At 37.2% G+C, this 54891-nt stretch overlaps 2 protein-coding genes across 10 annotated transcripts in view; one reads left to right on the top strand and one right to left on the bottom strand.

The window, feature by feature from the left end:
- Positions 1 to 2067, top strand: part of DEF1 (MADS-box transcription factor 16) — a 37122-nt gene extending 35055 nt beyond the window's left edge. The window contains 3 exon segments of the mRNA NM_001303583.1: positions 1505 to 1549; positions 1671 to 1737; positions 1740 to 2067. Coding sequence (NP_001290512.1) covers positions 1505 to 1549; positions 1671 to 1737; positions 1740 to 1843 — 216 coding nt within the window. The 3' untranslated portion in view covers positions 1844 to 2067.
- A 22035-nt stretch (positions 2068 to 24102) lies between these two features.
- Positions 24103 to 26879, bottom strand: LOC105033335 (uncharacterized). 9 transcript variants are annotated; one of them, XR_012135676.1, is made up of 5 exons: positions 26267 to 26874; positions 25972 to 26052; positions 25314 to 25485; positions 24552 to 24626; positions 24103 to 24419 (listed from the first exon to the last, which is right to left on the bottom strand). XR_012135676.1 is itself a non-coding variant. In XM_073246274.1 (5 exons), exons 1-4 carry the CDS (start codon positions 26540 to 26542, stop codon positions 24587 to 24589), a joined length of 456 nt encoding a protein of 151 aa, XP_073102375.1. In that variant the 5' UTR covers positions 26543 to 26879; the 3' UTR covers positions 24103 to 24408; positions 24552 to 24586. The 9 variants fall into 9 exon arrangements, 3 of the variants coding, with proteins under 3 accessions (XP_073102375.1, XP_073102374.1, XP_073102376.1); XR_012135677.1 differs by having other exon boundaries at positions 24103 to 24408; positions 26267 to 26873; XM_073246274.1 differs by having other exon boundaries at positions 24103 to 24408; positions 25427 to 25485; positions 26267 to 26879.
- Positions 26880 to 54891: the final 28012 nt, after the last annotated feature.

A 54891-nucleotide genomic window follows, 5' to 3' on the forward strand; every position in this document is an offset into this window, starting at 1 on the left:
AATCAGCATGTATGGTCTATTTGCCAAATAGGGTTGAGCATAGGTCGGGTTCGGTCGAGTTGAGAGAAAAATTTCATCCGATCAAATTCAATCGGATTGAAGAAAATTCAATCCACTGCCAATCATTCATTATGCATAAACTATCTAAAACTGAAATGAATAGTTTGTAGCAGGATCAGGTGTTATGTCAGTTTGGACTTCAATGTTAACCCAATATTGATTTTAAATCCAACATTGGTCCACTTAGACTTATTTATTTATTTTTATCAATTTAATATAAAAAAGATCTAAACCTCATAAGTCATAAATTTTGGATTTATTTTTGAACATGTACAAAATAAAACAGAAAAAAGAAAAAATTACTTATCTAAAAGTAACTATATCTGAAAACTTTCACTTTAGAATTGTCTTAAATTAATGTACTTCCATCAACAATTCAATGTTAATATTTTTATGAATCCAAATGGATGATAGAGTATTTTTTAGAATGAAGTATTGAAGTCTAAATGACATCGTCCCAAAATAAAAGTGAATTTATGAAATACTACATCTGTCGGATTCGGTTTCATACGGATTAAAAGTGTAGGAATAGAATCCGATTATAAATAATTATTTTTTATAAATTCTAATTCAATTTTATTCGATTTATATTTTAACCGGTCAAAATTAATATTTATTAAGTAGGATTGGATGGATTTATTCGTATCTCGATTATTTGCTCAGCCCATTGCCAAATCTAAACTCTTTTCAGATAGGTTCCATGTGAACATGATACATGAGATGCAGTGTGATAGTACACACCATTGCTAAGAAAACTTTGGAGTTTGCGTAACAATATCTGTTTACCATTTAAAAAATGGCAGTTTTGAATTTTAACACGCTCTCCTCCAGATTCAGCTTATGAACTTTCGAATAAAAATACCCCTGGACTATTTTTCCAAAAAGTACCAGCATCTTTTGAACTTGAATGGAAATTCGGCCAATAAAATGTTTTCATTTATTGAAGAAATAAACAGGGTAACGCAGTAGCTCTATTTCCTCTGCTTTTCTTTTCTATATTAATAACATGATTATTCATCTCTCTCGGATCACAAAAAAATTAAGCTATTCAAGCTTTATTTATATTTCATTTTTAAATTTTTTACTTAAATACAAAATCTCCCATCCCACTACTACGGCAGCATGTTTTCTATGTATGATTATTTTCATTCAAATGATATCATTTTTTATAATTTATATTGTATGTAATTAATTCATTTATAGTTCTCACATTTTCCTGTTTCTAGTAGATACAATAAAGCGGTTTTGGACTAGTAGCTTGTTCTCTGTATCGAAGTTTAACTAAAGCTTTGACAATAATATATGAATCCATATCACTGGGTAGGAGAGGAATATGTTGGGTATAAAGGATTTAAGGAATTACATATTTTCATACAATTGTATTGCATTGCAGAGAGTAATTAGATTACTATGCAATTATTCTCTCTCTCCATGTTTGTTGCAGTTGAAGAACTCTAATGAAGCTCACAAAAATTTACTGCATGAACTTGTAAGTGGAATTAGACGACTCCGTTGTCCTCCATTTTCTTTTATTTTCTTTAAAATCATCTGCCATTCAAATAGACAGAAAAAAAAGGATTGATTAGCTATTGGATGCCTCTTGAATTCAGGAAATGAAGGACGAGCACCCAGTTTATGGTTTTGTGGATGATGACCCTAGCAACTACGCAGGTGCACTGCTCTTGCCAATGGGGCTTCCCACATGTATGCTTTCCGTGTTCAGCCGAGCCAGCCGAATCTCCATCGAATGGGGTTTGGCTCCCATGACCTGCGCCTTGCTTGATTTTATTGTAGCTTAAAGACCTTACAACTTCCAGAGTGGTGTTATATATTAGTATCTTAAGCTATATGACAGTGGTAAGCCTCTCTATCCGCTACTTGTTATCCTTTAGGTACTTTGCATGTGGTGCAAGGTTATAATTGCCTTGTGTTTCTATTGTCTTCCTCATGGTACTTACTGGACTGATGATGTCAAGTGAAATGGAGTTGTTTGAATCCTGACTGAAATTTCTCTTGGTCCATCAAGTGCAAGAGTAAGTTTAGACATCACTTGCAAGCTTTTGCTAGGAAATAAGTAGTTTCATTGCACTAATGATTTCGAATTTTTGTTTTCGGGTTAGAGAAACCTAGATTAATGCTGTTATTGGATGCTGGCAGTCAGATGAAGATTATGTTTGATTGTACCTCGTTGGACAGATGCTCATGCGTAGATCCATAACTCTATTTCATTTCATTTCCCTGTACACAATTGAAACAGGGCATATATGAATAGGTATAGAACAGATGATTCCTGCAATATTGGAGGTGGCTAGCTCAGCTTAGACTAAAGTTGGTCTAGCTGGGATATTCTGAACACCTGAGATGTTCAAATAATGTGGGATAACTTGGCCCAACTCAACTAAACATTGGCTCAAAGCATAGTCAAGGTAAAGCTTGAGCAAGCTCTTTTGAGCTTGGTTCGAGTCCGAGCTGAGCCCGGGCCGCTTGTTTAGCTGATGAACTGAATTCAAATAGCCGGTACTCAGCTTGGCTCCACTCGATTCATGAGTTCGAATCCCCTCAAGTTCAACCTCGAACTTGACGGTGTAGTCCCACAACCATGGCCACCTTATAATGTGGGACGGCCATTATGCATTCCTCTAGTGCCTGCTCCATATGACTTTTGTTCTCATTATACCATGCACCTAAATGAGTGCTCATAGTGACAATGTTTAGCCTCCACGTATAATGTGTGCCAGCTAACTAGAAGCCTAAACTTTGGTGAAATTTCTGCAATGTTGTGGTTGTAAAACGCTCCTACGTTGAGACATGATGGTATCTAAGATTATAGACAAACTATCATGCTGAATCAACCCAAATCCAAGGTGAATAAAACTTGATACAAAGCCGAGCTCCATTGCAATAGTACAATGGATTCTGCACTTGAAGAACATTACAAAATCATTTTTTCCCAAAAAGAAACATTGCGAACAGACCAAAGCGTAAAGAAATTACATGATTCAACTAATTCAAGCTTTCCATGATGTAGGCACTCGCTAGATGTAGTAGGGTGATAACTTGCTTTGTGAGGGTGGATCATAAGCTTAACCTCAATCTATCCCAATCTATCCTTTCCCTTGACCTATCCATGCCAATCTAGGCCATTTCTGCATAAATATAACTTAATCCCAGTGGATCCGGCCTAGTTTCACTCACTCCAACACATTCCTACTCAATGGTAGCCAATCCTTTCTTTAGCCCTCAAATATAATCCTAATCTAGCATAGCCAACCATCAATCATGCCTAATAAAGCCCGACTACACCAACCCGATCATTCCTGATCGTACACAATCAAGACTTATCCTAATTGATCCTAGCTTTTTTTAGGCCTCTCTTATAGAACCTGTGCCAATTCTGGACAAGCTAATCCAATCTTAGCAGCCAAAAATATTACATGTTTAATTAGCCAAATCGAACCTATCATAAACCCAATATATAATCGGACCATACCAAGATCATCATCCTATATTTCCTTCTCTTGTTATAACTACACCTAAAAAGGAATTTCTTCATACTTATGAGGGGTATATTATGATAAAAATTCCTTCATTTTAGCCCTCCATCCTTGTCTATTTTTGGGACCACTAGCCAAGTAACACCTTAAGAGCCCTCCATCTTAATATTCCCTCTAACTAGCTGATTTCTTCTTCATTCTTTCTTTGCGATGTGTCCCCTCCAATTTAATTCTTACATGTTGGGATTTGAGTACTGAAAAATAATAGATAAAGAGAAAGTAAAAACTATGCTAATGATAATACCAAAGGCATAAAGAAATCACAGCAGTCGCAAAAACATCAAATTTTTTATGGTTCGGCCTAAGCCTATATCTACATAGGGACGAGAGTAAGAAGAAGCTTCCACTATAATAATAGTTTAGAGTACAAAAACTTCTCTGACACCATGTAGGGAACATCGCTTCTAATACAAGAAAGAAGAAATCCAAGATTAAACAAACCTCTAGAAAAATTCTTCTCGATGGAATAACTCTAATCTGAGATTGAACAATCTTCTCCAATCGATGATCTCCAATCTTCTTTTCTTAAATGAAGCACCCTTCAAGCCTCTCTTCTTTTCTCTCTTCCTATCCTCTTTTGTGGCTCACAACCTCCTCTCCTTTTTATGTTCTATGTTCCTCACATCACATCCACAGACTCATTTTTATAGATAAAAAATTAGAGTCTATTTCGGACTCCTTTTCCACACACAAGATGGCTTCCCACGCCATTGGTTCCGTGCGCATGACTTTTTTCATGCCACAAAGGATTCCGTGCTGCAAAAGTTTTCCATATCCATGCAGTTTCCACACACCACAAAAACTTTCGCACACTTCTCGAAGGCTTTTCATGCTCGACCCTTTTTGTTTTCAATTAAATTGATGGATCCCATATGAGGAGGGACCACACCAATAAATCTCCTCCTTCTAACTCATATGGTAGGTTCCATCAAGCCTGTAGCACCTTTGCATTTTATCAGTTTTGTTCCTGAAGCCGGCTTCATCAATATATTAGAACTATTTTCTTCAGTGTCAACTTTTTTAAGCTTGAACCACTTCATCTCTAGCATATTGACATGCTTTTGGAAAGTATGTCAAATTGCTCAAAATTAATCTTACGGTTCTCTTTTTCGTTAGATTCTAGTGCATATTACGCACTTTAACATAAGATCTAAGGAAGGAAGAGAACTGAGGTAAGGTGAAGTGATTTTTTTTTGAGTTGGTAATGGTACAAAAGTTATACTAGACCGTGGGTACCTAATCTCGGAGATTACCATTTAGATTTGGTTCTTGATCATTTGTATAGTGATGCATTTAAAAAATTATTTGAGCAAAACAGTGAATGCCATTGGGTCTGAGAGATCCAAAATCAAATAACCTAAAGTATATAGATGGTTCCTTTAGCTAGTCATGTATGAGAAAAAATGATCTGCCGACTGGAAAAATAGATCTTTGAGCTCATTGACTGTTAAGTCATATCTAGTCTGTGAATCATCTCTTTGAGGATTAATGATCAAGCTATCCTTTATGGGTTAAAAGAATAGGATCACTGAAATACTTATCCTAGTATACATATAATGTGCATGGCCTATTTGATGAGTCAGACTAGAAGGTTATCACTACTTCATCACCTTTACTGATGAGCAATCATGATATGATATGTATGTGAGATACAAATCTAAAAGATTTTGAATGGTTCAAAGAATTCAGATATGAAGTAGAAAAGATAAATCAAAAAATTTTTAAAGGTACTTGATCGGATCTAGAATGCAATACCAAATAAAAAATTTGTTGATTATCTAAAAAAAGTGATATAGTTTCATGATGGAATTCTTCTTGTACACCTCAGCTCAACGGTATATATATGAGGAGCAATAGCACTATATGAGATATGGTCCGGTCCATCATGAATATCACTAATTTAATTATTATTTATTTAAGAGCAAGATTTAATTTTTAAAATTTAAATTAGATTTTTTCTAAAATTGGTTTCACCGCACCATATGAGATATGATTTGGTGGATAAGTTAGAGGATAGATCTGTGAGAACTCATTTATAGGGTATCCCAAAAGGTATTTAAAATATTACTTTTTCTTTCCAGTAGTTGACAATATGATTGTGAGCAATCATACTGTTTTCTTAAAAATAGTGGAAGGATGAACTCAAAAAGAAAGTCTCTAAAGAACAACGAGTCACAAGACCTATACAACCTATTTAAGATGAGCCAGTATATGTAGTACTTCCTTCACCTCATCAATTTAGTAGGATCTCCTATCTTTAGAAAGATACTCGGTATTCTTACAAAGGATTTAGAGAAAGTGTTTCTTGAGGGAGATTGAGAATATAGGGATGATCTCAAAACCTACAATGACATAATATAAGGAATCATGTAGTTACATGAAGGTCAGTGGGAGGGTTCCATACTGACATCGATTATGATGTGGTTACATATAGAATTTTTTTTTCAAAGATCTAGATCAAACATTCTGAAAATAAAAGGTCTATAGAGATAAATCCGAAAAGGATGTTTGATTTTCACAGATAAGTACATAAAAAGGTGCTGAAAGGGTTCAGCATTGAAACCTTCAAAGAGATCCGTTATCCTCTTGGACATAGGTGTATGCCATGCTATATACTTGACTTAGTATATTTTACTGTGAAAATCACGAGCAGATATTAGTCGAATCCAGACTGGGAGCATTGGATTGCTATGAAAATATCCCTAAGTACTTGAGAAGTACTAAGAGATTATTCCTTATCTTTGAATAAAGGTTAGAGCTAAGAGTGAGAGAATATGCTAATGCTGATGGTAGAAAGTCTATATCAGCATGTATTCTTAAGTTATATTGGTTTGATTTATTGGAAAGATTTCAAATAATCGACCAATCGAAGCTGAATATGCTATAGATGTGCAAAATGCATTTTGATTCTTATGATAGTTACAAGCTTAGATGTCATACCATTGGATGCTATGACATTGTACTACAAAAATAATGGTCCATATCCCTTGCTAAGGAGCTAAGATCTCATCAGAAGTTCATGCACATAGAACAGATATATGCGATTACCTCAAGTAGAAATACATGGAGGTAAAGAGAGTAGACTCCACATGATAGTGGTAGGTCTAAGTCACTTAGCCAGCTAAACACCGAATCCTGTCTCTAGAAGAAGGGGCTCAGGTATATGGCAGATTGGCTTTAGTGCAAGTGGGAGTTTGTTGGATGTGTGCCCTAGAAGCCAATCTTGGCTGACACATACTTTTCTCTAGGATATATTTTGTACTTGTTGGATAGTCTTAATAACCAATTATATTAATGTATCCATGATTTATCCTAAAAATTAACAAAGATATTTTGTATATTCTCAAAGTGTTGAGAATTTGAGACATACATCGTTAGTGGTTAATTTCTAAATGCTCCCAATCGAAGGACGTCATGGAGGATAGTGATCAATCCATTCGAGATCAGTGCACGATCACCTCTCTTTAGGACAGATGAGTCTCAAGTCTGCGGTGTAGAGACACTGGAGTGAGAGTGCAGGTGATTGTTAGAGAACAACTTGCACTGAGCGTAACCAACACAAAAAACTACTTGGATGTCTACTCATTCGTTAGTGATTTTCTCGATACTGTAGTGGTGTGACTGATCCTTTGACCTGTGGTATGTTGACTATTCGCAGCGAGGCTATATAGTTTGACTGCATATTTTTTTGGTCCCTAGCTATATGGGTCCTTGCTATGTATGTTGGCTATGTAGGTTCCGATTCGCTGTTTGGAATATGATATACCTAGATGAAATCTATCGATCTTGATAGAAAAGAGAAGTCCTATGTGATTCGTAAGACTGAGTTCAGAAAAATCTCTGACCAGAGTAAGTGTGAATATTGAAAAATTTTTTTACGAAATTCACAAATGAACTCGAGTCGAGCCAATGTAGCATATGACTGATGATAGAGTTTGACGAGTTCTCAATGACCTCCGTCAAATTGGGACTCTCGATAGAGGGATTGTATCACACGATAACTGCACCTAGGGATTCACTTTTCTATTTTGCTAGCTTGCCACTATATGTTGCTAGACGTCACTGGTGGATCATGAGAACTCACTAAAATCATTTTCGGATCAACGATCTTTGCTGAGGTAAGTTGGAATCGTTTCAGTCCATCGAAAAGAGTTTCGATGATACTGTGATGGAGATCACGATATGTCTCACTATCAAACAGAATAGAACCTGAGGAGTCATATACAAAAAGAGCTTAACCTGATCAATGGCTTGGATTATATTTGAATTATCAATTAGATTGATAGTTTGAATATTAGAAACTGCTAATTTGTAACCGTTACAGTTTTGACAACTACTAATTGTTAGCGCAAGGACTTAATTGCAAGTATTGTATTTTTTTTGAGGCTGATTAAATTATAAATTAAATTTTAATTAATTTAATTCAGATTTAATTTAATTAGACTTAATTTAATTTAATATTAATTGGTTCAATTATCCAAATCAGATTTGGATTTCAAGCCTGATTGGATCAGGCTTGACAGTCTTTTCGAATTTGGCTCATTTTAGACTCGATTTGAATCCGTTTGAGGTTCTATTTGGATCAGATAAACCATGACTTAGAGAGCTCAAGTTTTTTGGGACTCTCTTAGAAATCATGTCAAAAGGAGAAGTAGAGTATTATTTTTTTCATCCTTCTTTCTTCACACGCATGAAAGGAGAGGGGGCACCAATAGTTGGTGCCCTGCCTTATCTGGATGTCTTTTTCATCCAAATTTTTTTTTAATTGAATTTGATTTAAAATAGAATAGAAATATCTTAGATTAAGGTATAGAAGTATTTTTTTATGTGATAAAAAAAATAGAGAAAGAGGACGTGCGCTAATTATTGGCGTGAGACATCTTTCCTTCTTTCTTCCCTTATCTCAACGCACATCTATCCTTTGATTTGTTTTTGAACACCTTGGATTAAAAGAGATGAGATCTCTTGGGCATTAAGAAGGAGTTGTGCGTGGGATTTGAGATGTGGTGCGACAAAAAATTAAAAGAGGATGCATGAAGGGAGGTGGCGTGCGTTAGATGCGAGAGGCTTCTTTCTTACATCTTTCTCTCCTCCCCAATGCCTCTTCCTTCCTTCTCCATTCACGTCCATGCCCAGATTCATAAAGATCAGATCTAAGAAAAGAAAAGAGAGAGAAAAAGAGAAGAAGAAGGGTTCTTCTTTTCTTCATGGTGATCTGGTATAGATCCTGTTGGATTTGTGCGAAAGAGTTTGAGCAACGATCTGCTTCTTTAAGATCTGAAAGAAAAGATCAAGATCCATGGATGAAGAGTGAGATCTGCAAGGTGCTAGCACACCAGTGATCTCGGTGCTCCGATCAAATGGCTCCGTGTGGATATCAGCTGAGGTCGGACGCGTGCATGGCTACGATCAGAATCTGCGATATCTGCAGGATCCGAGATATGGAGATTCGATCTCCATTTTATTTTTCTAACAGTTTATTTTTCTATTTCAGATATCAGATCGTGGGTACATATTTGTATCAAGATCTTTACTATGGTTTTCAGATTGATTTGATACGTAAATAAATTAAAATTATTTTAATTTATTTATTTTCACTGTGTAGATGTCTAGAAAAAATTTTAAACTACACGTACGAAATCGAAGCATTTTCTAACAACTCTGACTATCACCATAGACGACGTATATCTCTTGCTTCCCACCAAACTTCTTTAATAAGTTCTTTAGCCATAGCATTTCTTTATCGACCTTTGTTATGGTGATGTATTCAACCTCCATCGACGATAATGTGACACTTTTATGACTTTGATTGCCACAACACCGCTCCCTTGAGAATATCATCAGATAATCTGACGTGGATTTCTGTATGTCCACATCATCGATCATGTCCGTATCTGTGTAAGCCTGTAGCATAGGATCTCCACTATCATGGCATAAATATATCCTGGATATCTATTTAAGATATCTTATTTTCCACTTCATTGCTTTCCGGTGCTCCTTTCCAAAGTTTGAAAGAAACCGATTGACCATACCATCCACTTGAGCAATATTAGACCTGGTGTACACCATAGCATACATAAGACTCCCCACCACTTAGTCCTTCTCACTCTTTCTGCTTTGCTCTTTAATCAATGTAAAGTGTCCTACAAGCAGACACCACCGGCTTCACTCTACTCATGTTGAATCAATCCAGCACCTTCTCAACATAGGCCTCCTATGACAACCATAGACCTGGATCTCCTATCTCTAGCAATTCTTATCCTTAATATCATTTTGACCTATCCCAAGTCTTCCGTCATAAATGTTCGATCCAACTTTACCTTCAAATCATTGATTTTGGTAATGTGGCATCCCACAATCAGCATGTCATCAACATATAGCAAAAATTTGATAAAATTATTGTCAAAATATTTTTTCATGAACATGCAATGGTCAGAACTTACTTTCTTATATCCATTCTCCATTATGATGGAATCAAACTTCTTGTACTACTATCATGGTGCCTGCTTCAGTTCATAAAGATTTTTCTTCAAGCAACACACTATGTTCTCATTAACCTTTCATTTCAAACTCTTCTAGTTACTCTATATATTCTCCTCCTCCAAGTCGCCATGAAGGAATGCCATCTTCACATCAAATTGTTCCACCTCAACATCTAAACAGCCAGCGAGATCGAGGATAACTCGAGTAGACGTGAGCTTTACAACGATTGAGAAAATCTCTTCAAAATCGATACTTTTTCTCTGACCAAAATCTTTCACAACTAATCTCATCTTGTACCTTGGTTATAAACTATTCTCCTATGGCTTCAATCTGAACATCTATTTATTTTTGAGTGCTTGCTTTTTCTTAGGTATATTCACCAACTCATATGTATTATTTTCTATAAAGAATTCATCTCCTCTTTCATTGCCTTCATCCACTCCTCACTATGCTGGAGCTCTATGGCTTCAGAGTAGGACTCAAGCTCTTCCACATCTGTTAATAGCACATAATCCTATGGTGGATATCTTATGGATGGCGTCCACTCTCTTGTGAATCTCTGGACCTCTTATGCAGGTGGTTCAACATGCAACTCAATTTGAACACCATCCGCACTCTCCTCAGCCTCATGACTATCATATGTACCGTCATCTGTAGTTGCTCTCCTGTTATCAAGACTTCTCGAAGAGGTATCTGGGCATAAGTCTATAGGGCTGCTCGGGGTTGACTTCGGCTTCTTAGGCTTCTTAAAATCATCGATCGTCTGATCCTCCAAAAAAATAATGTCATAGTTGCACACGATCTTCCACTCCATAGAATCCCACAATCGATAGTTGAACTCTCCGTCCTCACTATAGCTCAGGAATATGCACTGCTTCACCTTGACATCTAGTTTGGATCTCTCATCTTTAGGAATATGCACGAATGTCCTGCATCCAAAGATTTTCAAATAATCATAAGAAATATCTTTCTCCAACAATATTCTCTATAGTGTATCACACTTAAGAGTATAAGAAAAAAAAAGATTAATGCTATGGATCACAGTCATCAATGCCTCCCTCCAGAATGCCTTCGATAGTTTAGCATAAGAGCGCATGCTCCCGATCCTCTCGCAAATCATCCTGTTCACCCTCTCAACAATCTCATTTTGTTGTGGCATCTTAGGCACTGTCTTCTCTAGTCTGATGCCATTTCATTGATAGTATTTTTTGAAAGAACCCCTGTATTCACCCCTGTTGTCCGTCCAAATATACTTCAGCTTTTGCCCAGTCTTTCTTTCAACAGAGATGTCAAATTACTTGAATATTATCGAGCACTTGATCCTTCATTTTTAAAATATATGTCCAAATTTTTTAGAAGTGATCATCAATAAAAGTCATGAAGTAAGAACATCCATAAAAAATTTATCACTCAGAGAACAAACATCACTGTGAATAAGATCTAATGCACCAATTTTTCTTTTAGAAAAAAATTCTAAAAAGAAACTTGGATTTGCTTACCCATCAGCAACTTTCATATATCTTCAATCCAAAACTATGAATAGGAAGAGCATTCTTCTTAGTCAAAATTGACATTCCTTTTTGGCTTATATGTCCCAGTCGTCAATGCCATAATTCTAAGGTAGAAGATTCTTCCACTACATTCACCTCCCCTTTACCGAGCTTGGCTTGTATGAAGTAGAGAAAGCCTTGCTTGATACTTTTGGCTACTACTAGCGATTTTTTGGTTAGCTTCTATTTGCTGTCTCCAAATATATTGTAGTAGTCCTCCTCATCTAATACCCCTATCGATAACAAGTTCAGATGAATATCTAGTACATGTCGAATATTTTTCAAAAATAGCCTGTACCCCAAGCTCGTGATCAGCATAATATCTCCAATATCAAGGATTTTTAATTCTCCATCATTCTCCATCTTTATTGTCCCAAAGTTACTGAAATGACAAGATGAGAATAATTTTCACCTCACTGTAACATGATACGAAGTGGCCAAATCGATCACCCAGATAGAGTCTCAACCAATAGTACTTGCAAGATCATCATTTGTTGTGCCACAAGCAACGATCATCTCTCCATCCGTAGCTACTGCTATCATCTTATTGTTCGAGCTGGAGTCATCACTTGATTATTTTTTGACTTCTCCTTTTTTAGTAATCGGTAGTCTTTCTTAAAGTGATCCTTTTTGCCGTAGTTGTAATATCTATCACTTCGAGACTTGGATCTCTTCCGTAATTTAGTGGGGCCATCATTCAAGTTAGATTGGGAGTCCTTGTGCTTGTTTCTTCCCTTTCTTTCTATGATGAGAGCCTCATGGTGGCTCGAGACACCTTGCTCCTTTCTCCTAGCCTCCTCATTAAGCATATAGTCTTTCACCATTGCCAAGGCTATCGAACTATCTGGTGAAGAATTGCTTAGAGACACCACCAAAGTCTCCTAACTATCGAGTAAGAAACTTAACAATAGTAAAGCCTAGAGCTCCTCATCTAACAGCATCTTCATCACAGTAAGCTGGTTCACCACGTTCTAAAAGTTGCTTAGATGCTCCACCATATAAGCTCCCTCCTTATATTTCATATTTATCAGTTTGTGAATTAGGAACACCTTGTTCTATACCATCTCTCTTGTATAGACTTTTTAGTTTCAACCAAAGGCCATGAGCATTAACCTCCATTGAAATATGGTGGAAGATGCTATCATCAATCCACTGTTGGATAATCCCAACGATTTTATGATTCAATTTCTCCCATTCTTTATTTGACATCTTATCAAACTGAATAATAACATCCTCGATTGGATCATGAAAATCTTAGCAGTAAAGGAGGTCTTCCATGTAAGGATTCCAGATTGAGTAGTTAGTTAATGTCAGCTTGATCGTAGTGCCCGACGAAGATTGGTTCTCCATCTATTAGCATCTTAATTTCTTTTTGAATACTTTAGATTTTGTAAAATTTGGCTCTGATACCACTTATTGGGATTTGAGTACTAAAAGATAATAGAAAAAGCAAAAGCAAAAATCACGCCAACGATAATACCAAAGGCACAAAGAATCATAGCAATCGCAAGAGCACTAGAATTTTTTATGGCTCGATCAAAGTCTATGTCTGCACAGGGATGAAAATAAAAAGAAACTTTTACTATAATAATAGTTTAGAGTATAAAAACTTCTCTGACACTACGCCGACAATACTACTTCTAATACAAGAAAGAAGAAATTCAAGATTAAACAAACCTCCAGAAGAATCCTTTTGATGGAATATGAAAGAATAATATTCTACAAGTCAATCGCATGAGTAATGCAATAAGATATTGTTCTATATTTTATCTTCCAAATTCATATATTTGATATTAATTATTAATAAAATTAGATATTTTATTTCATTATATGCTGCATTTTAATACTTGTTTAAAATTATAATGAACTCCATAGGTTAGGACAATAATTTTAAGGTCATGATGAGATCATACCAGTGAGATTTAAATCTTTGATAACCTTAATCTAAAATATTCTCAATAGTAGGATCATTAAGTCAAAAATCAATGATACTGATAAAACTGGTACATCCTATATATTCTCGACAGAGAGGGTGGTTGATGTCATAATCACTTGTGTGGAGACACTAATACGAAGATGTGGTGCTCATTAGAGAATAAGTTCATTGAATTTACTGATCGAGAGAATATATGATGCAAGTGATCCTTTGACCTAAGATCACCATGGTGCCTTGTATATATGAATCTATGTTTTGGTTCATTCTTTAGCTTCATTTTTTGAGCCTTGTGTGGGGTGCTCCGGACATGGTGCAGTATGTATGGAGGTTGTGAGTGGTCAACAAAAAATCAATCACTCCTTGTAAAAGGAGCGAATATCTTATGTGATCTTATAGGTTGATCCAAAAAATCTTTGACCAAAGCAGAATGATAATTAGAAAGAGTTTTTAATATATCATTAACTGAATCAATATCTTCTGATCGAGATACATATAAATAAGTATTTGAATTTGACATGATTTTATATCCATAACTAATCTGAAATATTGTATGATTGAAGAATTGAATTGTACAATTTTTTACCATTGAAAAAATTTTTGATATTTTTTTTCAAATTTAATATCTTTTTGATAGTCATGACATGTTGCTAGACATCAATCTTGACTTGTGGGCTCACAAAAATTAAAAAATTTTATTTGAAAGTTAATTAGAAAGTATTCTGATTAATTGATGTATTTGGACTGACCTAATCTAATTGGATTGATTTAGGTCATGAGCTTGAGCCCACTGCTGGCTAGATGATCGCTGTCGTAGGCAGTCAAGAATAAAAATCAACTCAAACTATATAGATAGGGTGAGTAGGGATCATTTCTATGGAGATCTAGGATGATTATCTTTTTTTTAAGAAAAAATAAAAAGAGAATTGATTGTAGAAAATTAAAAGAAATAGAATAGCAAGAATTAAATTAAAAGTATGAATTAATTTATGAAAAAAAATAAGTCAGAGAAATAACTCAGAATTTTGAATCCACCATGCAAATTAGATTTATTTTCTTCTTTTTTTTATGTTGCAACATTAATTCTTGTGATTAAGGTATTAGTATAGCTTATCTCTAAGAGATACGGACTGTATCAGTAGATTACACTCGTCCTGTTGAAGTATAAACTATCTAAATTCAATTACAAAATATAAGATTCAATCTAACATACTACGATCTATCTCTCCAAAGCACGTATCGTATCTAGGGATCACGATACGTCAATAGAGGGTATAAGCCGTGTAGGCTGGATCAATACCTCAAAAAAAAAAAAAGATATGAAATAAAAGTATAATTTTATTACATAAAAATTTAATATAAAAAAAAACCGTTTACAGCTTTATCATATTTCTGGATTGAAGAGATTTAGCCACGCATCAAGCTCTCTAGCTCCATAATCTCTCAATAATTGATCCCTAAAGCTCTTTAATTTTTTTTTTATTTTTTTTTTTTTTTTCTAATTTTTTTCTTTTTTTTTGCTGCCATCTGCTGCCTCTGTTTTCTCTGCTCCTGCTGCCTCCTTTTATAGAGCAAGCTTCTTCGAATTATAAGCATCTATGGACTTTCAATTCCCACTATCTTTTATTTTGATTGGGATTTTAAAACTTTATCCGCATCCCAGCATCTTGTTTCACGCGAGATCCTAGCGTCCACATGTGTTTTGAATTCCTTATGGGCCACAGACCATTTAAACCACCAAAGACCACTTTACTATTTTGATTTGAATCCCATGGAAGCCGGCTGCCTCTGGTCTCATTCACCCTTCCAGTGCTTCACATGGGTCCCATTAATTTGAATTCCTATGAGCCACATCCAAGCTTTTGAATCCAAGCCTTCCTTATTTTTTAAATCAATTAAAACTTTGCTTTAAATGCCTTGTAGACCCTCCTATTTGCGTGCTACGTGAGAACATTGTTAAGCTCCTCTTGGCCCACTTAAGAACTTCTATGGGCTACATGCTTTTGGCTAGCTTTAAAATGGTTTTGGGCCTAACTTTGGATCACCATTCGAAGTCCATTTTGAATTCAATTTATTTTTATTTTTTTTTTTAACCTACAAATCGAGCTCTTTTATTGGTGATCATTTTTCCTATAAAACAAAAACAAAAAGCATCAATCTTAAGAATAAAAGTTAATTAATATATATTTTGATACTTTTATGGGATATTTAATGTACTTTCACTAGATATGAAATCCAATGGGTCACACACTTTGAAATTTGATCTTAGTCTAATCTAACTAGGATTTATTATAAATCTTATGGGTTAAATTTACATGCTAGCACATGAATTAACTCAAGTTTTCAATTGGATTTAGTTCTAAGGTGTTTGAGCTAACCCTATCCTGATACCTTAAACCTAATTAGATTAGATTTGAACCTATGGTTTTCTTGATGCCTTATGCTTATTACATGAAAGAGTTTCATGTGACTTAAATTCCTCCATGCCACCACATCTTCATCCATGCCAAATTAATATGGAACGCCCCATTTAATTGTGCATTTAAGAAGGAATAGTCCTTCTTAAACACTCCTCTTAATTTCCCACACTTTCCTTTGTTCTACACACCATCAAATGGCTTTTGGAAATATGCGGGCGCAGAAGTAGAGGTGTCCTATATGAAGGCTCTTCCACATTATAAGTTATCACATGGTGAATTAAATCATTGTGTGAGAAAATCATGCGCCAAGAGTTGGCACCCCTTGGGAGTTTTAGGCACTCCTTATCCTATAAATAAGGGGCACCCCATATGGATAAATACAAGGGAATTCAAGTTTAGGCATGAGATTGAGAGGAGAAAAAGAACAAAAATCTGAAAAAAGATAAGAAAAAAAAAGAGAGAAAAATAGAAAGAAAAGACGAGAGAAAATGAAAGGCAAGGGTTGCTAATCCTAGGGTTCAATTTTTCAATAGTTGGATTTCTGAATCAATTTGGGGTGGTGAGATTTTTTGAGAAAAAGTTTCTGATGTGGCCCTAGTAGAAGATTGAAGGCATTCAGATGATGGTGCAATCCGTTTTTGAAAAAGAAAAGTGAGTAGTATACTTTGAAGAAAGCTGCAACACTACATCAAATTGGAAAGGACCTTGATCAAACCCATATGGATCACCGTTGCAGGATATCTACTTTGGTATCTTGTGAAGGTTATTTTTTTTATCAGATCATCATCTTCAAAAGGTATAATTTTCTACCTAATATGCATGCTTGATTTGTTTGATTAAAATCTATAAAGTGTTCATAAGGTTTGTGTTCTGATTGTATTGTTTTAAGTATTAAAACTTACTTTAAAAGATAAAAAAATTTGAAAATTATCTTCTACTGTGCAACTAAAATCCAACAGAATAACCCTAATATGAGATTGAGCGATCTCCGCCAATCGATCTTCTTTTCTTGAATGAAGCCTTTCAAGCCTTCTTCTTCTCTCTCTCTCCCTATCTTCTTTTGTGGCCCACGGCCTCCTCTTCTTTTTATGTTTTGTTTTCTCATGTCACATCCATAAACTCCCTTTTATAGATAAAAAATTAGAGTCCATTTTGGACTCCTTTTCCATGCATGCTTCCCACGCCATTGGTTCTGTGCACACGACTTTTTCCATGCTACAAAAGTTTTTCATGTCTCACGTAGTTTCCATGCGCCATAAAATTTTGCATACTTCTCCAAGACTTTTTATGCTCGACCCTTTTTGGTTTTCATTTAAATCAGTGGGTCCCATATGACGAGGGATCACACCAACATCATATGCTCTCCTCACCATACCAAATGGTATCCCCAACTATAAGACAAAACATTCATCAATTGCTAACAGGGTTGAGATCAGCATTCACTATAGAAATTTTGTTTTTTTGCTAACAGACGAAAAGCATCACCAAAGGCATCAAAACCATTGGCATAGACCCTGGGGTGTTTTACCGACAGACACAAAAAGCATCAAAAAAATATCCCTATCAGCAAAGGGTTTTGCTGATGCTTTTTTTTTCATCACCCTTTATCGATACTTTTTTACTCATCGATAAATCATCGACATAACTCTCAAAAAATTGATGATCCCTATTGAGTGTCAGCATAACTCTAAAGCCTTTAGTCATGTCTGACTAAACCATCAGCAAAAGGCTTATTTTAGTGATACCTGAGCAGTCTATTATGAAAAATCTGAATAATATGCTAGCAATTTTATTGTAAATGCACAGGGTTTCATGCATACATTTCAAAAATTTTTAATAAAAAAATATTAGATTAAATTATTTAATCTACAAATGCATGTATAAGATCTGACCTTAAAACTACTATAAATAGATCGATGACATGAATTTATATACATAAAAATCTGAATCTAAAATGACAAGCATATGAACCAAAAACAGCATTTAGTAATAGATCTAATCTACCACTTCTAGAATTCCGAATCCAATACCTAAGTGTGGGTAGTTGAACTCCATGATCAAAAATGTAGATCTGAAATCCTCTCTGGTCGCTCACAGCCGCACAAGCATCCGACCTCTACGGATGGTTCACACGAAGCTCCTCGGACCTATCAGCTCTCTGCGGGAGTGCTAGCTTGTGCAGTCAGTTTCTGATGGTAGATTGACTTGATCTCCTTCTTCGATTACCTCGAACCTTTTTAATGTTGAAGATGGATCAGAGGAAGATGTTGGATGGTGGAGAAAAAATAGATGAAGACTCTCTTCTCTTTGATTTTTTTCTTACCCAAAAATCTGAAACAGTTCTAGGTCTCTCACCCGAGAGGAGAATGGTCTCTTCTTTTGTTCATGCCAAGGAAGAAAGAAAACCACCCAAACCTTACACCCCAAAGAAAAATTTTGGCCCCTCTTTCTCTCTAGTATCACACAATGAAAAGTTCTCTCTTGTTGGCACACAAAATTATAGTCATTTTATGGTTGTCGCACAAACCAGGTAAGACAGGATAAGAGCCAGAGTTTGTTGCAATTCAAACCATTTTAAATTTCAATTTATCTTCAACTTTTTCTCACTCTTATCTAACTTAAAGAGAGACTTATAAGAGAAAATTAGGTATAAAAAACCATCAGAAAGACTTCCTTTTCTCACACACAATAGGCCCCTTCAAAAATAACCAACGTGTGGAAGGATATGGATAAGGTTTTAGGTTGAAATTCAAATCATTTTGAATTCAAATCAAAATCAATCAATTCCTATCCTTAATGGATAAAAGAAGGGTTATCTTCTAATTTTATCATACAAAACTAATTTTGTACGGTGAGAAAAGACGTAAGATAATTTGGGTGGTGCAAGGGAGAGAGTCCCATTCATTTAGGACTCTAGGGTTTAACCAATTGAATTTTTTTCAAACCCAATCCAATTAGATCCAATTAAAATATGATGAACCTAATCTAATTAGGCTCCTATAATCTTTATTAAATTTAATCAATCAATAAATTAATTGAGCCATAGACCTGATCAAATTAGGATCATTTCTCTTTTACCGATTAGGTCATCTCATAACCTAATCAGACTTGACATGATTGAATCCAATTCAATCAAACTTGATACAGACTTTAATGCTCAATCAAATTAAGCTAATTAGTGATCTATTCACTAATTAATCTTCTATTAATGATAGTGATCCAGACTCTTCTCTAGAGTCTTCGTCTAGTGGGACTCTCCAGCAGAGTCCCAGTCTAGTGGGACTCTTCACCAGAGTCTCCATTCATTGGGACTCTTCAGATTAGCCATGTGATTGGAGAGAAACTTTTAATATAAATCATCATCCACATTTTATGTGAATGACATTAGATCTTTAATTCATAATTCTAGATCTAATAGGTTCAACTTAATTCTTAATTAAGTTTGAGATTGTGGGTAGGGGTTCAATATTTAAAATAATTTTAAATTTTATAAAATATTTTTATAATTAATTTTATGTATAATCATTTTGATCTGAAACTTGAATCAGCTCACCTCTGGATTGAGCCTACTCATCATAATGGATCGATTAAGTTTCGAGACTTAGTTGACTCATTGATGATGAACTATTAATCATAATTTTTAATCTTAATAATGAGTCAGCTCAATAAAAATTGAGCTGAGGAATCAGGATCCTGAGTCTATCCAAATAATACTAAGTCGACTCAACAAGCGAACTACAATAATTACATTAATTTCAGATCAAAATAATTCTATATAAACAGCGATAAAATCAATCATAAATTATTTTAGAACTATTCTAAATATATTCATGATTCTAGATTTTATTTGCAAAGATTAGATGTAACTACTTTTCATATAATGTATCATATACACAATCTTAAATTTTGAGAAAAGTAAATTTTTTTTTGTATTCATCTTCATGGGATATAGTCACAATGACATCCCTACACATCATAAGAAGATCCAATTGAATAGAAAAAAGAGAGATCTAATCTCTATTATCTCCTATAACCGGATGGCCTGGTGACAAATCCGATATGATTACTTCGCTACTCAAATCATCTAATCTAAATATTTAGATCTAATCTAAATTATTTAAGATCTGATTATTATATTTTAATTATATCAAAATTAAATAATAATTATCATAAATAAATTTTATATACTTTAAATTAAAATCAAATTTTATAAAGATCAGTACAAACTAGGACAACCTTTACACTGTAAAGGATAAACCTTACAACAAGACAACCTTATATTAATTTGTGCAATCAAATCTATAATTAATTTTAAATTTAAATATCATATATCAGATCTAATTTAAATTAAATTATAGATCTATATACATATAATATCATGTCATATCGAACCATGGCTCTGATACCACTGTTGTGAATGCATAGGGGTTTCATTCATGCATTTCAAAAATTTTCAGCAAAAAAATATTAGATTAAACTATTTAATCTATAAATATATGTATAAGATTTAATCTTAAAACTCCTATAAATAGATCGATGATATGAATTTATATGCATAAAAATTTGAATAAAAAATGACAAGCATGTGAACCAAAAATAGCATTTAGTAATAGATTTAATCTACCACTTCTAGATTCCAAACCCAAAACTTGAGCGTGGATAGTCAAACTTCATAATCAAGAATATAGATATAGAAGTTTTCTCTGTTGTTTGTAGTCGCATAAGCGTCCGACCTCTATGGATGGTCCACACGAAGTCCCTCGGACCGATCAACCCTCTGCGAGAGTGCTAGCTTGCGCAGTCAGCTTCTAATGGTAGATCTGATTTGATCTCCTTCTTCGATTATCTTAAATCTTTTTAATATTGAAGATGGATTAGAGGAGGATGTTGGATGATGGAGAAAAATCAGATGAAGATTCTCTTCTCTTGGGTTTTTTTCTCACCCAAAAATTTTGAATAGTTCTAGGTCTTTCACCCAAGAGGAGAATGGTCTCCTCTTTTGTTCATGCCAAGAAAGAAAGAAAACCACCCAAACCTCATGCCCCAAAGAAGGATTTTGGCCCCTCTTTCTTTTTGGTATCACACGATGAAAATTTTCTCTTGTTGGCGCATAAAATTATGGCTTTTTTATGGTTGTTTCACAAACCAGGCAAGACAAGATAAGAGCTGGAGTTTATTACAACTCAAATAATTTTAAATTTTAATTTAACTCTAACCTTTTCTTACTCTTATCTGAATTAAAGAAGGACTCACTAAGAAAATTGGGCATGAAAAATCATCATAAAGACTTTCTTTTCTCATACACAATAGGCCCTTTCAAAAATAGCCAACATGTGGAAGGATATGGATAAGATTTTAGGATGAAATTTAAATCATTTTGAATTCAAATCAAAATCAATCAATTCCTATCTTTAATGGGCAACAAAAGAAGGATTATCATTTGATTTTTTATGTACAAACTAATTTTGTGCGGTGAGAAAAGGCATGAGATAATTTAGGTGGCGCAAGGGAGAGAGTCCCATTTATTTGGGACTCTAGGGTTTAACCAATTAAATTTCTTTCAAATCCAATCCAATTAGATTCAATTAAAATATGATGAATTTAATCTAATTAAGCTCTTATAATCTCAATTAAATCTAATTAAATCAATAAATTAATTGAGCCATAGATCCGATCAAATCAGGATCATTTCTTCCTTACCGATTAGGTCATCTCAAAACCTAATCAGACTTGATCTGATTGAATCTAATTCAATCAAACTTGATCCAGACTTTAATGCTCAATTAAATTAAGCTAATTAGGGATTAATCATTAATTAATCTTTATTAATGATAGAGTCCAAGTCTAGTAGGACTCTTCCCTAGAGTCCCCGTCCAGTGGGATTTCCAGCAGAGTCCCAGTCCAGTGAAACTTTTCACCAGAGTCTTCATTCACTGGGACTTCTTAGATTAGCCATATGATCGAAGAGAAATTTTTAATATGTGTGACCCGATAGGTTCGAACCTAAGCCAGTAGCATAGAATCCGAATTCTGTACCAATCGAAGTAACCACCTAGCAATGGTACCCTACGTCGCATAGGCTGAATGCATGCAAAGCAATACTCAAGAATCTATTTGGATATAGTTACCGTATAATTCATCCCTTTGACCTTTGATGCTGGTTGACTTAGAGTTTAAATTATCAACTCTTAATAGTACATCCATTATGTGTCTTAACCTGATAAATCCTGTGACTCCTCACATGGATTGCCCTGGCCAAGATCTTACTAAATTTAAACACAAAATATTCTCTCCAATCTCTTGGAGTGGTCAATTTTATCTTGACTCACACACCGACTTCACAAGTACTTGACTGTATCCAAAAATCTTTCAATCTTGAATTAGACATTCAGGTAGTCCGACATCAAAGCACAGTGAGTTACTTACAAGTCATCATGGTGATCTCAGATCGGAGGAATGCTTATACCTATATCCTTTTAGAGTGACTCTTGATGGTAGAGTACTCCAGAGTTGGTCACATTCAGTGAAATATACTCCTACATTTTATCTGCATACCATACCAGAATCTCCATGCTCCTTGGTTAAGAGGACAACTAACCTATATGGCACACAATGATCTACACTTGATATATCTATTATCCTATTAATAGCATATCATTTGGTCATGAACTCATTCAAAGACTAAACAATAATTTTTTTTTAATCGATTTAAAATAGTCCTAAAGACTTTCATCATAACACAAAAGTTCGATATAGAAAATGTACAAGCTTATGATAAAAATTATCAAATAAATATTTTATTAATTAATTTATATATAATTATATCAAATAGCATAACCGTCAACAGGCTGATGATTGACTTTAGGATAATTTTTCCAACAGATTTGTGTGTCAGCATATTTTTTTTAATCTAAATGATTTGCTAACAGTTTGAGTGTCAGAATCTTTTTTTAAATAATATGATGAGTTTTTATTTTGTCTAAAAAGTTAACATCATCAGCTTACAAAAATATATATATATTACTAAAAATGGCTTCAACTGCCAATTTAAGCTTTAATATATAAAAGTCAGTCTTCATATAATCCAGGAAATCCAATACTAACAATACAATATTGAAAATCAATCTAACACCAATAGTACAATACTAAAATGTAATCCAACACCCACTAATAATACATTACTAAAGTATAATCCAACACCAACAACATAGCATCAGTAGTCTCATTTAAGTTTCGAATACATAATATGAAGTGGTCTTTCAATAAGGCAAACCAAACTCCAAGTTGCCGAACTTCCAATACAACAAGCCAACTTCAAGGAGCAGCTGCAAAAGATCTTAAGAACAAAAGTATACTAAATTTAAACACAAAGCATTTTCTCCAATTTCTTGGAGTAGTCAATTTCATCTTGACTCACGCACCGACTTCATAAGTACTTGACTGTGCCTAGAAACCTTCCGATTCTGATTAGAATTCAGGTAGTCCAGCATCAAAGCACAGTGAGTTATTTGCAAGTCACTGTGGTGATCTCAGATCGGAGGAATACTTATACTTATATCCTTTGGAGTGACTCTTGACAGTAGAGTACTCCAGAATCGATCACATTCAGTGAAATATACTCCTACATTTCACCTACATGCCATACCAGAATCTCCATGCTCCTTGGTTAAGATGACAACCAACCTATATGACACACAATGACGTACACTTGATATATCTATTATCCTAATAATACCATATGATTTGGTCATGAACTCATTCAAAGACTAAACAATAATTTTTTTTTATCGATTTAAAATAGTCCTAAAGACTTTCATCATAACACAGAAATTCGATATAGAAGATGTATAAGCTTATGATAAAAATTATTAAATAAATATTTTATTAATTAATTCATATATAATTATATCAAAAAGCACAACCGTCAACAGGCTGATGATTGACTTTGAGATATATTTTCCAATAGATTTGTATGTCAGCATGTTTTTTTTTTTATCTAAATGATTTGCTGACAATTTGAGTGTCAGAATCTTTTTTTAAATAATATTGTGAGTTTTTATTTTGTCTAAAAGGTTAACATCATCAGCTTACAAAAACATATATATTACTAAAAATGGCTTCAACTGCTAATTTAAGCTTTAATATATAAAAGTCAGTCTTCATATAATGCAGGAAATTCAATACTAACAATACAATATTGAAAATCAATCTAACACTAATAGTACAATACTAAAATGTAATCCAACACCCACCAATAATACATTACTAAAGTATAATCCAACACCAACAACATAGCATCAGTAGTCTCATTTAAGTTTCAATACATAATATGAAGTGGTCTTTCAATAAGGCAAACCAAACTCCAAGTTGTCGAACTTCCAATACAACAAGCCAACTTCAAGGAGCAGCTGCAAAAGATCTTAAGATCAAAAGTATAAACAAAATAAGATACTTAAGTTACAAAATATAAATTTATCTCACAGCAAGATGCATAGAGATTTATTCATGTCATTTTGAAAATTATTATTTTTCAAGTCATAATGCGTATTACCACTTTGATCGTGATGTGAATGACCATCTCCATTTTCAGAAGAGCTTGTCTGGGAGCACTACTAGCATCAGATGCCTACACAAGTTAAGCAACTAAATTAAATCATGACAACACAATAACAAGTGTAAAATAAAATTACATATGTAATTAGAATAGATAAGACAAATAAGAGGGTGTGAAAACTCAAACTAAGCATTATTCAATCTACGTGCTCTTGCTCTACAAGTAGTCCAAATAGTACTTATTGCATGCTTTGAGAACATAGCAAATTATAAAATACTAGCATTATTTAGTAAATAAACAATATCCAGCTAAAGCCACTTATTTCCTCTAGTTTGCCCTCAAAGTCAGCCCAAAACTCCAAACAAATTCAGCCATGAATTAAACCATACCTTTCAAAAATAATAGTACACCAAATTCCTAATTTTCTTACATCCTACAAGCCTTATGATCTCATTTCAATTCTTGGACAGTAGTTCCTTCATTACCATTATATATATAAGATTTCATAAAAAAGATATAGACAAGTTTGTAATATAAATCATATGTCATCTCTTATATAAATTTACATGAATGGAACTAAATTGTAACTCATTATGGATATGTCATTGTGCTACCTCTATCAACTCTGCCATTTGTGGGTTTACTTGTGCTTGAGACTAAAAAATAGCAATCAAGCTTGCAACAAGCCCCTTCAATCCACTTACTTTACTCCCTAAGTGTTGAACCATATTTCTTAAACGAGTTGACTTTCTCTCTTACTCAGTTGATATGGATGAAGTAGCTTTTGAACAAGAGGGAGCTTTCCCAACACAATGAATTCTCCCTCTCTTTTTAGCCCTTTGATATGGGAGTACACATCATCGTTCCAATACCTTTGTCCTTCGGTACTTTCTGAACCTCCCACTTCTTGCATTCCTTCTTTCATTAGCTCCTGAAAATATTGTGAGTTAGAAATTTTAGTCAGTATAGTGAAACAATAAATATATGAAGTATTAATCTACTCTCCATACACAAATTTTTGCCATCTTGTCATTCACATGTTGCTATCTTTTCTCGTACGAGTTTCTATATAAAACTTTATACAAGAAGGTCGCACACCATTATTTTTCTTGGTCTATAAATGGCAAAATAATATTTGAAAAAAATAGCATTTTTGTTCGTGAAAAAATGATACTACACAAATAATATGATGAAATTACGACAACCAGTTGAATAGAATTTGAAGATGCCTTCTCATCAATAACTCTTGCAAAGCTCTTGTTTCCAGTGCAATGGGGGTAATCACATTTAGCTTTATTCTTTTTGTTGGTCTCACTGAGATGCTATCACCCAAATATTTTGAAACATATTATTTTTTTCTTATTTTTTCGAAAAAAGTAAAAAAAATAGCATTGACACATTAGAGAATAGGCTATACCATAGATTTTTCTGTTAACCACATGTCAATTCTTCTCCTCCATTGATTTTCATTACAATATTCAGGAACAGCTGCTTTCATCTTCTCAACAAATAAGTCAACATTAAAATGGTTAGACTTTAGATCATTCTTCCAATGCCTCCACATAGCCCCTATTTTTTCCAATAGAGACTTTCTTATGGCATCCATGTACTTAGATAAAAATATAAATATATCCTACACCTAGAAACTGACTTTTAGAAAAAGTGTATATATATCTAAATAAAATGTATTTAAGATAAAATATTCACTATACCTCTAGTTCAGCTATCATCTTTTCCTTGAAGCCTGATGGCACATCATGCCAAGAGTCATAATCGATTGGAGCATTATCAAATTGTCTTACCATTGACTGTATATAATTTGACAAATTAGTAGCTTCCACCCGGATTGATTGTCCAAGTTCACTTAGGTTGGCAACAACATGCTCTCCCTCTTTTAGATCACGTAACTCAAACATACGTATGTATCCTCTCCTTCTAGGCCAGCTAGTCGAACCTACAAATATGTATACACAATTAAAAAAATACATAAAATGTAAGAAAATGATCCCTCAAAATTAATAATTATCATATGCACCATCCTTTATTTGGTTATTAGTGATCTATTTATGCAATTCATTCGAAGAAGATTATATATGTATACCTAGTTGACTTTCATTGGTAGCTAAGGGAGGTAGCTCTTAGGCAACTGATTCAGTTTTCTCATAATTTTGGGCTTCAAGTGACTGCTCCTATTGATTATGAGATGGAGGCTCACCTTGATTCTGACTTTAAGAGTTTTCTGTACCACTAATATTGACAATTGTCTGCTTGTGTTTTGCCATTATTAATGTAATTTGAAAGAAAAAAATAGAATTCATATATCTGAATGTTAGGTGACCAAAAAAACTTGCAAGTATCTCCCCAACCATCTAAAGATTATACGCTATTTTATTTTTCAAATCTTAAAAGGCTAACAAGGCACATAGCAATTACATGAAGCAAAAAAAAGAAAATAAATAAAGCACCAAGGACACCATTACACTGTCATTACTGAAATTACATTCAATAGTATTATGCATTAAAACAAAAAACTACATTGATAAAATAAAATTGAAAATAAGAAACTACAAGCTCGTGGGTGTTCCCTCTTGATCAAAACATATCCTCAAACTCTAAATCTTCATCGTGTTGGTGCACTTCTTGAACAACCACTTCTTTAAATGGCTCTTCACCTCGAATCAAATCTGAAGGTTGAAGCTGATCCTCATACATTTGTTGTGGCACATGATCACTAACAATAGAGTTCACATCTCCCAAATCATAATTGTCTCTAACTTTAACCGACTTAACAATAACCACATCTTTATGTCTAGGAGTATTAATATAGAACATCTTTGCTTGAGATGCAAATACGAAAGGATCGTCAAGCACACCTTCACCATATGTGCTAAGTAAGAAAAATTCACAAGTACAATAAAATTTATCTTTCTTGCATCCTTTATTGATATCAACCCAATCGCACTTGAATAAATCAATCTTGATTTTGCAATGATAATTTAATTGAATAATGTCCTTTAATATACCATAATACTCTATTTTTTCTTTCAACAGGTTACCTATCTCTAGTCCTAGTGTAACCCATTGATTCAACTATCACCACAACCCCACTATTTTGAGTTCTCAACTTCCTCTCAAGTGCTTTTGTGTGGAATCTAAAGCCATTCATAAGGTAACCGGTATATCATCGTGCAACATCAAGTGGCTTTCGAGCAAGGCACCTAATTTGTTTAGTAATATAGACATCACCTTGTTGATCCATGCATGCAACCTAAATTAACATGGATTTCAAATAGTATATTACAAGATAGAACATTATGAGGTAAATATATGGTGTTTATATATTCAAATTATAAATTATAAAGGAGCATATAAAACACTCATTTATGAAACCACTCAAAAATTCCTGACTATGAATCCTTTCAATCTCATTAGAAGTTAAATGACATGGATGACATGAAGCTTTGATATGCATCGAAACATATTCACATGGTTATTAATGAGATGAGTGATAGTTTGGTAGACTTGCCAACTTAATAACTAACTTAATAACAAAATCTCCTTACTCTCGAAATACGGTAATTGCATCGTAGTTAAATAGGATATATCTGTGCGCTTGCATCAACTCTTTCTCATCAAGATGGACCCTTGGCACTCGACTTCACCTTTCTGGCCTCCATGACTTTTGCTACTTCCTTTCTAAAGATTTTTCTGGCCTAAACATTCTTGAATCGACATCAAGTTGGTCTTCACCATCATCGCCTACAAGTTGATCTTCACCATCATCTCCTACAAGTAGATCTTCGCTATTATCATTCCTTCATGGCCAATTGAACCTTATTTGAATCCCACTTAAGTGTCGTAAGCAGAATGTACATTATACATTCATTTGCAAGATATGCTTCTGCTATTGAGCCCTCTGGAGGAGCTCTATTGCACACATATATCTTAAGGTAACCAAGAAGCCTAAATAAAAAATTGAAAGAAATGATAACGTAAATTAATCATCAAAAAATATATAACACATAATGAACCAAATTTTAACTATAACACATCCAAAATTATACCTCTCAATAGGATACATTCATCTATGATGAACTGGATCAGTCATCTTAGCCTCGCTCGCTAGATGAACCACTAAGTGAACCATAACTGTGAAAAAAGATGGTGGAAAAATCTTCCTATTTGACAAAAGGTAAGAGCAGCTCAAGATTGAAGCCGCTCAAGATTATCCACATCCAAAACCTTGCTATAAAGTTCTATGAAAAAATTGCATAGATCAATAACAGCTAAAGAAACATGGTCAGGAAAAGACCCAGGGGTAGCAATTGGAAGGATTTCTTCAATCAGGACATGACAGTCATACGACTTAAGGTGAGCAAGCTTGTGTTGTCTCAACTACACACACCTCTAAATGTTGGATGAACACTCTTCTGGAAATTTCAATTCCTTAATCACATTGCAAAAATCATCCTTTTCTTTTGCATTCATTTGAGGCATAAACTTCAAATAAGTATTGTTGGGTATAAAATACCCCCCGGCTGAAGTCTGTAAAAGACCGACCCTTCCAGGACTCTTTCGGCTTCCGACCTTGTGTGTGGCATCACTCCAAACCCCCATGACCGTCCGGACTTCTCCGATAGAGAACTTCTGCATTCGTCTACCGAGCCGCCCCAAAGCTCTCTGGGCCTCACCACCAGCCGACCTTCTACAGTGATCAACTATTCTCCGAACTCCTTCCGAACTCTGCCAATATCCAAGCTTCTTCGACAACGAGATTTCTACAGTAATCAGACTCCATCCAAGTTTCTACGACGGTCGACCGCCTTCAGGATTCCAACTGGGCTCCTGTGAGAGCCAAACTTCTACTACGGGCAGTCTACTCCGAACTCATACAGTGAGCGGTCTACTCTGGATATCCACTATAAGCAAACTCCATTCGAGCCTCTGCTGTAAACAAATTTCTTCCAAACTTCCGTTACAGGTAGACTTCGATCGAGCTTCTTCGTAGCCGGATCCCAGACGAGCTTCTACGATGGGGCAGGATCCACCGGCCAGGTCGTTACTCCGAGCTCCCACGACAACCAATCTTCAACCGAGCTCCAACAATAAGTGGCTTCCTTTCGGCCTCCCACAAGAACCAGACTCCGTCCGAGCTTCCACAGTGGATGGATTCTGGACGAGCTTTTGCAATGGACGAGCTCTAGCAGCTGGATTTCTACAACGACTGATCGCCTCCGACGTCTGTCGAACCTCCCCAGCGCCATCCGGAGTCCATCACCGGCTGACCTCCTGCCAGATCCTTCATGAAATCGAAGTTCTCCAATGGATCATCTTCAGATGAGCTTCCACATCAGGTAAATCTCAGACGGACTCCTCTAGCAATCGGACTTCTGTCGGGCTTCACCAACGAAAAGTCTCCATCCGAGCTTCTACAGTAGATGACTCCCACCTGTGGTATCAGCGCCTAAGGTACCCGACAGTAGTAGACTTGTCAACAGCTTCGAGGCATCCGAGCTTCTCCCAGACCGACAGGATAGAGAGCCATTCCGCTCCGTCAGATGTCCCAGCCGAGCTTCAACCGACGGATCCGAACTCTCTAGCAAGTCACGATAATGGCCACTACCCTGCTCCACTCTCTGCAGCGGATTCCACGTGGCTCCACTACTCTTTGACAAATCATGACAACGGCCACCACTCTGCTCTTCGTAACCAACTCCACGTGGCCCTGAGCGACCCCTGATGCCACTACTTTCTGTTACAAACTCCAGGCAGCTCTAAACAGCCCACGACCAGGTGATTACAGACATCGCCATCAATCGGTTACACTCTCCGTCTATAAATAAAGACCCTCAGATACGTTCTTCTCTAAGCTCAAAAACTCTATCTCAAAATTCTACTAAAATTCTCACTCAAGCACTCCATTTCTGTTGAAGCAGAGTACTGACTTGAGCACCGGAGGATCTTGTCGGAGCACCCCCAACTCCGATTTAGACTTCCCTTGCAGGTCCCGACGGCGACCGTGGTCACCCCGACTCCAGCTTCTCCGACTTCGATGGAATTCTGCACCAACAGAATTGGCGCTAGAGGAAGGGTGGCTGTGTCTTTGCAGTATCCTTGTTCTTAAAGGAGTGCTCAACGGGACTGTTTTCAGTCATCTTCTCCGACATCCTCTTCTCCTTCCCCTGCTAGATCTCTACCTGATGCCTCCCCAAAAGGCATCTACCAGGTGATCCACGACCTCTGCGGCCAGATCTCAAGACCCGGCCTCGTCTCCAGCTTCCCAAGCTCCTCCTTCTCCGGTAATGGCGGTCGACAGATTCATCCGATGTCAACCTGAAGGTAGAAAGGATCGATCGAGAGCTCTGCCATAGCGGGAGCCATCAAGGAGGGAAGGACAGCTTGGAGATTGGCCTCCAATCGAAATCGTAAACACCATCTCTGGAGGATCCTAGAGGGAGCGGCCAGTAGATCGGTCGGGCCGCCCAAGCGGCAAAAAACTGAAAGATCTATAACCTTTACTGAAGAAGACACCCGGGGGATCCAGTTCCCCATAATGATGCGGTTGTAGTTTCTTTAAATATCGCTGATTATGATGTACGTCGCATTCTTGTTGACAGTGGAAGCTCGATCGATATTCTGTTTTACGATGTATTCTTAAAAATATCCATCCCTGATGGTCGGTTAGGGCGATTAGCTCCCCATTGGTAGGGTTTACTGGCGATGCTGTGCCAGTGGAGGGAGTAATAACTTTGACTATAGTTGCAGGTCAGTATCCAAAGCAATCCAAAGCCCGATGGATTTCCTAGTGGTGAGGGCACCGTCTGCCTACAACACAATTCTCGACTGACCCGGCCTCAATGCCCTCCGAGCTGTTGATCGACCTATCATTTGAAATTGAAAATTTCTACCAGCCAGGGGATTAGAGAAGTTAGGGGAGATCAAGCCCTGGCAAGGCATTGCTATAATATAGCCCTGCAAAGAAGTGATCAGCCTGACCCCTGTCCGGTTGATGGGTTGGACACCCATGACGACCTGACTGAAGAACAGGGTGGGCCAATGGAAGATCTTGTCTCAATTCCTTTGAATGATGGGAACAAAGAGTACATGGTGAAGATCGACTCCAGCTTGGGGAAAGAGATGCAGACACAACTTATTGATTTCCTACAAAAGAATGCAGATGTTTTTGCTTGGATTTCGACGGACATGCCAGGGATCAATGCCGAGGTCATGGAACACCATTTGACTGTTGATCCCAAACATTGGCCAACGAAGGAAAAACTTCGAAGTCATGCACCGGAAAGACAAATGGCAATAGCCGAGGAAGTTGATAAACTTCTGAAAGCCGGGTTCATCAGAGAGGTCAATTATCTGAGCTGGGTTTCCAATGTGGTCCTGGTTAAGAAGGTGAACGGTAAATGGAGGATGTGCATAGACTTCAAAAAACTGAATAAAGCTTGCCCAAAGGATAGTTATCCTCTGTCCAAAATCGATCAATTGGTGGATGCGACCTCGGGCCATGAGCTTCTCACTTTCATGGATGCGTTCTCCGACTACAATCAAATTCGGATGGTGCCAGAGAATGAAGAAAAAACTACTTTTATTACTAATCGTGGCCTTTATTGTTACAGGATCATGCCTTTTGGCCTCAAAAATGCAAGGGCGACATATCAGCGGTTGGTGAACAAGATCTTCAAAGAGCAGATCGACCGCAACATGGAGGTCTACGTGGATGACATGCTCGTAAAAAGCAAATCCTCGATGAACCATGTCGCCGACCTTGAGGAGACCTTCAGTGCCCTCCAAAATACAAGATGAAGCTGAACCCGGTCAAATGCACCTTTGGAGAAACCTCAGAAAAATTTTTGGACTTTATGGTATCGGGGCATGGGATCGAAGCAAATCCGAAAATGATTCGGACCATCCAGAAAATGACCGCCCCGAGGTCAATAAAGGAAGTTCAGCACCTTACTGGAAGAGTAGCGGCCCTAAATCGCTTGTCTCAAGGTCGGCTGAGCGGTGCCTGCCTTTCTTCCAGACTCTCAAGCAGCTGAAGAACTTCTGTTGGACCTCTAGATGTCAGCAAGCGTTTGAGGAGTTGAAGAACTACCTCGACTCATCTCCACTATTGGCAAAGCCCGAGCCTGGAGAGGAGTTGTTCCTGTACCTGGCACTCCCCTGTGGCCCTTGCAGCAGTTCTGATTAAGGAAGAAGCAAAAATTCAACGACCGATCTATTACATAAGCCGAGTATTGAGAGACGCCAAAATCAGGTATACTAAGTTAGAGAAGCTAACTTACGTCTTGTTGAATGCAGCTCGGAGGCTCTGACCTTACTTTCAGGGACACACCATAATACTGCTCACCGACCAGCCGATCAAGATGGTTTTGCATCGAGCGGATGCTTCTGAAAGGATGGTGAAGTGGGCAGTCGAGCTCACGGAGTTCGACATCGACTATCGACCTCGACCGACAATAAAAGCCCAGATACTAGCAGACTTCATGATGGAATGTACTATCCCAGAGGAGGCGAGCTTGGATGAGATGGGGCCGATGACCCGGGGCTCCGGTCGAACTCTCCTGAAGAAAAAGCTGATCTCCTTGATGGTTTTTGGGCCCTCTACGTGGATGGTTCCTCCAACATGTCAGGCACGGACGCGGGCTTGATCTTAGTCAATCCTGATGGAATTATCGCGGAGTATGCACTGCGCTTCGAGTTTCCTGCGATAAATAACAGAGCAGAATATGAAGCTCTGATTGCAGGACTAAAGGTCGCCAAAGCATTGGAAGTAGATCGGCTCCAAGCCTATAGTGACTCTCAATTAGTAGTGGGACAGGTCAACGAAAATTATGAAGCTCGGGAGGACAGTATGGCTAAGTATCTCAAAAAGGTAAAGGAGATCATCCCTACCTTCGGTAGCTTCAACATTAAGCAGATCCCAAGAGCAAAAAACATCAGGGCCGACCTTCTCTCCAAGCTGGCTACACTGGCTCCGACTGAACTGCTTAAGAAAGTCTTCTTCGAAGTTCTGAGGTGCCCAAGCACGGAAGAATCACAGTCTGTGATGGAGATCGGCCATGAACCCAGTTGGATCAACCCACTGGTTGCATACCTCAAGGATGGGGTCCTTCCTCCTGATGCAAAAGAAGCTCATAAGCTTAAGAACCAGGCCTCCCGATATATCCTTTACAAAGGCAAGCTATACAAGAGGTCATACTCCTCGTCCCTCCTGAAATGTCTCTAGCCTTCTGAAGCCGACTTCGCCTTGTGAGAGGTACATGAGGGAGTCTGTGGAAGTCACCTAGGGGCCAGATCTTTATTCCACAAGCTGCTCCATCAAGGCTATTACTGGCCTATCATGTACCATGACTCCGTCAAATATGTCAGAAGATGCGATCGGTTCAGAGGTATGCAAGTGTACAAAGGCAACCTGCCTCCGAACTGACACCATTGAGTGCCCCATGGCCGTTTGCGCAATGGGGGATGGATATCCTCGGACCTTTTCTCATGGCATATGGGCAGCGGAAGTTCCTCCTGGTGGCAATAGACTATTTCACCAAGTGGGTTGAAGCTGAACCTTTGGCAAAAATCACAGAAGCTAAAGTGCAGGACTTCGTCTGGAAGTCAATTGTTTGTAGGTTTGGCTTACCCAGAACCCTCATTACTGATAATGGGCGGCAATTTGCTAGGGCAAAATTTACCGAATTTTGTGAGGACCTGAATATCTCCCATAACTTCACTTCGGTAGTCCATCCGCAGGAAAACGGCGAGGCCGAAGTGACTAACAGGACTCTGTTGCAAGGTATCAAGGTGAGACTTGAAAAGGCAAAGGGAACTTGGGCAGACGAGCTTTATCATGTGTTATGGGCATACCGAACTACTTAGAGATTGCCCACAGGGGAGACCCCCTTCGCCCTAGCCTTCGGGACAGAAGCCGTGATCCCGATTGAACTCAAGCTTCCATCGGCGTGAGTTGTGGCATTCGACGAGCGGCGCAACCCGCAGGATCTCAAGGCCAACCTCGACTTGTTAGAAGAAAAGTGAAAAATGCTCAAGTTCGGATGGCGGCCTACAAGCAGAAAGTAGCCCGCTACTACAATTCCTAGGTCAAAAGCAAAGTCTTTAAAGTGGGGGACCTGATACTATGACGAGCCACTGTCTCACAACCTCAGAATCAAGGAAAACTTGCCCCAAACTGGGAAGGCCCATATGAAGTTAAGGAGGTGGTTCGGCCCGGGACATACTACCTAAAGGAGCTCGGAGGAGCAGAGCTTCCGCGACCATGGAATTCAAAAAATCTACAAATGTATTATCAATAGCTTTTCCTTAAATAAAAGTTTCATACTTGCATGTTTTTCTTTCGGCATAAGCTTATAACGACAGGAAGTAACTCCCCCATACAAACGAAATTAAGCGTGTTAAGAACAGGAGGAGAACCTTGTCCTAACATGAGCAAAGACGAAGACCCAATTTCTTAAAGACCGAATGGGGGTAAGGCCCTTGCAACGGCCCTTATGTGCCCCCACAGCCTTGTTAGGAACAGGAGGAGAACCTCGTCCTAATATGAGTAAAGATGAAGGCCCGATTTCTTAAAGATCGGATGGGAGGAGAGGCCCTTGCAACGGCCCTTATGTGCCCCCACAGTCTTGTTAGGAACAGGAGGAGAATCTTGTCCTAACATGAGCAAAGACGAAGGCTCGATTTCTTAAAGACCGAATGAAGGGAGAGACCCTTGCAACGGCCCTTATGTGTCCCCACAGCCTTGTTAGGAACGGGAGGAGAACCTCATCCTAACATGAGCAAAGACGAAGGCCCGATTTCTTAAAGATCGGATGGGGGAGAGGCCCTTATGTGCCCCCACAGTCTTGTTAGGAACAGGAGGAAAATCTCATCCTAACATGAGCAAAGATGAAGGCTCGATTTCTTAAAGATCGGATGGGGGGAGAGGCCCTTGCAACGGCCCTTATGTGCCCCCACAGCCTTGTTAGGAACAGGAGGAGAACCTCGTCCTAACATGAGCAAAGACGAAGGCCCAGTTTCTTAAAGATCGGATGGGGGGAGAGGCCCTTGCAACGGCCCTTATGTGCCCCCACAGCCTTGTTAGGAACAGGAGGGGAACCTCGTCCTAATATGAGCAAAGACGAAGGCTCGATTTCTTAAAGATCGGATGAGGGGAGAGGCCCTTGCAACAGCCCTTATGTGCCCCCACAGTCTTGTTAGGAATAGGAGGAGAACCTCATCCTAACCTGAGCAAAGATAAAGGCTCGGTTCCTTAAAGATCGGATGAGGGGAGAGGCCCTTGCAGCGGCCCTCGAGTGCCCCCACAATCCTGTTAGGAACAGAAGAAGAACCTCATCCTAACATGAGCTGAAACTGACCATCGGGAACAAAAGGAGAACCTCATCCTGATACGAACAAAGGCCCGATCGATCAAGACCGGATAAGGAGGAAAGCCTCCTCAATGGCCCCTCTACACTCTTACGACCCCGTCAAGAACAGAGGGAAGACCCTCACTCGAACACAGAAGAAAAAGGGGAGATGAAAGGAGAAAACAACGAACTATGCCAGCGATAAGTGAAAAATGAACTACATCAAAGGTACGCGGGACTTCGTCTCAACGAGGAAGAAAACCCTTGTCGAAAATCTCCAGTCCGTAAGGGCGAATCAACATCGCGATGACCTGGAATCTTCGAACAACGTCGACATTGAACAGGATGAAAGACAAAAGAAGTTTGGTAAATGATAACTCAATGTCAAAATGGATGAGGTAGCGAGAAAGATTCCTTTTCATTTCATTAGTAGAGTGTGCATTTCAAAGCCTTTGAAGGCCGAGACTCAAAGAACCTCGTCTCAACGAGGAAGAAAGTCCTTGTCAAAAATCTCCAGTCCCTAAGAGTGAATCAGCACAGCGACGATCGGAAATCTTCAAACAATGCCGACATCGAGCAAAATGAAAGACAAAAAGAGTTCGGTCAATAACGACTCGAAGCAAGAACAGACGAGGAATTACAAATTACGCCGATGCCAAACGAGGTGGAAGACAAAGAAAGTTCGGTAAACAACCATTTAATACCAGAATGGACAAGGTGATAGACAATTTTATTTTCATTTCATTGGTAAAGTACACATTACAAAGCCTTGAAGGCCAAAAGCAAAAAGAGAAATGACCAAAAAAAAAAAAAAGAGAGAAGAAGAGAAGAGGAGAAAAGTTCTAAGGAAGCTCGACTTCATCAGACTTCGAACTCTCGATTCCAGCCATCGTCGAGGATTACTTTAAGTACCTGACTTCTTCTTCCAGCCCCCCTTTTCGGTGATTACTCTAGCATTATCTTCGAAGTACATGTAGATGCCATCTTTTTCGCGCCATGGGTCCCGCTGCCTCACGATGATGACGGGCATGACCTTCTTTCTGAGGTCAGGTTCCCCCTCGCAGTGACGGTAGGCATGACCTTCTTCCAGAGGTCAGGTTTCCCCACACAATGACGCACACCGGGAAGCACTCGCGGTCGAAGGTGTGCCTAAGCGCAGCCCAAGGATGATCAGGGTGAAATACGGTCGGATCTGTCTCTTCTACCCTCGCCTTCTTCGCCAACCCGGAAGTTGCAGCGTCTTCCCGCTCGTAGGCTCTGAGGTTCTGGGCCAACATCCGAGCCGCGTCCGTGCCCATATCTGCAATGGAGGACAATCGGCACAGTTTGTGAACGAGGCCGCGGAAGCGGAGAAAGTTCTGGGGCTAACCTAGGCTGATGTGAAGGATGCAGGGATGCAGAGATGAGGATGACTCAAGGATGCCTAAGGCCAAGAGGGAAGGACCGAAGAAATTCCCATGCGAAGTGAAACCCCCGAAGGGGGGAGACGGGTTTAAATAGGTGACGGGGTCTAGAGCAATAATGACTACGGGACTCCTCTGGCCAGTCCGTGACTGCCACGTGGCCAGCTCGCTGTGGCAAGCGACTGAAGGTGGCCGACAATTAGTAAAACCATTATTGTGCCGTACTTGGAATAGCGCTCTGGTGGAAATTCCAAAAAGAAGAAATTTTTTCCGCAAAGGCTCTCGTACCAGTGTGCCGAGTGCTAAAATATCTGGCAATCTCTGAGTACGATAATCGAGAGGGCAACTTCGGCCATGAGAATTTCTCTATACTTTCTTCATCCGGAACCCGAATTCGAAAGTAGAGGAACTGGTGTTGGGTATAAAATACCTCCTGGCCGAAGTCTGTAAAAGACCGACCCTTTCAGGACTCTTCTGGCTTCCGACCTTGTGTGTGGCGTCACTCCAAACCCCCACGACCGTCCAGACTTCTCCGATAGTGAACTTCTGCATTCATCTACCAGACCGCCCCAAAGGCTCTCTGGACCTCACCACCAGCCGACCTTCTACAGTGATCAACTATTCTCCGAACTCCTTCCGAACTCCGTCAATATCCAAGCTTCTTCGACAACGAGATTTCTACAGTAATCAGACTCCATCCAAATTTCTATGACGATCGACCGCCTTCAGGATTCCAACCGGGCTCCTGTGAGAGCCGAACTTCTACTACGGGCAGTCTACTCCGAACTCATACAGTGAGCGGTCTACTCTGGATATCCACTGTAAGCAAACTCCATTCGAGCCTCTGCTGTAAATAAATTTCTTCCGAACTTCCATTACAGGTAGACTTCGACCGAGCTTCTTTGTAGCCGGATCCTAGACGAGCTTCTACCATGGGGTGGGATCCACCGGCCAGGTCGTTACTCTGAGCTTCCACGACAATCGACCTTCGATCGAGCTCCAACAATAAGCGGCCTCCTTTCGGCCTCCCACAAGAATCGGACTCCATCCGAGATTCCACAGCGGATGGATTTCGGATGAGCTTTCGCAACGGACGGGCTCCAGCAGCTGGATTTCTACAACGATCGATCGCCTCCAACGTCTGCCGAACCTCTCCAGCACCATCCGAAGTCCATCGCCGGCTGACCTCCCGCCAGATCCTTCATGAAACTGAACTTCTCGACGGATCATCTTCAGATGAGCTTCCACATCAGGCGAATCCCAGACAAACTCCTCTAGCAATCGAACTTCTGTCGGACTTCACCAATGAAAAGTCTCCATCTGAGCTTCTACAGCAGATGACTCCCACTTGTGGTATCAGTGCCTAAGGTACCCGACAGCAGTAGACTTATCAGCAACTTAGAGGCATCCAAGCTTCTCCCAGACCAACAGGATAGAGAGCCATTCTGCTCTGTCAGATGTCCCAGTCGAGCTTCAGCCGACGGATCCAAACTCTCTAGCAAGTCACGACAATGGCCACTACCCTGCTCCACTCTCTGCAGCGAATTCCGCGTGGCTCCACTACTCTCTGGCAAATGGCGACAACGGCCACCACTCCGCTCTCCGTAACCAACTCCATGTGGCCCTGAGCGACCCCTGACGCCACTACTTTCTGTAACAAACTCCAAGCAGCTCTGAACAGCCCACGACCAGGTGGTTACAGACGTCGCCGTCAATCGGTTACGCTCTCCATCTATAAATAAGGATCCTCAGATACGTTCTTCTCTAAGCTCAAAAATTCTATCTCAAAACTCTGCTAAAATTCTCACTCGAGCACTCCATTTCTATTGAAGCAGAGTACTGACTTAAGCGTCGGAGGGTCTTGTCGGAGCACCCCCAACTCTGATTTAGATTTCTCTTGTAGGTCCCGACGGTGGCCACGGTCACCCTGACTCCAGCTTCTCCGGCTTCGGCGAAATTCTGCACCAACAAGTATTATCAGAATGAGATCTCAAATGCAACTCACTTCTTAAGCCCATCTCTTGAATTTCAAGACATGATTGGGGATTATCCTTTGTCTTGCCTTTTTGTTTTAGAAGAGTAAAAACAACGTTATCACAAACATTCTCAATATAGATCACATCTAAGTTATGACGTAACAAAAGATGCTCCCAATAAGGAAGAGTAAAAGGGATACCTTTCTTCTTCCAAAGTCGAAGCTCATCCCCATGGACATTACTCCCCCCACTGAAGTCATTGGCCACAACTTCTTGTTGTTTCAATACTTCAATCACTGAAAGCCTAGTTGGTGCATATCTAAATTCTGGAGTCCCATCAAAAGAGTGAGACTCAAAATGATACTTGTGGTTGGGCTCTAAGAAACATAGATGGGACATGTAGCACATTTTCTTCCCCTTTAACAACCACATAGAACTTGTTTCAGGGCCACAAATAGAGCAAGCAAATTTACCCTTAGTGCTCTATTTAGATAAATTAGTATATGCTGGAAAGTCACTAATTGTCCATAATAATGCAGCTCACATGATAAAATTTTTATTTTTCGAGACATCATAAACTTGAATGCCATTAGACCAAAGAGTTTGCAACTCCTCAATAAGTGGCTGCGATTGTAAACATCTAGATTGTTACCTGATGAGTTGGGCCCAGGAATTATCAATGAAACCATTACAGAGGTTTGTTTTATGTAGTGCCAAGGGGGCAGATTGTAAGGCATGAGTATCATAGGCCAAATGCAATAAATTATATTTATAGTTCTGAATGGATTAAACCCATCGCACACTAAACCAAGACGAACATGTTGTGGATCAGAGGAAAAGCCAAGATTAAGAGAATTTAATTTTTTTGCAAGCTTCAGTGTCTGCAAGATATCTCTAAAGGCCATCTTTAGTGTGACCCTCTTCATTACATCTCATTAATGAGGCAGTTTCAGAATTATGAAAAAACCTCTCTAATCTAGGTATTAGAGGAAACCACTGCAAGATTTTAGTAGCTCTTTTTTCCTACTTCTTGATGAATATTGGGGGTCATCATCATCATTTGTGGTGGCAAGTTTCCACCTAGATGAACCACAATAGCTACAAGTATCTTCCTTTGCTTTATCCTTCCAAAATAACATGCATCTTTTTGGACAAGCATGAATTTTTTTATATTTCAGACCTAATGCTCTATTTAGCTTTTTCATCTCATAAAAAGATTCGGATATAGTATTTTCCATAGGATATGACTCCAACAACTCTAACAACATGTTGAATGCATTGTTGTTCCGACCCCCAAGGCATTTTATGTAGTAGAGGGTAACAAGATAAACTATTTTGAATACTTTATGCAACCAGAATACAATGGTTGTTTAGAATCCTCCACCATATCATTGTATGTATGCACTCTTTGGGGAGAATAATATCGGGGGTTGGTCATCATTCCCCCCAGTAGGTTCATCAACATTCATGTCACCTCTACAATCATCTCTAACATTGTTGGGGACATATGATTGTTAAATATATACCCTAGAAGCCAGATTGGCTAACACTTGTAAAATACTTTTAGGACATAATTTATAATTTAACTTTGATATTAATAAAATTAAATTATTTTTATTCACATTGTGTTTAATAGTATTTGTGAATCATCCATTAGATTAATGGAGAAGATAATACATATTCTCAAAAGTTAAAAATTTGAGACATGTGCTAATTTTAGTTAACTCATAAATTGCTCCTAATCATAAGATCATCATAGAGATGGTGATCGATCTAAAAGATTGGTGTACGATCACTTTTTTCAAGTAGATGAGTTTTGAATCTATGGTGTGGAGACATCAAAATAAAAGTACAAGTGCTTATTAAGAATAAGGGTACTAGGCGTGATCATTTACAAACAGTCACAAAAATATCTACTTTCTTGTTAGTGACATATTCATAGCTATGATTGTATGTCTGTTCTCTAATCTGAGGTTCATCAACAGTTTACCTTAAGGGTGCTATAGTTTGACTATATCATAACTCAATCTTCTAGCCATATGAAGTCTTAAGATGTATGTTGGCTGCAGTATATTTATTATAAGAATTAGATTGCATCAAGATGGGATTTATCAACCTCGATAGAAGAGAAGTAGTCCTATATAAATCATGAGATTGAGTCCAAAAGTCTATGGCCATGACAGTGTGAAAGATAGAAAAGAGTTTCTATTGAGTCTCATATCAGACTCGAATCAAGTGATTCTATCATATGATAGATATAACATTTGATGAGTTTATCTTGACCTCGGTTCTGTTGGGACATACGATAGAAGAATCGAATCACACGTAACTACATCTAAAGAATCATTTTTCAGTTCTGCTAGGTTACCACAACATACTACTAGGTGTCACTGGTAGATTGTGGGATCAATTAGAATTATTTTGATAATCGATAATTTTAATTGGCTGAATTAGAAAGTATTTCAATCTATCAAAAAGAGTTTTGATGATATTATTGATAGAGATCACAGCATATCTCACTACCAGATAGAACTAGACCTATGGGGTCACACAAATAAAAATTTTGATCTTGGTTTGCACAATTGGGCTAAGTATAGTCTAATTGGGTTAGGATCAATTAAGTTCTAGCTTTGGATTTAAGGAAGCCTTGCTAGCACATGGTCAAACCCATTTTTTCCTATTTGATTTGGGCTTCCTATTAGATTGGATTTAACCTAATTAAAGCAAGCTCCAATTGGGTTCCAAATGTTGGTTCACCAAGGTTTGATTTTGACCTAATTAAATTGGGTTTATGGAGCATCAAATATTGGCACCACCCAATGTTGTTCAGCCATGATGAGGGCCCACGCCCACATGGATTTGATCCATGTGAGTCTACTAAATTTAGATAAGGGAGATAGAGAAGGATAAGCCTCATCCACTAGTGGATGATGATAAGAGATTTGATCTCCTATAAATTCAAATTCAAATTTGAATTCAACTTCGAATTTAAACCATTTGAATTCGAATCGAAGATGGATTGGAATGAGGCGACAACAATCTTATCCTATTTCCATGCCAATCTGAACTTCTCATTGGTTTTGTGTGACAAAATAATGGAGAAATCAGAGTGGGATGGATCTAGGAGAGTCCTTTTGTTTTAAGGCATCTGATCTAATCAGATTCCTATAAAAAGGGATTCTTTTTGATCGACCAAAAGGGTTATAGCTGATAGAACTCCTTTCCATGCCTCCTCTCCTCCTTTCCATGCCTCCTCCCTCTTCTATCTCTGATATCTGAATCACTTCCATGTTCAAGGGTGTTGGACACTCCGTTTGGTGGGTTCAAAGTGTCGAAGGCTATTAAATCTGCACAAAGAATGAGAAAGCTGTGATCAAGCTTCGATCGGTGCCCTGTCGAAGATTAGATTTGAATCTGATCGAAGAGATTGTTGATCCATCTAGGAGTAGATGGATTGAAGAAGGAGAGAGCATCTCATATCAGGCTTGAGTGAATACCTATAGAGGTCAAGTACATGTGCGGCTCAACAGCGAACCTCGGATACTCTGATCATCGGACTGCGGTGTTCTTCTACCTACGCAAGGTGATGTGATCACCCTATCATTTGCATACTACTTTATATTTATATACTGATATAAATAGTCATTTATCTGATTTAGATCTATATTTGGCGTGCTGGGTTAGATCGAAAATTTTTGAATTCCACTACTTTTGATCCGAACCGATCTGATGTGCCATACGATCCTCCAATTGGTATTAGAGTCAGGTTATTCAGATCATAGATCTAAATCAGATCAGATCTGATTCAGATGCAATCTGAAGTTGTGATTAGATCTAAAAATATTTAGATTAGATTTGAATATTGTATCTTTAGTTAGATCTAAAATTATTTTAGATTAAAATTCAGCATGCAGTAGACTAAATCTTATTAATATATTTGATATATGCATAGATCTAGTTTATTATCTGAGTAGCTAAGTACTCAAAATGGATTTATCACCAGACCGTTCAGTCATAAGAAGAAACAGGGATTAATCCATCTCTTATCCAATCGATGGGTTCTCTTATGACGTGTAGAGGTGCCATGTGATTATATCCCATAAAGAAGAACAGTGAAAAAAATTGTATTTAACATATGTTCAAATTTTGTTCCTAGTTGCATATATGATATGTATTTCGATGTGTTTTAGATTAATAATTATATATGTGATATATATTCGGTTTATAGAATTTAGATTTAAAATTTAATTTCTACAAAATCTTAGATCCAAAATCTTAAGATCAAAATCTAAAATTTTATGAAGTCCTAAAACTTGCTGCTGGCATGCTTGCTGAGTCGACTTTGTCCTTTTTGAGTTGACTCTGTTCTCTAATGGGTCGGCTCAGTTTGCAATTGAGCTGACTAAGTTGTCAGACCACAGCTAGTAGGTTACTGTTTGTCACCAGTTAGTCAGCTCAGCCCTGTGACTGAGCCAACTCACTGTACTGAAACGACTCAATTCCAAGGTGAGTTGACCCAGTTTTGTGAACAATAATTTTCATATGTGATACAAGGGAATACGATCTAAATTATTTAGAAATAAGATCCATAGACTTAATTAGAAAATAAAGATGAAATTAAAAGATCTAATTAGAAATTCAGATCTGACACAATTTCATAAATAATGGGTTCGAGTGTGGGTAGCTCAATTAGGTCTAGTAGGAGCGATTAATGAAACCGACTCAAGAGTTGATTAGGTTTGAATCAAGAGTGCTTCAAACCAACCCAATAATTATAAAGTTTGGTCAGATCGATCAACAACCATATGTTATCGATCAATTCAAGACCTAATTCAGCTCAATGGTTTGAGTCTGAGTCAATAGATTAAGCTGATCGATTCTAATCAACCAATTTGGTATCTAAGGTAAATACATAGATGGTGGTTCTTTAATTAGTTCGATTGTCTGACCTGATCAATCATATTGGTGTCTAAAGAAAGCAATAGGGGGACCCCCACACATCTTAACTTATCTGACCATTTTGAAAGATTAATTTCTATATTAGATTAACTTGTTGAAGTCGAACTAGTCTATACCACTAGATTGGTCATAACCGTTATGACTAATTAAGGAAGAGATCTAAATCAAATCTTTCTAAGAAAATATTAAGTCGAGCAGTCTTCCACCGTTGTAGTTGTGTAGATCCTCTCTGGGGTTGATTATTCTCGACTGGATACAGAGGTTCAGTTGCACTGAAAAGATGCAATCATGACTATTAGGCATGAGATGCTATGGAATGGAAATAGGGTTGGGCTCAATATTTTAGATACGGTGAGAGTCCCAATGACAGCTACAACATATTTAAAAAAATATTGGACAGGAGTTGTCCACTTATCAATTGACCCAACATCAATAACTGTTAGGTGAGGTGGTGAGTCAATTGATGAGATCGCAGCATCCACTAGAAATCCTTAATCATGGAGGTTTTCGCATCTCTACCTAGGGAGTGTAGGGATCTAAGAAAAATAGCGGGAGCCCTAATTTATTTTAAAAATAAAATTTTTAAAATAAATTGATTAAGTCAATTACAAAATCTAACTAAAAACTTTGACTCTCTATAGGAACAATGTCTGCTTCTAATCCTCTGGCCTGATTTCTAGAAACCAATAGGTTGATCAGATCAAATTTTAAAGATTGATTCCAGAACTTAAAAATTATTTTGAGTTTTGAAAAATTGGCCTATATCCTTGACTAAGATCTTATCCCTCCGTCTGTCCGTCCGACTGCTAATCAGAGAGCATCTCATGAGAAGTGGTTGGATGATGATAATAAAATTAGGTGCTACGTGTTGGCGTCAATATCTAATAAATTGCAATGCCAACACGAGGACATGAGGACTATCAGATAAATGCTGGCTCACTTACAAGAGTTGTACGATGAGCAGAGCCGTACAGCTCATCATAAAGTATCCAAATGACTCTTCAAAGTGAAGATGCATGATGCACAGTCGATCCACAATCATTGTTTGATAATAATCAAAGACCTCGAGGAGTTTGAGAAGCTCGGGTTGTTCATGGATAAGGACTTGGGGTTGATCTCATTCTGTAGTCCTTAACTAATTTATATAGATAGTTTATTGTAAACTTTCATATGAATAAGATCCAGTATATCATCTACGAGTTGGTCAACATGTTGGTTACAATGGAGGAAATCTTGAAGAGTTTAAGGGGCTCTGTACATACTGTGGAGCGAACTTCTTCCAAGAGAAAGTCTACTAAAAAGAAAAAAAAGTCTACAAAGAAGTAAAAGGTGGAGAGTAAGAAATAGAAGAAGAAAGTTCCAAAGAAGAAGACCATTGAAAAAGGAAAGTGTTTCTATTATAATAATGACGACCATTGGAAGCGGAATTGCCCTGCTTATCTAGTGACACTGAAGAAGAAGGAAGGAGGACCTCCTAGAGGTATGCTCATCATAGAAACAAACCTCACAATTTCTTCTACATCCAGTTGGGTGCTTGACTCTGGATTTAGTGGTGATTTGGGTACTTTTTTGTAGGGTCTTGAGGATAGCAGGAGGTTGAGAGATGGAGAAATGATCCTACGCATCAGGAATGTAGCAAATATTGATGTTGTGGCCATGAAAATCTACCTTCTATGACTACAGTCGGAGGATATTTTATTATTAAAAAATTATTATTTTATACCTACTGTGAGCAAGAACCTAATTTCAGTCTCTTGCTTAATGCAAGAAGACTATGTAATTAGTTTCTTTAAGGACTATTGTTTTAAGAAATAATAAAGTGAAAACCATAAGTCTTTTTCAGTTACATGTTGATGTTTCCATTCATTGCGTCAAGCAAAATATGTATGCTATAGGTTCCAAACATCCTAGAGATGATGTAAATGAAAAGTACTTATGGAACCTAAGGCTAGATCACATTGCAGAAGACAGGATTAACAAATTAGAGAAAATCAGACTGTTGAGTTCGTTGACTTTTGAGTCATATCTAGTCTATAAATCATGTCTTTAAGGCAAAATGACCAACCTTCCCTTTGTGGAACATGGGGAAAGGACTATAAAATTACTTGCTTTGATACATTCTGATGTTTGCGGCCTATTTGATGTGCCGGTCAGAAGAGATTTTATCAACTTCATTATCTTTACCGATGATTTTTCACGATATGGGTATGGGTACCTTATACATTATAAGTCTGAGGTCTTTGAAAAGTTCAAAAAATTCAAACATAAAGTGGAGAAACAAATCGAAAAGCCCCGTAAGGCTCTTCGATCAGATCGAGGAGGTGAATACCTTAGTGAAAAATTTTTGGATTATCTCAAGGAACATGAAATTATCTCACAGCGGACTTTGCCTGGAACATCTCAACTCAATGGAGTTTCAGAATAGAAAAATCGGATCTTATTAGATATGGTCCCTTCGATGATGAGTTTCACAGACCTTCCTGATTTTCTTCGAGGATATTGTATTTTGACTACCATATATATATTAAATAAGGTTCCATCTAAAACTATTCCTACCACACCATATGAGATATGGCATGATAAGAAATCAAGTTGAGTCATCTCAAGATTTGTGATTGTTCAGTCTATATCAAATGACAATAGGAAGACAAGTTATAATTTAGGTCCTTTAGGGCTCATTTTATCAGATATCCTAAAGAGTCATTAGGATATTATTTTTATCTTTTGGAAGATCATAATATAATTGTGAGTCAACATACAGTCTTTTTTAAAAAATAATTTATTCAAGATGGAAGTATAAGAAGACAGATTAGGCTCGAGGAGAAAGACTCTGAAGAATAGTGAACTTTGGAATCTGAGGAACTAATTCTGTCGGAGTCGATCCACACACTTTCTCCTCCATCTCGTAAGTCTAGTAGGATTTTCTATCCTCTTGAGAGGTACTTAGATATTATTTTAGAGAATGTAGAGAAAATGTTCCTCACAGAAAATGGAGTACATGGATATAACCCTAAGATCTATAGCGAGACGATATCAGATATTGACTCTGAGAAACGGTTAGAGGCAATGAAGTCAGAAATTGACTCGATACACTCAAATCAAGTTTGAATCTTAGTAGGTCTATCTGAAAATATTGTACCTATTGAGTGTAAATAGATCTTCAAAAAAAAAATAGATACAGATGGAAAGATAGAGACCTTTAAGGCTAGGCTCGTGGTGAAAGGGTATAGTCAATGCGAAGGCATTGACTATCAAAAAATCTTCTCGCTTGTAACATGCTTTAGTCCATCCACACATTGCTTGCTATTGCATCATATTTTAATTACAAAATATAGCAAATGGATATAAAAATGAGATTCTTGAAAGGATATCTTGAGGAAAATATCTATATAGAATAGCCACTTGATTTCACTTTCAGTGATAGTAATCACAAAGTTTACAAACTATAAAGGTCCATTTATGGATTCAAGTAAGCGTCTTGAAGTTGGAATGCTCAGTTCAACGATGTAATCAAATCATTTAGTTTCATCAAGAATGAGGAGAAGTCGTGTGTCTTTAAAAAGGTCAGTGGGAGCACTTTTGTTTTTCTCATATTGTACGTGGATAACATCTTTCTGATTGAGAATGATATTCTCATATTGACCTCAGTCAAAGTTTGGTTGTCTAAAGAGTTTTCTATAAAAGACTTAGGAGAGGCATCTTTCATTTTGGGGATCAAGGTCTATAAAGATAGAGCTAGGAGGATTTTAGGATTGTCACAGAAGATGTACATCGAGGAAGTACTGAAAAGGTTCTGTATGAAAAACTCCAAGAAGGGTCTGGTACCCTTCAGATATGGCATTCATCTCTCCAACAAGATGTGCCCCAACATGTCGAAAAAGATTGAACGCATAAGCAAGATCCCTTATGTTTTGTCCATAGGGAGCCTCATGTATGCCATACTTTATACACGCCTGATTTCGTCCATGCTGTGTGTCATAAGCAGATATCAGTCAAATTCAGATGAGGAGCACTGGACTTTGATAAAATATATCCTTAAGTACTTGAGAAGGACTAAGGATATATTTTTAATATTTGAAAATGGAGAACTCAATACGTAGAGGTATGCAGATTCAGACTTCATGTCGAATATTGATGATTGAAAGTCGACATCATGAAGCATATTCTTGTGCAATGGTGGTGCTGTCAGCTGGAAGAGTTCCAAGCAGACTGTGATTGCAGACTCCACCATGAAAGCAGAATACATCACTGCGTTGGAGCTAGTGAAGGAGGCATTCTGGTTTAAAAAATTTATTGCAGAGCTAGAAGTGATGCCATCAAATATCGTCCCTCTCTTCTGTGACAACAATGGCACCATACCTCTAGCTAAAAAGCCGAGATCTCACCAAAAATTCAAGTACATCGAACAGCAGTTCCATCTCATCTGTGATTATCTCGAGAAAGGATATGTCGAGTTGAAGAGAGTCGACACCACGGACTGTTGGAAAAGATGCAAAATTTCATGCATGAATTTCAATTTTTTTTTAAAATATAACGCAGCGAAACATGTAAATTAAATAATTTAATCTATAAATGCATGTAATCAAATTATTAAACCCTACAATTAGGATCTATAACATGTCATATTGCATTTATAAATTAGAAAATAAAAGATTTGGTATTGATCAAATCAATACCCTAGATCTGAAACAGTTTCAGATCTAAAACCTAGATCATATCTAGATAAAAGAAGAGATCAGATCTCTTACCTTCCTGTGGGTCAAAAACTCCATGATTAATTTTCTTTATTATCTTTGGAGTTCCACACGCATCTGGCCTCTACAGATGATCCACACGAGACTGCAACAAAATCGGAGGTTCGTCGAACGAAGATCCGCTCAAAGTGCTAGCTTCTTGCAGATTCCCCCAGATGGTTAATCTAAAAAATATTTTTCGAATCTCTTGGACATTTCAAGAGATGAAGAATATAAGGAGAAATAAGAGAGAAGTCAAACCTTTTGACCTCTCTAAAATCAAAATTATTATTTAATAGAAAATGATCCTAAGAGAAGACAGATCTTCTCCTTCAGTACATCAACAATTGATATCCTAAAAATATCTCTATACTAGGACTTGAGAAGACCTTCTTCTCTTGATATTTTTTTAATTTTTAGATCTTATGATATCTGATTTTTTTCATAGAAAAATCTCATGATTTATAGAGAAGAAGGATTCTAAAAGAAACCTTAAGAAAAGACCTTTTCTTCTTCTTCTTCTTCCATCAGAACATGATCATATCATGTCCAAAATAAGATCACCATGCTCCAACTCTTTGGAGCATGAATTCACCATGCCATCTCTCTTTCTCTTTCAAATTTGTTATTATATAAAAAATATAAAACAAAGAGATATTAATATGAAAGGAAAAACAATAAGAGAAGACAATCTTCTCTCTTACCTTTCTCTCTACAAGACATCAACCTTTGATCTCTTGATTGAAGACTTTTCTCCAAGGATTTTGGCACCTCAAACCACCCATGTAATCTTTCTTTCTCTCTCATATTTTTATCACATAAAAATAAAAAAGAAAGAGAGAAAAAAATATGAAAGAAAACCAATAAGAGAAGATAATCTTCTCTCTTACCTTTCTTCTCTACAAGACATCAACTTTTGATCTCTTGTTAGAGGACTCTCCTCCATGGATTTTGGTGCCTCAAATCTCTCAGGTCTTCCTCATTCTCCTCTAGTAATTCTCTCAATTTTCCATAAATTTTTGACTCCTATAGCATGGCATATGGGGCGGCCTCCTTTTTTATGGCAGACTAGGTCATAAGACCTAGTCTAACAAGGAGTCCTTTGGGCATCCAACTCTTGGACGTCCCCTATCTCATTTATTTTGTGGATAGCATAAAAATAACCACAAAAGGGGCAAAAAAATGGAGGATAAACATGAGGAAAGTTGGCTCAAGAGAGGGAGGGAAGAGTCATTGTGAAGAGGGACTCTTTCAAAAAGAGAAATAGGCTAAACCACTTTCCACAATAAACCAAATTAATTTTCATATTGAACCAGATCAAATATGATTCAAATCTCTAGAATAAATGATGTGAGATTACTTCCCTTAGATGTAAAAATCATAGAAAAATTATCTAGAATTAATTAGTGGCGTGGGCTTTGATTTTCTTAGGTGGCGCAAGAGAAGATGGAATCCTAGTCTAACTAGGATTCTTATTTAGATTAGGTCAAATACTTTGAATCCAATTTAAATTAATTACAACCTAATTAATGATGATCTTAATCCAACTAAGAGTTTAATTAAATCAGATTAAATTATATTTAATTTAAATTCTAACTTAATTAGAAATTAGGTGCATACAAGTCCTAGTCAAACAGGGACTTGTTCTCCCTTGCAATTGGCTTATCCAATAAACCAATTAGACTTAATCTAATTAAATCCAAACCAATTCTATTTGAATCATATTCAATTAGACTTGATCTCAACCTAATTGCTCAATCAGATTGAGCCAATTAGCAATCCAATTGCTAATGATCCTCCTGCAACACTTGCATTAGGTCAAACATCAATCACATTGATTGTTTAATCTTAGAACGATTCTCAATCATCGATTAACCATCTGATTAGATTACAATCTCTTATATGTGTGATCCTATAGGTTCGAACCTAAGCTGATAGTATAGAAATCAATTTCTGTACCAATCGACGTAACCATCTAGCAATGGTTTTCGATGTCCAGATAGGTCGAATGTATGCAAAGCAACATTCTAAGAACCCTGACCGATGGTTACCGTATAATTCATCCTTTTGACCAATAATGCTCAAGATGACTTCGAGTATGCTGTCAATACTCATGTAAGTCATCTCTATTGTATCTCAAAATTTTTGCAAATCCCGTAACTCCTCACGAGGATTATCCAGGCCTAGGTTTTGCTAAATTGAAACACAACGAGACATTCTCTTCCTGAAGTTAATCAGGAGTGGTCAATCCCATCTTGACTCATACACCGACTTCACAAGTACTTGACTGTATCCAAAAATATTTCAAACTTATATTAAAAATACAAGCAGTCCGACATCAAAGCACAGTGAGTTGCTTGCAAGTCACCATGGTGATCTTAGATCGGAGGGACACTTATACCCATTGGTCTTAGTTAACTACTCTTGACAGTAGAGTGTTACATTGGTCACGTTCAATATAGATGTACTCCTACGTCTTACCTGGATGCCATACCAGTGTCTCCACACCACTTGATTATGAGGACAACCAACGCATATGGCATACAGCGACCTACACTTGATAAGTTATCGTCCTTGTTAATAACTTATCATTTGATCGTGAACAATTTAAGAACCATCCGATAAATTCTCCTTTATCGATTGATTATGATTCTAAGAACTTCATCATAATTTAGGAGTTCATTTAAGGAAGATAGAACTTTTATGATGAACCTGCCAAATAACTATTATTATTAGATAATTCATATACTAATTTCAATCATTTATCACTTAGATGATAGGTTTTAAGACATATTTTCTAACAACTCCCACTTGTACTAAAGCCAATCAGAATGATATCAAATATCTTATCTTTCACTTGAGTTCATAGAACTTCCTAGTTCTAAGGCCTCAGCAAATGAGTCAGTCAAGTTCTCCATTTTCATCGATCTTTCAAAGATCGATGTCACCCTGATCTAAAATCAAAAGTGATAGTAATATAGAGTATGCTGGTCCTTCGATTCTTTAACCAAATTTATGGCTCCAGTGCTATGATAGGACTAGACCATTGGTGGAGGGTGCCACTCCAAACCTGTTAATGAAGCTCAGCAATTACACAGCTTACATGGCAGCATCATATGCTACGATGTACTCTACATCACTAACTTAGTAGGCTAAAGTATCTTGTTTGGAACCTTTCTAGCAGATTGCGTCTACAATTAGGATATGATCTGATACTTTCTTATTGTCATCTTGATCTGACTAAAATCGAAACATCCACATGTTTAAAGTCTGTATTTTCATATTTGAGTCACTGGATCTTAGTATTTTCCAAATACTTAAGGATTGTCTATACAAACTTTCAGTGGTTCTTACTTAGATCAGACTGGTATCTGCTCACTACCATTAGGGAGCATATCATATCTGATCTTGAACATGAAAAAATTAGATGACACCCAAACCTTTATTCCTTGCAATGCTGGAATGCCACTCCCGATTAAGAGAATTTCATCCACAGACAAACAAGGAATAACACTACAGAATATTTTACCTATTTATAAATGCAGGGTACTTCTTTGTTCATAACAAAGATATATGTTCAAAACGTATGTTCTAACTCTAGGATAATAGTGAAACGAGCTTTATAGGTCTCCACCTTTCCGTCTGTGCTACTCTGATCTTTTTGAAAAATCTATTCACACCCAATGGGTTTTATTCCTTCAGGTGAATCATCTAGTATCCATACACTATTAATTTTTATGGACTTCAATTTGGATTTAATGGCTCCAAGCCACTTCTCAGAGTTAGACCACTGCATTGCGTTTACTTTAATGGGCTCCGAGATTGATCTAATCAAATCCAATTCTATAGGTTTACTAGATTATGTCGGTTCATTTTCTACCAGTCAAACTTTCAAGTTCAACTTGATTGGCATCAGTTCCTTCTCTAAGGAACTCCTTTTCAAAAGGAATACCCTACTACTGATGAGCATCTTATGTTCTTCAGTATGATAGAATTAGTAACCCTTAAATAACTATTAGACCATGAACCAAGTTTATCTGTATGCAAATCTTTGACATGGGTCGATCAACTCCAAATCCAAAGGTGAGAGAGTCTAGGTCTATGCCCGATCTATATCTCATATGAAATCTGCATAACAGACTTACTCAGTATATTTTCAGAGTAAAACAAGTAATCACACAAGAGCACAATCCTGAAATAGATAGATTAGTGAACCCTATCGTAGATTGAATCATGTCTAACAAAGTTCAACTTCTCCTTTTAGATACACTGTGTTCTGAAAAAGAATCCATTGAGAGAGAATCCAATTCTCTCCTAGATATGTCATCCTTTTCATCGTTTGAATTATTTGAACATTTCAAATAATTTGGCCAGACGCACCCATGCCCAGATAGATCATTTGTAATGAAATATTAATATCTTCCTCTGGCACTTAAGTTCACAGGTCTACATACATCACTATGTATGAGACTTAGAACTTTATCAGTTCCTTCATCTTTTTCATTAAAAGGTGACTTTGTCATCTTTCCAAGAAGATATGACTCACAGGCTATCAATAATTCACAATCATTGATATCGAAATTTTTCTCTCAAGCTAATCCATTTATCCTGTTCTTGTCAAGATGACTAAGTCTATAATGTCAAAGATAGACATTCATGATATTATCTAACTTGGGTGTGTACATTACACTTAACAGGCTATGTAAATATCATTTTCTTATTGTCCATATATTATTGTAACATTATTCATAATAATACCACAATAATCTTCCTTTATGAATGATGATCATCTTTAGCCAAAAAGTCAAAGATTATAAACAATGGACAATAGTAACAATTACTTTAAATAACAATATTTGAAAATAAGCTCTACAATTTCTAAAGTTAGGATTGGAATAAGACTTACATCCCTAACATTCAAGAATTTCTCACCATTTTCAAATATTTCACTTACTTATAGTCCTAGCAATAAATTACATAAAATCATCGGTATCTAATACCTAGGTAGTGGAATTACATAAAGAAACTTTAAGGTGTTATCATATAACATCCTTGATGAGCAATCCTTGCTCCTTTCTCTTATTCAGCCAATTATGGTCAGCAATTCTTCTTCCTATAACCCTGCGCTTTTGCCTGATTTGAATCAATTTTGGATTAATTATTTTGATTTGACTAAGAAGCCCCAATACGAACCCATTCATACTGCTGAACCAAATTCAACTTTCGATATTAATTAACAAAGTTGGGCCCTATAAGTCATCACTGTCTAACAACGATTGGAGCAATTAAGGTTTAGCCTTATTTTGAGAAAAGAGAATAATGACCTAATGTATATGAATTATTTTAAGCCTAGAGACTTGGACTTTAGTCTCAAGGTTCTCCACTATTTTAATCAAATTGGTAGCCTCTACCTTCAATTCAAAAAATTACTTTAATTTTCTAATAGGTACTAGAATCCACATAGACTACACACAAGTCCGACTTTGGTTGACCAATCCATGTGCATCTACAGATAGATTCATTAACCAATTATTTCTTCAAATAATTTTAGTAATTTAATTTTACCCCAAAACCTAATCAATAGGCTTTGGCCTCCACCGTAAGGATCCAGTTAGGTCCAACCATTAATATGACCATACTTGGTGCATCTAACCAATAAATGATTAAGCCCAACTTTGGTTGGCTAACCTAACCATCATTAGAAAGACACATCCAAGTCGTCATATGATGAGTGATAATTTCATTAGTCAACAAGCACCAGGCCTTTAGGTCTGCAATGATTATTGAGTTAATGGACTCATTATCAAACATCTTAATGGGAGGCTATGACTCAGTTATCTCCATAACTTTATCATTTTAAGGACCTAATAATTTTAAAAATTTAAAATTATCAGTGATTT

Source organism: Elaeis guineensis, chromosome 12 (genome assembly GCF_000442705.2).
Source record: "Elaeis guineensis isolate ETL-2024a chromosome 12, EG11, whole genome shotgun sequence".
In the NCBI taxonomy this organism is placed as follows: Eukaryota; Viridiplantae; Streptophyta; class Magnoliopsida; order Arecales; family Arecaceae; genus Elaeis; species Elaeis guineensis.

Bases quoted from the DNA above. Each gene is read 5' to 3' on its own strand.
- LOC105033335 (XM_073246274.1), bottom strand. From the start codon at position 26,542: ATGTATTTTTTTAATTGTGTATACATATTTGTAGGTTCGACTAGCTGG. The intron at 25,486-25,971 runs GTATAGCCTATT...CAATATTTTCAG, and splicing joins GGTTAACAGAAAAATCTATG to GAGCTAATGAAAGAAGGAAT. The intron at 24,627-25,426 runs GTATTGGAACGA...TAACTTGTGTAG, and splicing joins GAAAGTACCGAAGGACAAAG to GCATCTGATGCTAGTAGTGC.